This window comes from Notamacropus eugenii, chromosome 2 (genome assembly GCF_028372415.1).
Source record: "Notamacropus eugenii isolate mMacEug1 chromosome 2, mMacEug1.pri_v2, whole genome shotgun sequence".
NCBI classification, from domain to species: Eukaryota; Metazoa; Chordata; class Mammalia; order Diprotodontia; family Macropodidae; genus Notamacropus; species Notamacropus eugenii.
The window spans coordinates 107,368,167-107,440,255 of record NC_092873.1 but is presented as its reverse complement, the minus strand read 5'-3'; the positions used below and the strand labels follow the sequence as shown (position 1 = coordinate 107,440,255).

General features: G+C 42.0%; 1 long non-coding RNA gene across 1 annotated transcript; it reads left to right on the top strand.

The window, feature by feature from the left end:
• Positions 1-38,930: 38,930 nt before the first annotated feature.
• On the top strand, positions 38,931-53,317 carry LOC140526235 (uncharacterized). Its single transcript, XR_011974292.1, has 2 exons — positions 38,931-51,878; positions 52,398-53,317. It is a non-coding gene; the product is annotated as an uncharacterized lncRNA (long non-coding RNA).
• Positions 53,318-72,089: the final 18,772 nt, after the last annotated feature.

Genomic DNA, 72,089 nt, shown 5'->3' with positions numbered 1-72,089 from the left:
AGAATCTGGTGGGGAGAGTCATAGGCTCATGGGATCAAAACCAATCTTCTTATTCTACAGATGAGAAAACAAAGTTCAACCTCCACTCAGATGCCAAAATGGTCTTCCTAAAGAGCAGGTCTGACCATGTCACTCCCCAATAAACTTCAGGAATCTCTATTACCACTAAAATTAAATAGAAAATCCTCTTTTAATCCCTTTGAAAACCTAGTCCCTCCCTATCTTCCCAATCTTCTTATATAGTCTATTCCCCTATATATTATCAACACTACATTCCAGCAACACTGGCCTGCTTCCTCTTGGATGTGACTCTGGACTCCATGCCTTTCCACATGTCCCCATACCTGGAATATTCTTTCTCCCCACATCTGCCTCTTGACTTTCTTGGCTTCCTTTAAGATTCATCCTAAATCCCACCATCTGCAGAAGATCTTTCCCAGTCCCTCTTCTGCTAGTATCTTCCTTTACTTGCCATCTCTACCAGATATGTCAAACACATGGCCCCACTGTGGCTTGAAATATATTAAAATGTAATTGGGAAATATTTAATAAAATAAATAAAAAACAGTAAAACACAGTTAATATTAATATGAGATCCGTAATCTTTATGTATGACTTAGTGGTCTTGGGGGAGAAACATGCACAGTTATGCCCTATACATATACTGTGGTATAAATTAGCGGTGTCAAACCCAAATAGAAATTTATATTACATATATTGAATATATATTTGCATGTCCCCCCCCCCCACCCATTAGAATAGGAGCTCTTTAAGGGCAGGGACTTTGTTTTTGACTTTTTTTTGTACCCTCAGTGTTTAGCACAGTGCGTAACACATAATAGGTGCTCAATAGCTGTTTGTTGGTAATGAAGTTGTTTACCCTGCCCTACAGAGAAAGTAAGTGGCAGAGAAAATATTGAAACCCAGACTTGGATCCAGTATTCTTCTTATACTACAAAGGATTTAGAGCTGTAAGGGGCCTTTGAAAGCATAGACCTTGAACTGAATCCCAGTCCAAGTCAATCCAATATTTGTTAAGTACCCACCAAATGCAAGTCAAACTTATATGGACTGAAACTGTTGGCTATAAGTAGGTTCCAGAGAAGGAGAGAGTGATTTTAGGGACTTCAGTAGATTGAGTTTAGGGATCCAGGACAGTTAGAAGCAATGTCTTGTAATAGAAGGAGTGTGGATTTGGATTACAGATAGATCTGGAAATGACTTTGCTCTGATACTAGCTGTGTAATTAAGGATGAATCACAACACCTCTCAGCCTGTTTCCCCATCCATAAAATGGGAATAATAATGACTCTAGCATGGGGGTGTCCTGGAGCCAACTCTGACCGACTCCAAGAACCATTTGTTAAATTTTCAGTGTGAGCGTTTTTTACCTTAAAATTGGATAAATGCTACAAATCAGGACTTTATATTGTTTTGTTGATTGTCTAGACTTAAGAAAGTGGTGGAGAACATATTAATAATGCTGATTAGACTTAAAAAGTGTGTAGTGAATATATTTTAAAATTATAAATTTGTTTATTTTTAGTTTTTAACATTCACTTCTATAAGTTTTAAATTTTCTCCACCTCCCTTTCCCTCCCTCCCCAAGGTGGCATGCAATATGATATGGTTCTATACATACATTCCTATTAAACATATTTTCACATTAGTCACATTGCATAGAAGAATTATAACGAATGGGAGAAACCATGAGAAAGAAAAAAATAAAACAAAACAAAAAAGAAAATATTCTGCATTGCCCTACATTCTTTCTCTGGATGGGCATGGCATTTACCATCATGAGTCCTTTGGGATTGTTTTAGGTCCTTACATTCCCGAGAAGGGCTGTCTATCAAAATCAGTCATTGCACAGAGTGGCTGTTTCTGTGAACAATGTTCTCCAGAACATTACTCACTTCACTCAGCATCAGTTTGTAAAAGTCTTTCTGGAATTTTCTGAAGTTTGCCTATTCATCATTACTTACAGCACAGCAGTATTTCATTACATTCATATACTACAATTTGTTCAGCCATTCCCCAACTGATGGGCATCCCCTCAATTTCTAGTTCTTGGCCACCAGAAAAGGAACTGCTATAAATATTTTTGCACACGTGGATCCTTTTCCCATTTTTGTGATCTCTTTGGTATATAGCCCTAGAAGCAGTATACCCCGGTCAAAGGGTATGCACATTTTTGTAGCCCTTTGGCCATAGATCCAAATTGCTCTCCAAAATGAGAGTTCATAGCTCCACCAATAATGAATCAGTGTTCCAACTCTCTCATATCCTCTTCAACATTTATCATTTTCCTGTTTTGTCATGTTAGCTAATCTGATAGATGTGATATGGTACCTTAGAGTTGTTTTGATTTGCATCTGTCAAATCAATAGTGATTTAGAGCATTTTTTCATGTGACTATAGATAGCTTTAATTCCTTCCTCTGAAAACTGCCTGTTCATATCCTTTGAGTGAGTACATGTCTTTTGAGATCCAATTGTTAAACATCTACTAACATATCCCTGTTCTAGGATGTTTTTGCCATTCCTGATATGGAGGAAGGAAAAGATTCTTCCATTGAGGCCCATGAGGTGGGCTAGAGAATATAGGGGATCAGGCTATTGCCACTCCCTCTATCTGGGAGAAGGTAGATAGGATAATTGCCCTCTCTCCTTCTCCCCCTTCAAGACCATAAGCTCTTTGAGGACTAGGATTGTTTAATTATTATTATTATTTTTTTTGGTCTTTCTGTCTCTAGCACTTAGCACAATGAGGTGCTTAATGCACAGTTTATTAACTGACCAATTGATTATTCCTATAGCAGAGTAACAAGTGAGAGTTAAAGTCAGGAAAGGGCAAGTTATCACTGGATTGGGAGCTCAGAGACTTGGGTTCTAATACTGAATCTGCCTTCTTTACTCCATCTGCTGCTCAGTAGCTCTGTGACCTGGGACTACCCTTAACCTCTTTGGGTCTCATTTTCCTCATCTGTGAAATGAAGGGACTGATGATTTCTCAGGTCCCTTCAAGATTTGGTGTTCTCTGGTAATGTGAGGATGTGGCATACTGACTTCTGAGACTCCACCTACACTCTAACCCAGGCCAAGATGGCATTGGTCCTTGGTTTCAATCTCTAGTAGATAAATACCAATAAATTAATTGGGCTAAGATTCTAATTCAGTCCTATTCAATAAACATATTAGTGTTGATGCTAGGTATTCCTTAAGGCCTGGGGAAACAACAATACTGCAATAGGTTTGTGATCTCATGAGGATCAGACAGGATCATTATATAAAAAACTTAGCAAACCTTCATGCTCTTTTCAAATGTTAGTTTTCTCAAGGATATTTCCTGTAGCTCTAAGATGACTGCCTTTCCATGCCTATCCACCTTGTTTGATTCTTGTTCATGTCTCTTATAAGTTCACCACGGGGGTCCATCCAATATGTTTGGGAGCCTTCCTAGACTTTCTCTTGACCTTATGAGGATGCCAATGGAATCCATTGGTTATCCTCTCCATATGCTCAGCCTATCTTTTTTTTTTTCATTTATTTGTCTTTGATGGCATCTTTAATACTGCTTCTTCATCATTCCTGGTCTGTCATCTGTTACAGGACTGACAGTGCTATTTCCCTACTCAATAAATTCCTTTATTTCTTTACATACAGTCAATAAACATTTATTAAGTACCTACTATGTGCCAGGCACTGTGCTAAGCACCAGGGATGCAGAGAAATGAAAAGAATGTAGTGCAGGAGATGCCATGCAAACAATCATGTGCCAACAATTATTTATCAACACAGGATAAATTGGAGAAACTCAATACAAGGAAGGCGTGCATGCACATACACACACACTGTCTCCTCTCAATAGATTATATAGTTTTCTAGAGTAGAAATTGTTTCTTTTTTTGTGTTGGTATTCCCATCGGCCAACAGTGTGCCTTGCCCAGAGTTAGCACTTAATAAATGGTTTTTGATGGATGACTGGATAGATGGATGAATGGATGAATTGATGGATAGATAGAAGCATGGATGGATGAATGGACAAATGGATCAATGGACAGGCAGATGGATGAATATGATATGTGGATGGGATAGATGAATTGATGGATAGACAGATGGAAGGGTAGAAAAACAGGTAGATAGATGGATGGATGGAAGGGTAAACTGATCACATCTACCACATACTTCTCAATTTCAGTTTTTCAGATTCCATAGTATCGTTTCATGATGAAGCTATACACCATTCCCTGAAGAATATTGGCATTAAAAATATGACCTTTTGTATCAGGAGGAAGCTTGGAGGGAGATCATTAAAAGATCTGTGCAGTTTCCCCAAAGGCAATCTAGTCTACCCTTCTTCTGTTCAATTTTAGCCCCAGAACATTGCCCTTTGGCAGAGTATTCAAGATACGCATACAGATGGATGAGCCCTATAGTTTCCCCATCTTATTGCTTATCACAGCTTGGACTGCAGGCATTCTTCACGTGATACAAAGTGGGACACACAGATTAAAAAAGCAACACAATGCCTAATTAGCTCACTGCCTAATCAAGGAATGAGGAATGTATGCAAATGGATATAATAAAAGTTAGAATGTTATACAAGTATAATGGAATACAAGTTAGAATGTAACACCTATAAGAAAGGCCAGCAGGGATGAAGACATTCTGACAAAAAAGCATGACTTTGAACTGGGGGTGGGAATCAGGGAGGGCTTCAAGGAAGAGGTGAACTACTTCAGCTAAGCCTTGAAGGAAAGGAAAGATTTAGGTCTGCAGGTTAGGGCTAACAAATATTTGCCTTAGGAGAACAGACTGAAAAGGTGAAACTTTTCAGTTTGGAAAGAGAACACCCAAGTAATATCAGAAATTACAAAGTCATAAGGGGTAAGCAAAGATTTTCATTCGGGCCTGGTCTTAGAACTGAGCCTTTGACAATCAGGGGCTTGAAATAGGTGATCTGGGATAAGTGAAAGGAAGTACAGTAATACTTACTGTGAAAATGAAGGTTTCTTCTAAGTGACTGTTCAGATTTTCAGTGACAAAGTAATTTTGGTATATTTTTGTATTTTAATGACTTAGGGGTTAGACATTTTTCTTCAGAAGATCACACACTAGCCTGCCTTCTCAACCAGATCACAAGGAACATTATGTAACTTCTTATTGCTGATTCAGTGTGAGCATTTAGAACATCATTTATTGTTCAATGTTGTTATATGATGACGACTTTCAGCTGTTTACCCTGACGTAAAACCCTGCCCAGGTTACTGACCTTGTGTAGTCCTTAGGTCTACTTTTTATAGTTTTTCTCTCTTCTGTGCTATTAGTCGATGACCTGTCATACCAGAATCAGAGTTTGGAAGAGACTCCCAAAGTCATCTAGAATAGCCACCCTTACCCGTGCTCAATCCTACCCCTTTTCCCTCTTTGTAGTTTATTGCTTTTAACCTGCTAAAAATCTAATGGGCTGCCTCAGGATATAGTGAGCTCCACATCACTTAACGTCTTTATGAGGCTGGAGGAGCATAACACACTCTAAAAACTGTCTGACTTTAGACCAACCTCTTCATTTTACAAATAAGTAAACTAAAGCCTAGAGAGAGACAGTTAGGTGGGTCAGTGGATAGAGCACCAGGAAGACTTAAGTTCAAATCTGGTGTCAGACACTTACTGACTGTTCGACCCTGTGTAAGTCACTTAATCTCTGTTTACCTCAGTTTCCTCAACTGTAAAATGGGGATAATAACAGTCCCTACCTGGCAGGGTTGTTGTGGGGATGAAATGAGATGATAATATAAAATGCTTAGCACAGTACTTGGTATACAGTAAGTGCTATAGAAATGTTAATCATTATCACATTCAGAGGTCATGAGGTTGAACTAGGATCAACCCAGTCAGTCAATAAACATTTATTAAGAGCCTCCTATGTTCCAGGCAAAGTACTAAGTGCTGGAGATACAAAGAAAGGCAAAAGACAATCCCTGCCCTTGGAGAGCTAACCATCTAATGGGGGAAGCAACATGAAATGTACAAACAGGCAATATATACAGGTTAAAAAAAGAAATAATCAATAATCAATAGAAATAATCACTAGAATTAAGAGCGATTGGAAAAACTTCCTGTGGAAGGTGGAATTGTAGCTGGGACCTGAAGGAAGCCAGGAGGCAGAGATGCGCCCACAGTCTTAGCAAATGGCCAATCAGAAGATGGAGCATTGTGGTTTAAGAACAGCAGGAAGGCCAGTGTCGCTGGATCACAGAGTATCTGGGTGGTCTAAGGCATAAGAAGACCAGAGGCCAAATCGAATGTTCTTTTTTGATGAGGTAATGAGGATTTCTCTTTAGGTAGCAGGTTGATCTACATGAACTCTGAGCTGCCTTCCCCTTGTTGGTCTGAGAAGCAGTTTCTAAGTATAGACCTGAGGAGCTCTCTTATGGGTAAAGTGCATGGACTTGGTGGCGGCTATTTCAGCTGCATAGGGCTCCCTCTTTCATTTACTCTTATGTTCTCATCCATGTTCTGGGGTGGTTGAGATTGCTGGAAGTCTGGTCTCACTCCTACCTCACACAGTTTAGAGTAAACTTTTGGAGTTCCTTACCCTTAAATGTGGCATCAGCTAAGAATATAAGCAGAGTCAATAAGAATTTAGACAGATTCATGGATGACAGTTCAAAGGGTCATTTAGGGAAGTTGGAGGTATTTGGAACCTATATCTGACTTGGGAGGGACAAGGAGGATGCCCACCTCTTCCCATATCCAGCCCTTGGGGACTTTTCTCAGAGATAGACCCCTAGGTTGAAGGGAACCTGTGGTTAAGCCATGATTGGAATTCTGATTCTTAATTGGATGAGGGCTTTTGGTGTGGGGTGTGACTGGCTAATATAAGGTGGGGGGGGGGGTTAGGAGGAATGTGTGAACAAAGTGAGGGACTACCTCTTGGAGATATAGCTGTACCCAGACATGGGTCTATAAAGGAGAGATCACGCTCAGTGGGGGTGGGGTAAGGTGGGCACTGTGCCCTCTGGGTACTGTGCCAAACCAGGCTAATCACTGCCAGCTGGGCCAGCAGCTGGGAAGCAGAGCACCTGCGCCTTTGCCGGCTTCCCATCCTGCCCATGTGCTGCAGGGTTTGTGCGAGGGTGGTGATGGCACCTCCAAGCCAGCTAGGGGAAATGGTATTGGGCTGGCATCCTCTGTCTTGGCTTTGGAGTCTCCCCCTACAGCTGCAGCTTTGCTGAGGATAACGTGCAACCCTGATGCCTCTTCTTCCTTCTCTCCTGACCACTCCCTAGAGATATAGAGCCTCCTTCCTTCTCTTCTTAAGAGCATGGGTTTGATACTCCTCTACCGCCTGTCCAAACATCATCTCAGACAAAATGAGACATCATGGGCAGCCAGCCCTAGTTGGTGTAGAGGACTAGAGGGAAGGGGAAGGCAGTAATGGGAAAATTGCCAGAAGCAAGCCAGATTTGCTAGTGGGAGAACCCAGAAAGGGAGAATCTCCCTATTTTTTGAACCTCTCCCTCATTAGTCAGAAATTGGTCCCAAATACCTCTAATTTTCCTGTCCATAGCTCTGGTACTTAGTCCTTCATCATACAGTACCCCCATTGGGTACTGAGCACCTACTATATGCCCAATGTTGTGGGGATACAGAGAAAGAGAAGACACAGTTTCCTTCATGGATTTGTAAGTCTTTGGAGAGAGATAAGACTCACATGCCTGAAATAATTAAGGAACAACCCAAGAGTGGACATAATTGGGATGTGGCCATGGTGTACTGAAAAAGGCTCTAGGCAGTCAGGTTTTGCAACTAATGTGTTTTGTGACTCTGGGCCAGGAGTGTTTCCTTTCTGGGCCTCACTTTTCTTTCTCTGAAAAAATGTAGGGAGTTGGACCACATGGTCTCTTGGGTCCCTTCTAGCTTGGATTTCAAAGACCAAATTGTAGTATAAAGGGGAATATCATATGACTTCAGTTGGCACCCCTTCCCAGCAGGCCTAGAGGTTGTCACTTTGCTTTCAGGGGTATCAAGGAAGGCTGAGGGACAGGAAATCCTCATGTGCACAGAGTAATTAACTCTGCTTTTGGTCATGTCAGCCACATTCTCCGCATGACCCTGACTCAGTCTTTATCCTAAGGTGGAGGTGGAGGTGACAGGAAAAACAGATGGAAAGAGGAGGCGGAGCGGGGAGATTATAGAAAGGATGGTTCCCGGCACTGAGAAGTGACTAAGGGGAGTAGGCACCTCGATTCCCATTTCTGTCCAACCAGCCAGAGTCCGGGTCTTTTTCATCATTCCTTGCTTTTATTTAACTCACTCCAGGTTGAAACCTTCTTTCTCACCAGGGATAGCCCCAGAGACAGCCAGGCTCACCCCAAGAGGCTAACTATAAAGCACATGGGTAGAGTGTTTGGGGGTTCAGGCCCCTGATGTGTCTTTAACACTATGGTAATAGTAGAATGGGCAATATCCTCCCCCATGCTAGTCAATATAAATCTAAGAGTGTAATATAATGTAACACGATATAAAGAATGTAATGTAAAAGAAAAAACATGATATAATGTAATATGATATAAAGAGTGCAATATATTCAATATAAAGAATGTAACCTTTCCTTGAGGGCAGAACGGTTTCATTTTTGTCTTTTATGTTTGTATGTCTAACAAAGCACTTCGCACGTAGTATGGCACTTAATCAATGCTTTTTCATTCATTCAATGAGTAAGTATTTATTAATCACCTCCTCTATGCTTGTAATTATGCCTGTTCCCAAGGAGCTTACTTTCTATTGAGGGAAACAATATGTGTGAATGAGTATAAGTAGATACAAAATATGAATAGTGACTGAAACTCTGCCTCAGTTTCCTCATTTTTAAGATGGGGGTAATAATATCACCTATGTCCCAGGACTATTTGTAAGGATTAACTGAGATAATAATTGTAAAATGCTTAGTTCAATAGCTGGCACATTGTGCTACATAAATATTATTATTATCATTAACAATTATTTTAGCAATGTCAAAGAGAATCGCTGGCAGTTTCAGAGGATCAGGAAAAGCTTCATGCAGTAGATAGTGCTTTAGTTGAGTTTTGAAGGCCACAGTCAAACCTGTGCTTCAGGGACATCACTTTGGCATCTGGGTGGAGGATGGATTGGAGAGAAGAAAGGGGAGGCAGAATGACCAATGAGGAAGCAATTGAAATAGTCCAGGGGGAGGCGACAAAGGTTTCAATTAGGGCGGTGGTCATGGGAGTGGAGAGAAGGGTTCAGATGCAAGAGATGCGGTAAAGGTTGAAATGGGCAGATTTGGCACTTGGGTCAGCCTAGAAGGCACATACCCTACCCATTGGGGGATTCCCCTCTCCCAAAATTTAGGTAGGTCATAGAGAGTTTTAAAGAAAAGGGGGAAAAGTTAACTTCCCTGTACATCAAGTGGGAAGAATTGGGGGACATATGAAATGACCCCTGGGGAATCCAATATGCTATAATAGGAAGACCACTGCATGGGGTGTAGAGGAACAAATCCCAGCTCTGCCACCTAGTAGGTAAGACCAGGCAAAGTTACTTTTTTCTTTGGCCCTCAGCTTTCCCATGTGTAATATCCAAATGTTGGACAAGGTAGTCCTTGAGGTTTCTTTTAGTTCTAGTACTCTTTGCCTTCCCCAGATCTGGACTCCCAGCCTCTCTTTGCTCTGAGACTGTCAACTTCTAGCCCCCAGCTTCCAACTTCCAGGCTCCGAGGGATCCCCAATGGGGAAATGCCTCAAGGAGCTACAGGAGGAGGGTGGGTCAGAACAAGATAACTAGGAGGAGGTGGGGAGAGAAGGGGAAATTCCAGCTTCTTGGCTTGGCAGCACCTCTGGGCTTCACCTTCCTGATTGCACATGCTTCCTATTTCCCTCTCCCTAGGTATCAGTCCCACCTCTTCCGAACCATTCAGAGCCAATAATGGCAGCAGCTCAAGAGATTGGGAGATTGTGATTAGATCATAGGAAGGACTTCTCGGGGTGGGAAGGAGGGAGGAAGAGTGTGGGATACAACTGCTTCTTTCCTGGGTGTATGTGGGTGAGGAGCAGAAGATAAGTGGGGATTCCTTCCCCCTCCCCCACTCTAGAGTTGGAACTTCAGTTATCCAGTTATGCTGGATTTAGGGGGAGGAGAACTCTGCCTGTGGTCACCATGTCCCATTAGAATGTCCTCATTTAATGAGTGATGAAACCAGAGAAGTATTAGAGGAAATGACAATAATAGCTAACAATTATTTATTCCTTTAAAGTCTGCAAAGTGCATATATTATCCCATTTGATACTCAGAATAACTCTTTGAAGTAGATGCTATTACTACCCCCATTTTGCAGATAAGGAAACTGAGACTCAGAAGACACTGTGCCTCCTTTTATGCAGCTGTTGGTTTTTGTTTTATTTAATTATTTTATTTTATTAGAATATTTAAAAATTTTATTTAAGTGTTTCCCTTGGTTTCTGATAGAGTTAAAATGACTTGCCTAGGGTCATATAGTGAGTAGAAGTCTGAGGGAGAGCTTGTCTTCAGGGTGGTTCCTGTTTAGTGGTATAGATAAAGGGTGCCCTCTTCCCCCTCCCCCCATTTTTTCTATTTGAACAGAATTCCTTTCATCTGATGTCCTCTCCCATGGCCCATGTTAACTATTTCTGTGAATGATTTCCCCTCTGGAGGGGACCAAAGGAAGTAGAGGGTAGTGGGTAGAACCTAGAGCTTCCTCCTTTCATCTCTTTGACTTCATTGCCAGTCATAACCCTAATGAAATCATCCCAAAGGGGACTCCCAGCTCTGAGTCAGACCAAAGGAGGGATTTTCTTAAGACAATGAATGAGGGGGTATGAGCATGGGTTTTAGGTGTTGTGGGATGGGTAGGGACACTGAGTCACCTAACTCCAGGGTGACCTGAAGCTCCTGTTCCAATAGTCAATGGTGTGAGAAGCTAAGTATTATGGATGGGGTCTAACCACCAGGGAAGGAGATTGAGTGCTAGAGATGGGAACAGATGGGAACAAATATTAGATCTAAGAGTTACATACTACAAATGAGGTTTAAACATTTGACAGTTTCCCAGTGCCATTACCGGTTAGTGCTCTAGACCATGGATCCAAAATCTAAACAATTTTCTAGATCTTACTAGATCTAGATCCCCATACTTCCCTGCAATCAGGTCGAAGTCAGAGACCTGGTCATAATCATGCTTATATGGGTACCAAAAATACATGAAGCTCTGGTGAATTTTAGAGCAGAGAGGGGAATGTCTGGAGGTCAGATGTGGTCCAGCTGTTGACCAAGACCATGGAATGGCCAACCCTTGAGATGCAGAGTTGTTCCCTAGGAAAGTTTCTTCCTATTCTTCTCTGGGGCTCTGGGAGGCAGGTCCTTCACCTTGGGGTGAGGATCCCCCATCCTCTGGGAAGATATGCCTAACCAGACTTCCCTCCCCCTTGCTTCTTCTACCCTACATAAACCTAACAGAATTGGTTTAGGAGAAGAGAAGGATAGGGGCTGTGGGAAGACAGAGATATGACAAAGAAAATGCAGTTGAGAGGAAACTAGGTTTGGGAGTGCTGGAGGAAACTGAAGGAGAGAAGAGCTGGGGGTAAACAGTGAGGGAGAAGAGTGGACACACTGGAGCGGAGAATATAGATACTGTAGAGGTGAGACTTGGAGGAATTTGAGGAGAGAAGTAATTTGGTAGTTTCCATTTTTTTTGAGGGGAGGCCTTGAGAAGGGAACTTATTTTTAAAAGACGTTTTAAAAAATCTGTTCTTCACAAACACCAAATAAAACAAACATTTCCATATACAAAGTAGAGCAGAAAAGTATTACATGAATACAAAATTAAATGAATACAAATCTCTATTACATACAACTTGCTTTTCTTTTGAATTATTTAAAATTCAATGTATAGCTTTCAAAGTTGTCCTATATGTCTCTGTTTTCTTCTGATCTTCCAGGAAGTGAAGGAAATTCCAAAGCATCCCTTTGCTTCTCTGACTTAGTATTTTGCCCATTTCTCCCTGTGGGGTCTTATGTCTACCTACAGCCTGTCCTTCATTTCTGAAGTCCTCAAGGAGAGACAAATACCAAGACTCAGTGCTTCCCTGAACCCTCTCTTCTCTGGGCCTGAGAAATCTCAGTGGGAAGGTCACCTTCACTTACATGGGGCCTTCCCTTTTCTCTAAAAGAAGGCTATCTCATGGTCCCTCATACCTTGGACCTAGGCTTCTCATCTCTCCTGGTAAGAAAGGTCACAAAAAGCCTAACCTCCTATAGCTCTTTTCTCACTCATCTCTTCCTCTTCTGGTCTATCCTGTACCACTCAGTATTCCTTAGTTAACCTGGACACCAATTATTATTTCCTTTTCTACCTTCTCCCTTATTCTGGGGATTTACTCATCTCTATCTAGGGGAAGCCAGGAAAAAGCAGGAGTTGTTCACTCAGTCATTCATCCATTCATTCATGTACTCTTCATTCATTCATGCACTTATTAAACACCTCCTTTTCTGTCCAGTACTGTGCTAGGCATTGTAGGGGAGACAGGGAAGTAGAAGATATAGCCTATCATCAAGGAACTTTTGATTTAAATGAGGAGATGGGATGAACACACATAAAAAGGTGATATAAGGAGATGATATAAGGAGATGTCACAAGGGATGCCATAGGAAGCCATCCCTTTGAACTAATTGAAGCCATCAGGAAAGGCTTCATGGAAGTGAAGCTTGACTGGGTGGGGCCTTGAAGGACAGGTAGTAGTCAGATAGGGTAGAGGTATTATTCCTCCCACTCACTATAAGGGAGACAAAATTGGAGCTAGGCCTAAGGCCTGTCCTGTCCCTATTAACTGTCCCTCTGCTCTATGTCTCTACTCTGACCACCTTCAAACATCCAGAAGGGACAAAGGAGGATGGCATGGTATATTTGGGGAAAAAGGTTGTGGGCACAGCACTGTGTTGGGGAACCCCACAGAATGGGGCTTGGTCCTTCCCTAGGAGAATGTTCAGGGCTTAAGCTGAGTGGTCACTGTGCTGAATTTTCTTTCCCAGGGGTTAAGGAAGAACAGTAGCCTAAGATTCTATGGTCCAGCTTCCTCAGGATGGGAGAAAATAATGTAGAGATACTAATTAGTCACAGGTCTAGATGATGGGAAAACAACCCCTTCGATCTGAATTCCAGAGAGTGGGTCAAGGGCCCAGTCATATGCCCAGGGCATGAGAATGACACCTCCCCTGTGATAAGGCCGTGGGATGTACGTGGCCTACGTGAGTGAGTGGAGCTGGGGAAACGTGCTGCCCAACTCGGAATCCCTCCTCCTTGGCACGGAAGGGCCAAGGCCGGGCAGCTGTGCTGGAGGAGTGGGTTGGAAGTTGGAGGGCCCATTGTCTGTTTGCCTGCCTCCCTACCAGTGGGCACAGGCTCAACAACAGCTTCCAGAGGAGGGCATTTGCAACGCGGGCATGGAGCCCCTGCTTATACTGTCCTCCCTGTCTCCCCCCCACCCCCACATGCACGCCTCAGCCTGCACGTCCTCGTCCGGGCATCCGGCTGCTTTGGGGCTGCCCACTCCTGCTTGCCCCTTCAGGGCCCTAGCCTAGGTGAGGATTGGAAGTTTCCCCCTTATCCTGATTTAGAAGAAGCAAAATTTTGGGTCCAACAGTGGGGGTATTGGGGTAGGTAGAGAGACTGCAGGAATTTAGGATAGGATATTGGGTCTGGCAGGCAAGAACACCCCTTCCCCCACCCCCAAACCCTTACCCAGTGTCTAAGCCACAAGGTGAGGGAAACAGGAATCAAAATCCCTGCTTCTTTCACCTCCAAGCAAAGACAGGGAGAGGGCTGTGGGACCTCAGTAGTGACTGGGGAAGTACCTTGTAGAATTATTACAATGTCTATGTAAGACCAACTTATTTGGACTGGGAGTCCGGAGGCTCGGGGTCTAGTCAGGGTTTTGTCAGTGACTCAGTGAGTGACTCTGGATGAGTTGCTCTCTTCCTCTCTTGCAAAACTTGGGGTTGAACGACTGGAAGTAGTATAACTTCAGGGGGAAAAGGAAAAGAACAGAATAAGAATTTATACAGCACTTAGTGTGTGCCACGCATTTTATAGTTATTATCTTATTGGAACTTCACAATAATCTCTCTAGGTAGATACTATTATCATCCTTATTTCACAGTTGAGGAAACTGAGGCAGACAGAGGTTAAGCAACTTGAACTCAGGTCTTTCTGATTCCAGGCAATCTTATTCCCAGAACCTAGCTGCAGACCTTGGAGGTCATCTAGTCCAATCTCCCCCTCTCTTATAGAAGAGGAAAACTGAGGTCCAGAGATATGTAGTGACTTGCCAAGCTCACAGAGTGAATAAGTTACAGAGGGAGGATTTGAACTCAGTTCACCTTAACTCCAAAATCCAGTGTACCATATAAAACCCAAATACTGTGCCACAGAAACATGAAACAAAAGCAAAAGTAGATTAGGTTGCGTTCATGCCAAGGGACCTGGGTTCATAGGCTTTACCACCTGCCTATATATATGTGACCTGGGGCCTTTGTTTCCTCTTCTGTAAAATAAAGGGATCAGGCCTGATGACCTATGAGCTCCTTTCCATTTCTGAATCTAGGCTTTCTAAGGTCCCTTCCAGCTCTGAATCCTATGATCTTGACTGTCCCCCTTTCCCTGGACAGGTTGGATCCTGAGTCAGCTTGGACCATCAGGAAAAGAACAGAGAGGATATTTTGTTTCAGAAATTCCTTTCTCTTCCCATATGCCCCCTTTTTCTCCACTTATGCCAATGTGTGTGTTTGTGTATAGGGGGAAAGCAAGTGTCCCCCTCCCCCCAAAATTCTAGAGGACTTTAGCCAGGGATAGAGAGAGAGGAGCTTCCCAATGTTTCTGATCACAGCTACCCCCTCCCCTGGATTCTCCTGTGCTGGAGCAGCTACCTCTGATTAACAAGTTAAAAATAACCCCCTGTGGGCTCTTCTCCCTCCATGGCAATGGTGTTTGTATTGGCATTTGAGTTTCCCTCTGCCCCTGCCAACTCCCCAGGCATGTGATGCTTGTCAGGAGAATGAATGTCAGTGTGGGGCGGGGGCTCAGTCCTGGTGGCAAAAGGCTGGGGGAACAGAGATTGGGGGCATTTCAAGGAGTCAGGGCTTAGGGCTTTCCTTCTAGGGGCTGAACTGCCTATGTGGTGGAAGTGGGTAGGAGGTATGGTAGGTGCCATGGGACTTGGGCTACTTTTTCAGCAAAGAAGGGAGAAGAAGCTAGGGACAGAGAGGGAATAGTTGGGGCCAGGGAATGAGAGTTATGGAATCAAAGATTTCCAAATCATGGAATCATAGAATTCTTCGGTCCCTGAATCTCAGGACTGTGGCATGGCATCTTCTGTCAGGAAAGGTCCTCCAGTGATATTGTGGTCCAGCCTTCTCCCTTGCAAGGCAAACTCCTAACCATCTAGCATAGACGACTGTCACTGTCTTGTTTAAGCTCCCTGGAGACAGGCACAGGTCAAAACCTCCCTCTGGTTGTGGTACTAACCACTTTGATGGGCAAGTCCTTCCTTATAGCCAATTAAAATCTTACCAGCTTGAATGTAGGCCCATAGCCTCTTGTTTACTTCTCCAGGGATGTGTTCTTCCACATCGTCCTCGTTATAATTAGGAATGGCTTGCATCTCTAGAGCATTTCAGAGCATTTGCAAATATATAAAGTACATTATTCCCTGTGATCCTTGTAACAATTCTGTGAGGCTCATGAGAGTTACCAATATGATGCACATTTTACAGATGGGGACACAGAAGCACAAAGAAGTTCCTTAACTTGTCTAAGATCACGTAGTTGGTGAAGGGCAGAGCTGGGAGTACAATTCATGTGGTATTGGAGTTAGGAAGACCTGGGTTTGAATAACCATCTTAAATCCTAGCTGTGTGACCTTGCACAAATCATGTCAGCCTGGTCTCATTTTTCTCATCTGTAAAATGGGCACAATGTTGTAAGGATCATCTGAGACAATGTCCATAAAAGCACTTCAAGAACTGTTGTGACTGTTGTTGTTATCACAGACTTAGTATTTTTCCAATTATAGCACCCTATCAATTAAAAACCCTTCCTATACCTGAAGATACAAATTAAGTGACCTCTTTTTTCTGGGCTTCATTTGAAAGAATGAGAGTTGGGCTAGAGATGAGCTTAGAGTTCCCCTTCCAAGTCATCCATCAGTATCCTCTTCTCCAGGTTAAAGAACCCCTACCCTTTTTACTTTAGGGGAGAAGTGAATACATATTTAGGAAATGCTCACTGTGTGTCCTAAGCACTTTTACAAATACCTCATTTCATCCTCACAACAGCCCTGGAAAGTATGTGATATGATTGTGCTAGTTTTATAGATGGGGAGATTAAGGCAGAACAGAAGTGAAAAGACCTGCCCAGGGTGCCACAACTAATAAGTAAGTGTCTGGGGCCAGATTTGAACCCCTTTGGGATTTCCTCAGTCCTAGTACAATGCTCTATCCACTGGACCAACTTGCCACTCTAAAGACCTTTGCTCACAGGACCTATCGCCCTTCACCATTGTCCTCTGGACCCCATCCAGCTTCTCCACTGACCAAATCTGGACAGAGTGCTGTAACAGGTGCTGCTGAGTAGAGAGGAAAGATGACTTTCCAGCTCTGGCACGTCATCTGCCTTTCCAGGGCCAGCTCTGAGTAAAGCTATAAAGAGGATGTGGTCTGACTTTCTCTCCACAACGTGCTTCCCTACCATTCCTTTCTCATTTCTCCTTCCAGATTCGATGATTTTAGAATAATGGAATTCCATGATGCCATGACTACTGAACGCTGCTGTCTCCTTTCAATTTAGCTTTTCCTTCCTTACACTGAAAGTCAGTTTTTCTATGGGTGGAACTTGGAGGGGCTGGGAGAGGGCTAGCTTTCATTCAATTCAGCCAGCATTGATTAAGTACTCCCTAGGTGCATAGCACTGAGCTAGATTGGAGACATAGAGATGAAAAAAATGACTTAGTCTCTGCTATCAGGGAGTTTTCAATCTGTTACATGTACAAGAAATGTAATGAGTTAGAGTGATGGAGGCAAAGGATGTGTGTTTAGAACAATTCAGGGAGCTGGAACTGGAGTCAGGAAGATTTGAGTTCGTATCCAACCTCAAACGATTCCTGGGCAAGTTGCTTAACCTTGGTTTCCTCTTCTGTAGAATGGGGATAATAATAGTACCTATCTCCTTGAGGGATACTCTATCCACTCTATCTGCTGACTCAGGAGTCAGGAAGACCTGAATTCAAATCCTGACTCAGATATTTATTAGCTGTGCAACCCTGAGCAAATCACGTACCCTCTGCTTGTCTAGGAGGCAGCTAGGTGGTTCAGTGAATAGAGCACTAGGAGTCAGGAAGACCTCAGTTCAAATCTGGACTCTGGACACTCAGACACTGTGAACCTGGACAAGTCACTTAACCTCTGTCTGTCTCAGTTTCCTCAACTGCAAAGTGAAGTGTAAATGGGATTGAATTGCCTGTTAATCACCTTTAAGCACCTATCTCACAGGATTGTGAGGATCAAATGAGGTGATATTTGTAAAGTACTTAGCAGGTACCTGGTACATTTGTTGTTCAAACAGTCAGTGTGTCTCTAGGATTTTCTTAGCAAGGGTTCTGGAGTGGTTTGCTGTTTCCTTCTCCAGTGGATTAAGGCAAATAGGCTCAGTGACTTGCCCAGAGTCACACAGCTAATAAATGATTGAGGCTGAATTTGAATTCAGGTCTTCTATACTCTATGCCCAGCACTATTCACTGAGGCACCTAGCTGCTTCCCAGGCAAACAGAAGTTAAGTGACTTGCCTAGGGTCCCACAGCTAGTAAGTGTCTGAGGCCTGATTTGAACTCAGGTCTTCCTGACTCTAGGCCCAGCACTCCATCCACTGAACCACCTAGTTGACTCAAACACCTATACAGGGGTACTTAATAAAATGCTAGTTGATTGACTTAGAGAGTGGTGGAAATCAATAATCAACAAGCATTTATTAAGCATTTCCTCAACCTCAGACACTTACTGATTGTGTGACTCTAGAGAAGTCACTTAACCCTGTTTGCCTTGGTTTCCTCATCTGTCAAATGAGTTGGAGAAGAAAATACAAACCACTCTAGTATCTTTGCCAAGAAAACCCCAAATGGAGAGTCCAACACAACTGAAACAGCTCAACAACAAGGACATATGTCATGGTCATAGGCCTTGGGGATGCAAACACAAAAGTGAGAGTTTTAGCCCTCAGGGAGGTTCAATTCTATTGGAGAGTCGAGTTTCTGGGTTTGGAATCAGAGGACTATGGGATCAAACTCTGGGCTTGTCCCAGATGGGGAAGCTTTAGGCTGCCTCTGTAAAATTAGGCAGTTGGACTGAATGACCTCTGAAGTCCCTCCTACCTCAAAGTCTATGAGAGCCAAAGATTCTTGGGGGAGAGGAAGAGGGGGGAGTAGATGCTCTATGACAGAACTGTGTGTGTATATGTGTGCACATGCACGCCTGTATGTGTGGGTGGTGGCGTTGGTGATGCTGGTTAGCCCACCAAGGTAGAGGCTCATCATTTCCATCCCACAGGAGGCTTGTCAGCACTGATTCAGCAGAACTGTAGGTGAGCTCCCCAGTATCTTTTTGCTGTTGTTGCTTGCTCACAGCTATCTTGGAAGCTCCTGGTGACAAAGTTGGGGATTTGGGGGATTTCTGAAACAGTTTGGAACTGGCTCACTTAGTCAAATTCCCCAGATTTCTGGAACAGCCCTTGTGTTAGAATATCTCCTCCTCCTACCTTGCTGCATAATAAAACACAGCTGTTTTCTAGGGGTGTCGGCTCTTCTTTCCTTTCCCCAGACCTTGAGGTCAATGGGGGAGGGGTACTGCTTCATCTCTCTTTCCAAGGGAGAATTTAGTAGTAGCATCCTGGGCCCCAGGGTCACTCTTCCTGGTGACCTCCCATAGGGGCCCAGGAGATGCTTAGCTAACCCTGAGTCTCCAAGTGCTGGGCAGTTCAGAGCTTAAGTTGGCCCTGGATGTGAGAGGGATCTGAATTCCTTTAGGAGGGATGCTAACACCCAAGGCTGCTGAAAGGTAAACCGGTTCATTTTCTAACAAGAGAGTTCACTGGGGTTGATGCTGGCCTCTGACCTCTGCTCCCTTGGGCTCTCCACTTTTATTGGCCTTGCGTGTGGCTAACAGCCCGAGGGTGAGGGGTGAGGTCATGTCTGAGCAAGGAGGAGGAAAGACCAGGCATTAGAGCGTGGTCACATCAGTGGCAAGCTGGTTTAGTAATTTTACTGTAATATCTTTTCCCCAGATTGGCCGCCAAGAAGGAAAACCACAGATAGACTGAATCATCATATAGAGCTGGGGTAGAGCAAAAGCAGCTGTGGAGAACTGGGGCACGGCAAACAGAACACATGTGCTATGGATGTGCGTGCATGCTCCGGCTGCTGCCCAGATCACCCAGAAAGGCCCTTGTCCTCAGGGGGAGTACAGTGGTAGACAGATGTGGAGAGCCATGGGGAGAAAACCTTGTTGTCAAACAATCCTGTTTGAACTTTAGCTCCATCCCCTCCAGGAAGTCTTCCTTGATTAACCCTATTCACAGAAACATATTCCTAGTGCTTTAAAAAAATAACCAAAAGCAACACATATGAATTGAGTGCTCCTTGTGCTGGATATGAACTACAAGAACAGGTCACTGAGCAATCCAACCAGGAAAATAAGACATTTAAGTTTAATACCCTCTCTGGGATACTCCTACAACTTATATTCTTACTTGAGGGTTATTAGGTGACTGTGAGGGGCTACCTTTATGTTACTATTGCTTGAGAGCCCCAACTCATGAGTTTACAATGAACAATTAGCCAGTGGATACAGTTAGCTCTTAGAAAAGAGCTTAATTGGCCTGGTAAGAACAGCAGTTATAAAAAATTCCCTCCACCAATCTGGTATATACTATCCCACAAATATGCACATCCACGGGGAGAATGGGCTCACACTTAGAGTATGTTAGTGAGGCATGCACATAGGATACATCTGTGACACTACAGAACCTGGAAATTCTTTCTGTTTGTAGAAGACTTCAGGGGCAGGATCTTTATTGTGTGTTATTCACCTTGATTCCCAGGGTCTCCTTCTTTCTATAGACTAATTCGTAACTCTGTTGTTAGGGAGGTTATATTCCTAGTGGCTACTTCATTCTTTGGGTCTCTTTCTGTCTGGGTCTGTATGAAGTGTGTATGTCCACTCTCTTATAGACACATCATCTCCTGGTTAGGTAGCTTTCATTCAAAGCTACATGACTGATGGAGGGGGAAGACAGAGAAACTCCCTCTTCCATTCTACCCTCAGAGGTCTCCTCCATTGGCAGCTCCAGGCTGAAAATCTCTCCCCTTCTCCAACTCTTTTGGACTGCTGGATGGGGTGTCACCATTTCACAGCTAAATTCCATGACTGATTAAGAGAGGAGGAGAAATATTTACCTTCTGCCCAGATCCTGATGTACCCTGCTTTGTTGTTCAGTTGTTTCAACCCTGACTCTTCATGACCCCATTTGGAGTTTTCTTGGCAAAGGTACTAGAATGATTTCCCATTTCCTTCTCCAACTCATTTTACACATGAGGAAACTGAGGCAAACAGGGTTAAAGTGACTTGCCCAACATCACACAGTTAGTAAGTTCCTGAGGTCAGATTTGAAGTTGGGTCTTCCTGCCTCCAGGTTCGGTGCTCGATCCACCTAGTTGCCCACATTGCTTTAAGTTTGCACAATTTAAACCCTGCATAGATATAATTCATTGTTTGCTTAGCTAATCTGGCTGTTCCCTCCTTGACTCAATCAGAAAGGTGCTCACACCTTATAAGAGATCAGGGCTTAGATTAATCTTTACAGTTATTTTAATACCATGATTAAAAACTTGTGATTATATTCTGGGCGTTCTGTAACTATGATGTCATCTGATTCTTCTTTCCCTTTCATAGGTAAAAAGTTTTTGTGGTTTTGAGCTTCTTTAATCTTGTGCTTATTATCTTATCAATTATCATGTCTTATCTCCCTATCTGGTATGTGAATTCCCTGAGGTTATAGACTATCTTAGACTTACTGTATATCATAGGTGTAGAAGGAAATTCAGAGATTAACTGATCTAATTTCTATTACAGATAAAGAAATTAAAGTCCAAAGAGAAGCTGTAGCCTATGAGGCATTCAGATACTTACTAGTTGAGTGAATAAGTCATTCTGTCAGCCTCAGTTTTCTTCTCTGTAAAATGGGATAATGATAGCACTTACCCCACAAGGTCAGCCAGTGAGTCAATAAGCATTTATTAAGTACCTAATACGTGTTAGGCATTGTGCTATGTGCTGAGGATACCAAAAATGCAAAAAACAGCCCCTGCTCTCAAGGAATTCATAGTCTAATGGGGAGACAACTTGTAAACAACCATATACAAACAAAATATATAATTAGAAATAATAAACAAAGGGAAGGAACTAGAATTAAGGGGGACGGGAAAGGCTTCCTGTAGAAGGTAGCTTTAGGGGAGACATTAGTGAAGTCAGAGAAGCTAGGCAGAGAGATGAGGAAAGATTGCTTTCCAAGTATGAGGGACAGCAAGAGAAAATGCCCAGAATCTGGAGATGGAGTGTCATGCTCATGGACCAGCAAGGAGGCTTGCAATGTATGTGTGTGTGGGTATAAGATGTAAGAAGAAAGGTGGGAAGCGGCCAGTTTATAGAGGTCTTTGAACACCAAACAGAGGATTTTATATTTGATCCTGGAGATGACAGGGAGTCACTGGATTTTACTGAATGGTAACATGGTCCGACCTCTGTTTTAGAAAGATTATTTTGGTAGCTGAATGGAGTATGGATTGAAGTGGGGAGACTTTGTAACAGGCAGACAGCCATCAGGCTATTGTAGTAGACCAGTCATGGGGAGATGAGAGCCTGTACTAAGGTGGTGACAATGCCAAAGGAAATAGGGGAGGGTATAAGCAAGAGAGTATGAAGGTCAATCAACAAGTATTGGAACAAATTGATTATAGGAGATGACAGAGTGAGGAGGAGAGGATGACCCCTAGGTTGTGAGCATGGGTCACTGGGATTAGTACCCTTAACAGTAGGAGGAAAGTTAGGAAAAAGGGAGTGCTTTGGGGGAAAGATAATGAGTTCAGTTTTGAGCATGTTGAGTTAAGATGTCCAATTGAGTTGAGATGTAATAGACATTTGGAGGTTGGCAGAGAGATTACAGCTTGATAAAATTTGAGAATCATCAGCATAGAGATCATTGACACTATGGGAGCTAATGAGATCACCAAGTGAAACAGTTTAGAGGGAGATGAAAATAGGGACCAGGATGCAGTGCATTGGGACACCTACAATTAGTGGACGTGACTTAGATGAAGATGCAACAAAGGAGACCAAGGAGTAGTCAGACAGATTGAAAGAGAACCAGGAGTATGGAATTTCCTAAAAACCTAGAGAGAAGAGAGTATCAAGGAGAAGAGGGTGATGGACAGTGTCAAAGGCTGCAGAGAGGTCAAGAAGGATGAGGACTAAGAAAATGCCATAATATTGGGCAGACTAAGAGATCGTCAGTAGCTTTGAGGAGAGCAGTCTTGGTGGAAGGATGAGGGAAGAAGTTAGGTTTTAGAGAGTGAAAGGAGAGGAAATGAAGGCACCATTCATAGATGGCCTTCTCAAGGGAGGTGAGATAAGGGACAATAAATAGCTAGCAGGAATGGATAGATCAAGTAAAGATTTTTTAAAGAAGAAGATATGAGCAGGTTTGTAGACAGTAGGGAAACAGCTAGTAGGCAGGGACAGAGTGAAGATAAGGGACCAAGTAGGGATAATAGAGGGGGCAATTTGTTGGAGAAGGTAAGATTTGAGCAAATAGGGACATTTGCCCAGGGAAGGAAAGGGGCAACATCTTCATATGAGACGGGAGGGGATAGTGGCAGAAGGCATCTGGATGATGTGAGATAATGAAGAAGAAAGAAAAATGAGCTCCCTGAGAGAGACCTCAATTTTTTCAGTAGAATTTGAGGCAAGGTTCTCAGCTGAGAGGGGAGGGGAAGGGGGTGCTCTAGTAGATTTGAGGACAATGAATGGAAAACTTCCAGGATAGTTGTTGTGGTAAGTGGAGGAGTGAGTTAATCAGGAAGGTGTAAAAGCATTGCCTTGCCATGGCGAGGACTCAGCTGAGATTATATGACGTAAATTTGTAGGGGACCCAGTCACTGCAGTTTCCTGATTTTCTTTCTACAGCTTTTCTCAACCACATGTGTGTAGGAGCAAAGGCAGTGTGGGTGGTGGGAGTGTTCCAAGGCTGAGGTTTGCCAGGGCAAGACCAGCAAAATGGTAAGGGGGCAAGTGACTTAAGGGAAGAGGACAGTATAAATTTAAACTGGTTCACCAAAGGGTCAAATGGGGAAGGGAGGAGAGTCCTAGTATAGGCTCAGGAAAGACCTGAGGGGTCAAGCAATCAGAGGTCATGTTGTGGACAAAGAGCATGGTGTGGGATTGCTAGACAGACGAAGGGGTGGAATGACAGTAGATTGTGGTCAGATAGGAGAATTTCAAAGTTTATGAACACGAAAGGGATGCATTTGTGGCTTTTCTGTTTGTATCCCCAGCACTTACCACCATATTTACTCCAAGTGAGCACTTAATAGATGCTTTTTTCATGAATTTTCATACATTGTTTATTCTTTCTTTCAGTCCCTTTTAGCATCTCTGTGGGCCAGTTTCCTCAATCTGTAATCTTCATCTGTAATCTGCAATTAGAACAGTTAATTTCTGAATTCCCTGTTTGCTTTGGCATTATATGAGGAGGGGGGAGGAGAGAGGAGAGAGAGAGAGAGAGAGAGAGAGAGAGAGAGAGAGAGAGAGAGAGAGAGAGAGAGAGAGAGAGAGAGAGAGAGAGATTCCAGATGAATGGAACAGTACAAGCAAAAACATGGGAGCAAGAAAGGATTGTCTGGCTTTGGGGGACAGGAGAGTAGGTCACTTTAGCAGGAGTGAAGGGTTATTGAACCGGGCAATGGGTTGCTAAGCTAAACTGAATCCAAATTGAATCCATACTTGGAGGAACTTCAATGACAAGCTTAGGGAGTTTGGACTTTTTTTTTTTTTTAAATTAAGCAATGGAGAGTCATTGAAGGTTTTTGAGGAGAGGAATAAAGAGATCTGTACATTGAGAAAGATTAATCCAGGAGACAGTAGGATGAATTAGAAGTCAGTAAGAATGGGAGTCCTGAGGATCACCTGAGGAGGCTGTTGTTCTGGTGGTAAGGACTGGGTATTTATCTCAATTGTCAGTATTCTGTTCATGTATCTTATTTCCTTCAACAGACTAGGAGCTGTCAGGGTAGACATGTCTAAGTACTTTCCATTATTCTGGGAGCTTTCTGACAGCAAAAACCGTGTCTCCCTCATCCAGGGATGTTCTGGTAAATATTTAATAACTTTCTCTGGAAAGAAAATGCAGAATACACTTTTAAGTGTAATCTGTATTATCAACACTTTCTTAAATCTAGAAATCAATAAAAGTATAAATCAAACTCTGATTTGTAGTTTGTTGATTTTTGCCAATTTCTAAAGTGTAAACTCTCACCTTAAACATTTAACAATTGGCTCTCAAGTTAGTTCAGACATACCTTTGCCCCCATCAGACAGGTAACTCCCTTTGCTGTTGCTGTACAAGAGAGGGTGGCCCTACAAATTAGGGGAAAAGGGCATAGGAATGAATCAGAACTAGGTCCTCTCTGCTCTCATCCTGTCCCTGCTGATTCCTCTGTAGAGGGCATGAGTCCTAGACTTAAGTGGAGAGTTCTATAGATTTTGGGGGTGATGAACTTGGATGGTTATTTATCTTTATTTTCATTAACCTTTGGTTTCCTTTGTGATTCTATTTTATTTTTTTTATTTTGTATTTTATTTTATTTAGCAAAAAAAATCACGATTTCTTTGGCAAAAAAAAAGTGACCAGAAATTATTTCCCTCTGGTCAGAACTCTCATGTATTTTGAGGGCTGCCCCATGTGCAACTTGATGGTGTCCTCCTGTGTGGCTAAAAGGGAGGTAGAACAGGAATATCTAGACTCTTCTTTCCTCTCCTAAAATTTCCTAAAGGGAAACTTTAATTCCTTCCAGGAAGGGAAGCAAGAGGTGGAGGTCCAGTAACTTGACTACTCTGCTGTCTCAGAGAGAGCGGGTACCATCGTAGAATTATATCTATTTATTCCCTTAAATATCTTTAGACCCTAGTGGACGTGGTTTTTCAGGTTCAATTTAACTTCTGATCTCTATTTTTTAAAGGGGGAAAAGTAGGAGCCTAAGATTTATATACAAGCTTTGACCTCTTTCCTACCAATACCAGTTCCACAACCATCATACATAGCAAAGAAAACCATTTAACCAAGTCCATAGCAAACAGAAATCTGAGAAAGTACACACAGGAGGATATATACCAGACAACAAAGAGTGAAGGAACTCTCCCACTGAGACCAAGATAACAGAGAGAAAAAGAGAGAGAGAGACAGAGAGAGAGAGACAGAGACAGAGAGAGACAGAGACAGAGAGAGACAGAGACAGAGAGAGACAGAGACAGAGAGACAGAGAGAGACAGAGAAACAGAGAGAGCAACAGAGACCGACATAGACAGAGACAGAGAGCTCACCTAATGGGAAAGTTTCCCCACAGCTCTAGCATAGCAAGCTTGGGACAGAGATATCATAGAGACCACTGACTTCTTCGCTTTCCTTCAGTAACCTGAAGTGGGGTTGACATCTTCCATCTTTTTTCTTAGAGCTGAAAGCTCCAAGTGCCTGAAGCGATGGCAGAATCCAAAGAGACTGTAGTGATGTGAAGACTTAAAGTGATTAGGAGAGACTCAAAGGTCTAAAGAGACTAGAGACTCTCTCTTCTCCCTATCCTTCCACCCTATTCTTCATGTAGATGTAGGACATTCATCTCCACCAGTGAGGAGAATATCCCATACCAAGGGTTTTTGGTACTGGGGTTGCATATGTATGTAGAAACATTATTCTAAGAAGGGGTCCATAGGCTTTACCAGACTGACAAAGGGGTCATGACACAGGAAAGGTTAAGAACCCCTTGTTTAGAGCAGTAGTGTCAAAATCAAATAGAAATCAGGCTGGTAAACCATACATAAGGATCCCTAGGGATACATATTGGCTTAGTTTTAAAATGTATTATTATATGTGTTTTATTGTATTAAAAACATTTCCTAATTATATTTTAATCTGGTTCCCCAGGCCCTAACCCTCCTGTGGAGTTTTTGACACTTTTGAATTAGAGAACCAAAGTTCATTTGTATATGATGTGCATGTAGACAATGTTGGAATATTGGGGGAGGGGTGTCTCCCAGCATTGCTCTTTTCATGTAGGGCCTGTTAACTTGTATTGTTTGAGGCTAGGCTGCTTAGATTGGAAGTACTCTAAAGGTTAACTCTCTTCCAGGACCCCATATGGGAGGCAGCCTAGTGTAGTGGATAGGGTACTGGGTTAGGAATCAGGGGATCTGGGTTCTAGTCCTAGCTCTGATACTTTCTGATTATATGATCTTGGACAAGTCATACCCCTTCTCTCATCCTTCATTTCCTCCTCTGTAAAATGAGAGTCTTGTAGTAGTCTTTATATGTTATGTATATATATAATTATGATTATTAATTGTTCATTTTAAGGATGTTAAGGAGAAGGACGGTAGGAATGAGAATCTTCTGACTAGATGGAGGGTGTCTGGTGGTGATGCCTACAATGCCCTTGCTCCATCTTGTGCCTATCTTTTGACTTCTGCTGGAAATTCCACTCAGGCAGATGGCACATCGACATAGTGGCATGATGCCTTCCAATAGGAATTGTGCCAAGTATGATGCAGTGTGTGCTGATCATTCTTCCACTTCACTGCTGGAAAATTCATCTGGGGACAAAGCAAGCATTGGAGGACACTGGTGACGGTAGTGGTGGTCAGGAGCAAGTCTGTGCAGTTACAGTGGGTATCCGGAAGAAACTTTCCACTCCTATGATCTCTGGTCTTCTTGTTCTTCCTCTATCTTTTCCTCCCCTCAGATCTCAGTCCTGGTTGCCTTCCTGAGAGTAGTGTTGGGGGGCAAGCCTGGTGAGAAAGAGGACATTTCTTTTGCTAAAGTCTATGTTGAGCCTGAAGTCAGGAAGACTCATTTTCCTGAGTTCAAATCTGGCCCCTGACACTTACTAGCTGTGTGACTCTGGACAAATCACTTCACCTGTTTGCCTTAGTTTCTCAACTGTAAAATGAGATAGTGGTGGAGAAGGAAATAACAAGCCACTCTAGTATTTTTTACCAGGAAGACCCCAATGGGACATAAAGAGTTGAACATGGCTGAAATGACTTGACAGCAACAAGACTTGTCCTTATTATCAGATCCCTTCCCACCAACCCAGGAAGCCAAACCATGGGGCAGGGCCTCCTTGAGAAAGGGGAGACAGGGCTGTCTCCTCCCTTATTTTATTATCATTTTTATATGCAATTTCCCACATTTATTGACACCTTCTCCATTTCTGCAAAAGAGTTGGGGGAAGTGTCTTTTCATATCTCTCCCTTGGCTCCAAGCTTGTTCTTTGTGATTTTACCACATTCATTTTAATTTCTTTATGGTGTTGATTCTTTCCATTTCCACTGATGTAGTCATGTATACTGTCTTCTCATTTCTGCTTACTTCACTCCTCTTATTTTAAAAACCTTTATTGATAACTTTTAGATCACCTACATTTCCCACTATATCCCTTCCTCGTCCTTTCAAGATATAAGAAAGTATGGAAAAGAAAGGAAAAGACTTCACCAAAACTAACCAACATATCAACAAAGTGCAATATTACGTTCAGTGTTCCACAGCCGTAATCTCTTATCCTGCAAAAAAGAGGTAGGTGATCTTTCTCATCTCTTCTTTGTGGGTGACGTATGATGGTCATTATAATTATGCAGTATTCAGTTTCTATTGTTTTTTGTTGTTTTTTCTGTTTATGTCATTATAATCATAGTTTACAGTTTTCCTGGTTCTGTTAAATTCACACCAATTCATATGTCTTCCCATAATTCTGTCTTCTCCCCCCAATCATCATTTTCATAACATTCATGAACTTCAATTTGTTTCAAACAGTTCCCAATTGACTAGCACCTTCTTTATTTACTTACTTTGCTTCCAGTTTTCAGCTACTACAAAAAGTGATGCTATAAATATATTTGTGTATATAAGATCCTATAAAATAATTTTTATATGAAAATTTTTACATGAAAAAGTTTTATATGGAAAATAATTTCATTTCCTAGGTTATTTTCTATTTATTTAAAATGTTTAGCCATTATATTTAATGTTTTTTCTTTACATCATTATCACTTTCCAGTGATGCCTTTTCCCCTAACAAAACAACTCATTGGCTATGCCTGCCAACACATGCGTAATTCTGCCCCTAAGGTTCACCACTTCTCTGCTCAGGCATCTCATTGTTGTAATCATTGTTTTCTCCAGGTTTATTCCCTAGCACAGGTCCCATGCCCGAGGGGGAGGTCCTGAAGGAGGGGTCAGAAATCTTCCCTATTTTTAATCTTGCTCTACCTCCCCATCGCCATTTTCCATTGTTGACAGAAGAGATGAGTTGGAGATTGCTACATCAGGAGGGGGATGTATCAGTTGTTTGGGGTGGACTTCCCAAAACTTTAAGGGCAGCTGGACTGCTGTGCCTAAAGTTAGGAAGACTCATCTTCCGAGTTCAAATCTGACCTCAGACATTTACTAGCTGTGTGACGCTGGACAAGTAACTTCCTTCTGTTTGCCTCAGTTTCTTCATCTGTAAAATGAGCTGGAGAAGGAAAGTTGCAAACCACTGCAGTATCTCTGTCAAGAAAACCCCAAATGAGGTCACAAAGAATCAGATATAACTGAAAAAAAATGACTCAATAACAGCACATAGGGATAAAGTCCCTGGATTGCAATAGACCAGGACTGAGCATCTGCCACTTTCGATAGACTCTGTATCTTTGCTTTGATGCTTTGGCCCCAACAACAATCACAGGCTCTTAGGATTTCAAGGGAATTGGATACCATCTGGACTAACCCGACACTGTGGATGGAAGTCTCCTATATGTTATGGCCAGGATGTGGCCATTCAGCTGCCATTTGAATACATCTGGATGGGGAGGCTACTTATTCCATCACTTGGCAGCTCTAATTCTTAGGATATTTTTCCTTAAGTAGAACACACATTCACCCCCTCAATATTTTCCACTCAGAGCTACCTGTCTTGTTCTCTGGGGCAAAGCAAAACACAGTTGGTCTCTTTTTCACATTACAGTGCTTCAAATATTTGAAGACAAATATGCCCTTTTTAACTCTTAAGAATTAATAAAAATGAAGAATTGGGGCTGACTAGCAACTAAATGGCCTCTATTCCCCATTTTATTTCCTTCTGTTTTGGGTTCAAGGGGATGGGACTGAGGAGGGAATGGAAGGGTCTAGCACTGGCAGAGAGGGAAGAGGAAGGGCAGGTGTAGTAAATGTTAAAAAGGGTTTATTAAAAGGAATGGAGGCTGCGTGCCTCTGCTTTCCAAAGGCAAATAGAAATTGTTTTTACATTGTAGTTTTGGGATTATTTCTACATCTGTTAGTGCAGAAAATTAGGAATCAGACAGTAGCCTTCCCTGTCTGTAGCCCACCATCCCCAGAAGGATGGGACCAGATTTGGGACACATTGTCCTGCTCTCTGAAGTGCATACTCCCCAACTTGTACATAACAGATTCATTCAAAATGCATTTATTAAGCACCTACCATGTGTCAGAGAGTTGCTGGAGAGTCACAGAGAAAAATCAGTCTCTGTCCTTAAGGAACTTCCATTCTACTTAGTGAGGTAATCTTGGGCAAGGCTTAGACCCAGTTTCCTCATCAGTAAAATGGGGAAAATAATAATGCATATCTCATAGGCTTGTTTTGAGGACCAAAATAAAATATTTGTAAGGTGCTTTGTAGACCTTAAAAGGCTTCATAAATGTTAGTTATTGTCATCACCACTCCCTACCGTCATCATCATGACCACCACCACCATCATTATCATCTTCATCATCATCATCGTCACTATCATCATCATTGCCCAAGGTCGCGCAGGTAGTACACAACAGAGGCAAGATCTGAACCCAGGTCCTCGGATTCCAAAATCATTGAATGATGTTTCCTCTATACAGACAAGCAAATATAAAATGTATTCAATATCCCTGCTATGTTGGGGGAATCTGTGGTCCACAGGACTAATGCTTCTAAGAGAAATGCTTGCCTCATTACTTGCTGACACACCTGCTATGGTGGGGACAGCTAGAGAGTGAGGATGCCCTATTTTCAGGGAGCTTCAAAAATGATATTATTACTTGCCATGGAGAGGGGCTAGAAGTAGCTCCTTGACATTAGGGGATCTCTTTGCTATTAGGAGGGTCTTTTGGTTTTGATACCATTTCTATTCAATCCTCCTCTCTTTTTTTCCTGGCTGTTTGTATTCTTCTCCCAGGTACTCTGCCCTCCTCTTGTTCCTCTTCTCCTCATATTGCCAGTCTTCTTTTCCTCCCTCCAGCTGTTAGCATCTGGACACTATAGAATCTGTCACTGAGTTTCCTTTTATATTTCCTCCCAATGCCTCCTTGGCTTTAAACTCATAGGGGAGAGATATGGGGAGATGGACATCCCTACCTTATTCTGAGCCAGGAATGATCTCAAAGCCCCAGAGAGAGGAGTCCAGGCTTTAACAAGGGTTTCAGGATACTGAAATTTCCTTTACTCTGGGTAAAGGTCAGATAGGCTGGATTCCTTCCCCTGGTTACCCTGGGGACCGTGTCCCATTGCCCTATCAGCCTTCAGAATTTCAGTTTTGGGATATGAAGGTGTCTAACTACCAGTCCCAATGTAGTAAATTGCTTCCTATTTTCCATCCCCAGATCTAACCAGCAAGTCCAGCAAGACACACCAATTAGGCACACCATCTGTTTTCACTTAACAGACAGAGCTATAGTTCAGAGAAGGTACAGAGTGCTCATGTCCGGACCTTCCTACAATGAGTGGAGATAACAGAAATCCACTCAATCTTCCTCCAGAGTGTGGCTGGGAAGGATCTAATTCTCTGACCTGTCTAGCTAGTCACTGAAACAGGATGGATTTGGGTTTGATCTAAATAAACACTTCTGTGGTTGGTGACTCAGATAGGAAGCAATGTTCCTCATCGTTGATGTCAGGTATTCTTTCTGGACATTGTGAAGATAAGATGTCAGCCTTTGTGTATTTTATGCAAACAATAATGTTTGCATATATATGTGTTTATATGCAATGGGTGATGATGGGAAAAGATTAGCTAGACTAGTGAGTAACAACTAAACAATTGATTCACTTATCCATTCAACAAGAATTGAGTGATTAGACATCCAATCTTTCAAATGTGTTGTCTCCCCAGTAGAATATGAACTCTTACTTTTCTATATGTATCCCCAGTACTTTGCATATGGTAAGTGCTTAATAAACGTTTCAGTCATTCATTCATCCAGAATGTCAGAAATAGAATTCTGAGACCTTAGAACACAGACTGTTAGAACAGACAAAATAAGATGTCAAAGCTGGGAGGAATCTTAAGGATATAGAATGTGAAAACACAGAATAGAGAATGTTAAAGTAGGAAGGAACTTTAGAACACAGACTGTTCAAAATACAGGACCAAACGTGTCAGAATTGCCAAAACCTCTAATCATAATGTCTAATTCTCTCATTTTACAAATAGAAACTTGGCCCAAGGTTATTTATGCTACTAGCCAATGATAGACCTGAGACTAGAACTCAGATCTTTAGTCTTCCAGGCTAATGCTCTTCTTATCTTCTGGGTATCAATGTGCTTGGGACTTTTTAGGTGTTGTAGACATACAGAAAAGCTCTTGATTATGGTCTAGTTGGAGAGATAAGTTATGCATAATTTGAGGGAGTGTAAGCATCTATTGAGTGGTACAGTACTAAAGTGCACTATAAGTGAATTTAGTTAGTGCTAAAGGAGGTGGGCTGAGGTGGTCAGGAAAGGCTTCATGTAGGGAATAAGACTTGCATTGAGCCTTGAAGGATTAATCAGCTGAAGTTCTGACTCCTTCAAGGTTTTAATTAACCACTCAGGCTTGATATGTTTGATGGCGGTGGTGGTGGTAATGGTAAAGGATACTTATTCAAATGGATCTTGAGTGTCAGCAATTTGGAAACACTTTCCAACAATGAGAACACAGCCACCCTTGCATACCCATCCTGTGCCATTTGTGCTCATGTTCTGTAAAAAGAGATGGCCATAGATCCATTCAACATCTGAGAAGCCTTCCTTCCTTTCCCTGCCATCACCTTTAATATCATGAAGGTGCCAATGGAGCCTTTGATTCTCATCCCACTAACAGCCCATCTTCTCTTACTACCACACAATTCCTTGATGACATCCTTTATTCCTTCCTTTTTTGGAGCTTGTCATTGGTTAAGTGTTTTAGTCTGATCACACCCACTTTGTTTTTTCATTGGTCTCTGTGTGATACTCCTATTTAGTTCTTCAGAAACAGTGGCTTTCCACTTAAATGAAGGAAAATGTTACCATTGAAAAGATGGGCCTTTGCTTTCGCTGGAAGGTTGGGGTCAGTAAAAGAGCTTTGCAGTTTCCCAAAAGCAATTTAAGCCACTCTCTGCCTTCATTTTCTGGCCCCAGCTCATTATCCATCTGTACTCTCTGTCCCAGATATACATACTATTGGGCTAGCATTTATAGGATGTCCATCCAAATGCATGTTGAAATCTGGGCAATAGACAGCCTTCATCTACTCAGTCTTTCCTGTCTGGATGGATAGGCAAAACTCTTTGGAGTGATTACAGATCTCTTCCAGGAGGCGCTACAGTGTTGTGGGATTTGATGCAATTAACATGGTGTCATCTGCCAACAGCATCTGGATGACAATCCATAAGGGAATCCCTTCTTGACCTAGACTCTATGCAGATCTCCTCCATCTCAGTGGTGAATACTTTTTGGCAATACATTTTCCTGTTTTATGCCTCGCCTGATGTTTATTTTGAGAGTCATTGAACAGGGTTGTTTCTATGGTTACATCTTCCAAGGAATCTTGAATAATCTTGCTATATGGGTAAAAAATACCTTGATGTAAAAGAGACTATAAGGTGGCATTTTGGCAGTCAGATGGTACAGTGGATAGAGTGGTAGACCTGGAGTCAAGAAGATCTGAGTTCAAATCCAGCCACAGACACTTACTAGCTGGGTAACCCTGGGAAAGTCGCGTTAACATCTGTTTTCTTCAGTTTCCTCATCTGTAAAATGGAGATAATAATAGAGCCTACCTCCCAGGATTATTTTGAACATGAAATGAAAATAATATTTATAAAGTGCTTTGTAAACTTTAAAGTGTTATATAAATACTGACTTAATGATGATGTTCTATTGCACCAAATGCTTTTTCTTTTGTAACCAACAAACAATAGCAAAATGATGTTTTATATTTTTAAATCTTTCAGTTAACTTTCAGATGGTAGAAATATGGTCCATTGTGGAATACCTCTTGTGAAAGCCTACTTGTTCCTTAACAATTCCCTCATCAAGGATGTCCTTAGTTCGTATATAGATGACCTTCACACAGATTTTGTATAGATGGGAGAATAGGCATATAGGTTAATAGCTGAAGATTGCTCTCAGTGAATTTTTGGGGAGTGCATTAATAAGGTCTTAGATTCCCCCCATGTCTTTCTCTCTTTCTCTCTTTCAGATACCTTGTATGTTGGTTCCTCAGCATCCTTTTAATTATTTTTCCTTCAGCACAGATCACACTATTTGTACTTATAGTCCAATGTAGCTACTTTTTCAATTTTTGTTCTCTTTACTGCCTTTTCTACTTCTTCTACAAGTACCTCAGGGACTGTGATGTTAGCATCCAAGTGTGGCAGTTCCACTATCTTTGTTTTAAAAATGGTTGTTATAAATCTCTCTTCTCAACCCCCACCCCCCACCCCCGCTCCCACCATTTTCCTTTGGAAATAGAGAAGTAGTGTCCTTTCCATTTTCATCTTTGAATGGCCTTGGGATGACTTTGCTTAGCTGGATATCTTGCCAGCTTTTCTTTAAGCTGGTTTTACCCTCCACTGCTTCTGGCTCCTTTATAAGACTATACTGCTCATAACCATCCATCATTCTTTTCAGGTAAATTTATATTCTAACCCAACGTTGCCTTTGGCAGCCTCGCTGTTTCAAGTAACACAAATATTTGTTGCCCAAAGTACTTTCTGGGCTCTTTTGGTCTCCTTGTTGTACCAATTCATTTATGTTGGTTTAACTTCTGGATGAAAATATTATAGTTTTTGTTGATGTCACTTCTGTTGTCGATTTCCCATTTTTTATTTTCAATAGCTTATTTAAATAATTTGGGGTTTAATTTTTAATTGTTCATTACATATTTTTCTCATTTTCTTCTTTTTTATTATAAATTCTGATCTTGGCTCTGATAATTTGATGGTCTGATTGTGTACAGAGGAATTACTCACACATAACATCCACATCAAGTATCTTTTCCTGTCTGTTAATTTGTAGTCAGTTTCATTCTTTGTGCTTCATTTGGTCTTTGCTGTATCCAATCCCTGCAAATTACTCTTTTTTCCTGAAGAAAGTACTTATGATACGGAGGCATGAAGCTTATGAATAATCTATAAGTTTTTAGACTTTTCGCTTTTTTCCCTCCTGGACCATAATTTCCCCTCTATTTCTCATCATCTTTTCCCACCTTTGAATTGTATCAGTGTGTATACTGATACACTAACTGTGCATATTGATACACCAAGTATGTACACTGATACACTAAGTATCAATGTGTATTTTTATTTGAATTGGAGTGTTCTACCACGTTCCTTATACAATGATTTTCCTACTTTGTCCTCAGAAATTGATGATAAACTGTAATTATTTTAAAATATTTATCATTAGTACGTGTACTATGTGATAATAAAATGTGCCATGCATGAAATAATGTTTCTTGTTGCCTCTAAGCATATGATAAAACCTCTGCCAATTACTTTCTTTGCCTCTCTAAGGAGTATCTGTTAGCCATCCTCCCATTTAGCTTCAACTTCCTTCCTTTTTTTTTCTGTTGATTATTTCTCACACAACAAGTATTTTTATAAATAAATCTTCCTATCCCACTAACTCCTTCCCTTCCTCCACTCTCCACCTTGACACAAGCTAAAGAAAAAAAAAGAAAAAAACAAAGTAAAAAAAAAATAACCTGAAGAAGAAACCCCTCAATATGTAACTTCATAGTCTGGCAAAACATATCCTACGTTAACCTTGTCAGAAAACGTCTGTCTCTTTCTGCGTTTTTAATTCATCACCTCTCGGCCAGAGATAAATGGTATATTTCATCTTTAGTCTTTTGGACTCATTGTTTATCGCTATATTAACAGTTCTAAAGTCTTTCAAAGTTGATTGTCTCTATAATGTTATCATTATGTAAACTGCTTATTGTACTCTGCATCAGTACATAGAGATTTGCCCAGTTTTGTCTAAAATTGCCCATCTCAACATTCCTTATGATCCAATAACAAGACGTTACCCACATGTATCACAATTTGTTTAGTCATTCATTCCTCATTAGGAGGATATCCCCTTGGATTCCAACTTTTGGCCACCACAGTAAACTACTATGAACATTTTTATACATATAAATCCTTTTCCTCTGTTTTTGATTTCTTTGGGGGGTATAGGCAACATTTCTTTTTTCATTTTGTTTTTAGCAGAATTCTTAAACTTTGTTGGGTCGTGGACCTCTTTGGTAGTTTGGTGAAGCCTACAGATCCCTTCTCAGAATAATGTCTTTAAATACATAAAATAAAATGGATGTAGTTTCAAAGGAAACTAGTTCAAAGGAAGCTAATTATGTTGACACACAGTCATCAAAATATTAAAAAACAAACTTGCACCCCTCCAGCATCAAGAACCTATAACTGATAGGAAGAATGTCAAGATGGGTATGATTCCAGCTCATTATGACATTAAAAAAGATTCAAGAGACATAATTTTAGGTAATTTAATAATTTTAATAAGGCTAGAAAATTTATAAATAAAAAGATGGCCACTCTCTCTTAGACCAAAGACTCATTATGGCTATGGGTTCATAGTTTATATGCCCTGCGAAGAGTAGGTGTTCCTGGGGGTAGCAATCAATTCTGATTGGTCAACAAGTAATAGGAAAACACATATTACAATGAGAGGTTGGTCTATATTATAATGAGGAGTCTTGGGGTACATGACTTGAGTCACCCAAATCTTGGTCAAAAAGACATTGATTTCCATACCACCTGTCTGACAAAAGGGAGGATCAATATTTCCCCAGACCTGTCTGAGCAAACACAGTGAGGAAGAATGCACTCATTAGCCGAAACTTAGATTTACTTTTACTGTCTGATTAGATCTTGGCCTGGGTAAATCTTTAAGAGACATTTCCCACACTGGTTGATTTCTGGATGAGGAAGTAGAAAAGGAGAAAAAAAAACGCTGCTCCTAACACAATAATCAGTTATTAAATACAAGAGAGAAATATTCACTTCTCACATTCTACAGCAAAATATCCACTAATTGGTCATGGGTCAAGGATCTTACCCTTTGTGTACCAATAATCAAATTAAAGTTTACTATGGCCTAAAATAGTTTGATTCTTAGCAAATTCTAATCCCCCTTCAGGCATGGTATCACATACCATTACTGTAGAAGTTGTTGTTGTTGGTAGTGGTGGTGGAGTTATAGGACTTAGGACCATTTTATATGTTTCTTTTTTTCACAGGTTGCTCATCACCAGGTGGACAGTCTATTGTTGATGCACCTCTCCATGACTAGCTGGGTTGGCTCTAGGAAAACAGACTTTGTCTGTTATCAGGGCCATAATTGAAGCCTTCCCAACATGGTAGAAACCTGTCCAAGCTTGTCCTCTGTTGTCATAGCATAGCCTTTGAGAACACAGGGTCATCTTCCCACCATGATGAGATATTGTGGAGCATTTTGTGGAGATGGGGGGGGGGGGAAGGATTAGTATTCTTTTTTATTATTAAACTAGGAGTTCTCAGCTTTGTTATGCCATGGAGTCTATGAGCTCTCTAGTGAACATTCTTAGAATAATGTTTTTAAATGCATAAAATAAAGGAAACCAATTATATTACAATACATTTACCAAAAATTATAAAAAAGTTCACAGATCCTAGGTTAAAAAACCCTGGGAGTAGAAGAAAAAGAGCCAGGAGATACAGGAAATCAAGGCCAGTTGATAAAAATACACCAGCTAATAACAGGCTACATTTCTCTTCATGATTACAGAGTCTTTCCCTCCAACCATCCTGTAGGTAGGTAGAGTGAGTACTTTTACTCCCATTTTACAGATGAAGAACTGATGCTCAGAGGAATGAAATGACTACCATAGAAGTCAGAGATATCAGAGACAGGAATGTAAACTTGAGCTTCCTAGTTCCACATCCAGTGTTCTTTCCATAACACTATGATTCCTTAAGTAAAAGAAAAGTAAAAGGAAAAAGAGAAGCAATTGAGACCTCTGTGAGAAAGGCTGAGGAAAGAATGATTGTTCAGGGTGTCTTGGATGGCCAGGGTCCAGTCTGGCTGTGCCTTGAAGGTAGAATTTAGAGAACTAGACAGAAAAAAAACAAAATAAAACAAAACCAAAACTCATCCTGTTTCATCAGGGTCCAGGGGAATAAAGAAAGAGAATTCTGAGGTTAGATTGGGTTAGAAGCAAGGGTGGAACTAGGAAGAAAAGCCAGACTTCTTAGAGAGCGGGAGGGGCCAGAGTCTGGGAAGGAAATGAGACAAAAGGATCTCTAAGTAAGATGTTTCTCCTAAGCCAGACAAGGCTAGGCTGTGTAACTGTGCCCTGTACCAGTAATTTACTCACCTGTATGTAGTTTGTACCCTGACAAATCCTCACACAAATAGTAGTTTGATGTACTTGCTACAACTAGTCTCATTACATCGGGAAGGGTGTGGAGGGGATTGAGGGCAGGTGCTATGGTTTGGTGAGGGTTAGTCTTCCCTCAAAAAAAAGTCTTTTAAGTCCTTGAGTGTGGTATGTATGCATGTATATACACACATACATATAAACATACATGTACATGTATATGGGGCAACTAGGTAGCCCAGTGGATAGAGTGCAGGACCTGAAAGACTTATCTTTCTAAGTCTGAATCTGACTTTAGACACTAGCTATATGACCCTGGGCAAGTCACTTAACCCTATTTGCCCTAGTTTCCTCATCTATAAAATGAGCTGGAGAAGGAAATGACAAACTATGGTGGTATCTTTGCCAAGAAAACCCCAAATGGGGTCCAACAGAGTCAGACATGCCTTAAAAATAACTGAATAATCTATATGTATATGTATATGTGTATGTATTGTGTGTATGTATACATACATACACATGTGTACATCCACAGGACTTCTACTTTCATACAGAGCCCCTGTCTCTCCCACCTGGAGTCACCTTGCCAGAATTTCTATTTTTACATGTACATATATATACACACATATACATACATATATGCATATATGGCTCTGTATACATATTAATGTGTATATGTGTGTACATATACATACATTACCAGCTGTATATAGTTTGTACCCTGATAAATCATCACAAGTCTCATTATATTGGGAAGGATGTGGAGGGAATTGAGGGCAGGTGCGATGGTTCAGTGAGAAGGCTAGTCTTCTCTCCCCTCCCGCATCCTCTCAAACAAAGCCTTTAAACCTGTGTGTGTGTGTGTGTGTGTGTGTGTATGTTACATATGTTTCTGTATATGTATGTATACATAGTATATGAATACGTATACCTATACACACAGCACATATACATACACATGTATGTCTGTATGTGTGTGTATATATGCATACTATGCATGTTGTGTGTATGTGTATGTATGTGTATACATGTATGTATGTATGTAAGCATGCATGTATAAATGAAGGCAGAAGTCCCTTGTCAGGAACACACATCCAAGTATTACTGTGGTCCCCTGAGGTGAGGGAGAGAGGACCAGATGAGAAGGCCCATTGGCCAGAGATAGCCAAGGGTCATACTTCCAAGAGCTGCCATGTCTCCCTAGCCTGCACTCTCACTTCTCCCAGTCACACCCACCACTTCAGTACTTTCTCTCCTTGTCCGACTCTCTCCTTCGTTCCCCTGCCATCCCCCCATGCCATCTGCTTTTAGAGCATCCCCTTTCTCTACAGGCTTGTCCAAAGGAGGAGTGGGTGTTAGGAGTGGGGTTATTACAGGACACAGCTGACTGCCTGAGGTTCAGAATCAAGGAGGCCCAGCTGTCAGCTGGAATCCATCAGAAGTCAACCCAAGTCCTGGCAGCCTGGGGGAGGAGGAAAGGGAGGGTAGTGTGGGGTAGGAGGGGCTGGCTAATTAGAAAATTGTCTTTCCCCCTCCCTCAGCCCCTTTCAAACTTTTCCTTAACCCTTCCTATGCTAGTGCTTCCAGTGCTTCTAGTGATATTGCTAGTGCTTCCAGATTTGCTCATGGAGAGAGAGGCCCCTGACTCTCCCCCTTGGAGGCTTAGAGAATTGCTTCTAGCTTGATGGGAGAGACAATGGCTCTTCCCTCAAGGAGCTCCCAAGGTGATGGAGAAGACAGAGTTCTAGCCCTCAGGAAACTCCCAGTTTGGGGAGGGGCTGTCTCAGGTGGATATGGGGTCCCAGTCTCAAACACAAATAGCTAATTTGAGGAATCTTCCTTTGGGCCTGCTAGGGGGGTTGGGCCAGATGTTCCTTAACAACAAGTGTTTGTGTTGTTTCCTCTCCTTAGAAGGTAAGCTCTTTGAGAGCAAAGGAGTGTTCCATTTCTGTTTTTTTATCTCTAGAACAGGGTTTCTTAACCTGGGATCTAGGAACTTATTTTTTCAATATTTTGAAAATGGTATTTCAACATAATTGATTTCTTTTGTGTTTTCTTGCATTAATTTAAAAAACATTATTGTGAGAAGGGATATTATACCCTTCACCTGTCTGCCCATGACACAAAAAACAAACAAAAACCCAAGGTTAAGAACCTAAGCTGGAGAGCCTCGAAAAATGTCCCCCACATAGTAGATGCTTATTAAGTGCTTTTTGAATTTAATTGAACTGAAACTGATGAAGAGGTCTATCTCTACGAACACAAAAGCCTTAAAAAGCCAGGTTCTCCCCTCTCAGAAGACAAGTAAAAATTAAAACCTCCCTAAACTGGGCCATAATGTGAAATACCAGCAACGCGTAACCAGCAATTGTGAAAATATTGCAAATGATCGGATACTGATCAGCTGACAATCTTCACCACCACCCACCTCCTAATCTCTTATGTCTGACTATCCATAGACAATTGGCAGGAGGGGCTGAGTTCGTAGGACAATCTACTTAGATGTGGAAGGGGCTTTAGAGCTTGCCTGGTGGGGGTGGGGATAGATATACAGTTAAAAGAATACTGAATTTGGTTTCAGAAAATTAACCTGGATTTGAATCCTGTTTTTGCTACCAGACTTAGTGTGTGACCTTAGGCCAAGTCAGTTAACTTCTCATGTAAAATGAGGGGATTGGGTAGCCCTAGCCTCTAAGGTTTTTCCAGTTTTAAATCTATAATCCTATGACAAGTAACCTTCTGGTCTAATCCCTGGAGTTTGAGAAGAGAGAGACAGAGAAGACAGGGAGAGAGAAAAGAGAGGAAAGGAGAGAGAGAGAGACAGAGAAGAGAGGAAGAGAGATAAGAGAGAGAGAGGAGAGGAGAGAGAAGAGAGGAATGAAAGAGAAAGAGAGATAGACACAGAGAGACAGATATAGACACAAAGAGACATAGAAGAGAGGGAGAGAGAAAAGAGTAAGGAGAGAGAGACAGACACAGAAACAGAGAAATGTACACATGCTCATGGGCAAGGAACTTGGCCCTTTAGCTACCCTTCCATTTTCTGTTCTTAAAGGAGAAAAATTTGTTCCCCCTCAGTTTCCTCACCTAGATCTTTAGAAAGATCTCCATCACAACCCAAGAAAATAAAGGTGTTTCTAAAAAGGAAGGAATTGTGTTAAGTCTCTCCTAGAAGTAATGAGACAGAGTTTTCCTAGGAGTGATGGAATGGAGCCCCAAGCTATGCACTGATGATCTACCTACATAATTTTGGGCAAGTAAAGACCTCTTTGGGCTTTAGTTTCTTTCTCTATAGAGGAGGTAGCTGGATTAGACAACCTCAAAGGTCCTTTCCAGCTCTAGACTGTCATTTTATGAACTCTCCAGAATTAATTTTATAGGAGACTGATCAGGGGGTGAAGTTTTTAAAGAAATGACCTGGGCTAGGAAGAAGACAGGCAGCTAGGTGGTACAGTGAATAGAAGGCTGGGGTCTGGTGTCAGGAAGACTCATCTTCCTGAGTTCAAATCCCATCTCAGACACACTAGCTGTGGGACCCTGAGCTGTTTGCCTCAGTTTCCTCATCTGTCAAATGAGCTAGAGAAAGAAGTGGCAAACCATTTCAGTACCTTTGCCAAGAAAACCCCAAAGAGTCAGTCATGGACTGAAATGACTGAACAATAACAAAGGAAGGAGAAAATACAAAAATTAGCTGAAACTCTTTCTCCAAAGAGGGGATATAGTGCTCAGGAAGGTCATTGGTTTTAGAGTCATGGGAACTGGGAACTTGGCTCTGCTATTGGACCTGTTCCCAGAACCTCTTCTTCACATTCATTGACAATTCTAGCACTTCACACCCATCAAGGTAATATGGTACCTTATCATGATGGATCAATAATCAGACCCCAGTTTTGCAAGTGTTACTCCCTCATGAACTTCTGAAAATTGATTTGTTGGTAGGAACACAGGAAAGATGGTGAGTCACAAACTCTTCTGGTGCCATTTCACTGAGTGAGTTTACTTTTCCTTAGTAGCTATATAACTTTGGGGCAATTTGCTCAGTTTTCTCTTCTGTAAAATGAAGGCTTTTTACTGAATGGCCTCTAAGGTCTTTATAAGATCTATTTCTCAGCTTTTAAAAAGTTTTCTTTTTTTCTAAGAGCTCTGAACATCGACTGGATTTGAGGGAATTGTAGCATATTTTAATGCTACCAGCTCATTCTTGGCCCTGATGGGAGATCTGGAATTTCCCCTTCATCCCCTTAATCCAACTGGGAGGCAAATTAGGGTTAAAAATATAGCTTTATTAAATAAGTAACAGAAAGCATATTTGGTATAAAGTATAGGGGAATGGTTACAAAAGGCATTGAGTTGTTACTTCCAAAACCTTGGCTTAATCCTGTTCCTCTTTGGGGAGGATTTGCCACCACTCCCCCCACCCCCTTCTCAAATTTTTAACTTTTCTCACCCATCTCCAATATCTCCAAGTGAGTTACATTGTTCCTACCTGTCAGTTACTTGGAAACAAAACATTCTTAAAGGCTAAGGATCCCAAACCCCTTTTCTCAGTGGTCACTTTGCAGATCAAAAGATGTGGCTGACTTCCAGGTCCACCCTGGGAATCCATACCAAATCCCCATCCAATGTACAATAGCCACTGAAGAGTGATTTCTTTAAAGAAGCCCAAAATAATCTTGGTGGAGCCATATATAGCATTGGAGGCCCTGGATACAGAGGCCATTCAGACCACCCATGTACTGTTGCTGCCCCTTAGCACCTCTTGTAAAGATGGCTTTGTCAGGAGGGCTGAACAGAGAGATACCTGCCTACTCTTACTTGAATAGGTACTAGAAGAACCAGCAGATGGCTCCCACCTATTGCTGGTTAGCGATGCTAGAGCTGGAGTCACTGGCTAGATGAGGTTATCCACAATACTGGGGTTGTTCTGGGCTATTTGTACACAGAGTTTTTGGCAGGTCCACATGACCTGTAGAATTCTGCTCCCATTGTAGGGAGTCTGCTTCTTTTCTCCAAATATTTATGAGCTGCTCCAGTTCAGGGTTTATAGTCATTGGTTTTATAACAAGGCAATTCTGTCACCTGGGTCTCTGAGAGAGTAGGGTCCTATTGTGAGACTCTACTGGTCTAAGTGGGTTGTCTTCTTAACCTTTGTTTTGCCACTAGATTCTGATGACTCTGGAGGTGAGAGTGAGGCTGACCACTTTGCACAGCCTTGACTCACTTAAATCCAATTCACAGGCAAGTCAAGACATCACTATCATGACGTCTTTAGTTCTCTGGGAGGACAAAGGATGAAGAACAATCACGATAATTGCACTGTTGGGGCAGTTGGCAGGCCACGGGGGCCCTCTGTGAGATTTTGGTTTGTGGACTAATACATGAGACGTAATTATCTGAGACCCCACTTTTATTCAAGAATAGTTGAGAATAGAACAGAGGAAACAGCTGTCCTTGATAATTGTCACCACCACCACCACCCATACTGATCATCCCTACTGATATCACCATCATCACAGTTATCACAATTACCACCTTCATCATCCTCACAGTCACTGCCATCATCACCAATCATGATAATGGTGATAAGGACTCACATTTACATGTAGGCACACAGTAAGTGCTTAATAAATGTTTATTGATTGATTATGCAGCAATTTAAGGTGTAAAAAACAGTTTCCTTACAACTAATGAGGTAGGTAATACCATTTTCACCAGCAGCCATTATCATCACCAATACTGTCACCACCATCACTTTTACCATGTACTCTGGGATTTGATGGGTGACTTTAAAAAATGTACTTAATCTCTTTCACATCCTTCCTCAGAATCCTTTCTAAGTTATAGGGATCATGTGTCTGCAGCTCCAAAGATCTACCACTAGATGCCAGTCTAACTCATTTTGGTGGAAGGGCTTCTGCAGGTCAAGTATTCTGTTTTTTTAGAATCCATTGGAGAACCTCTCAATTTACAGCTCTTTTTGGTTATTTTTTCAAATGCATATCTGCCTCCCTCCCCACCAAGAAATCAAGAAAAATAAAATCTCCTGCTAGAAACATATATAGTCAAACAAAACATACCCACATTGGCTAAGTCTGAAATATTATATTGTCTCGTTCTGCACTCTGGGTCTATCACCTCTTTATCAGGTGTTGGATAGCAAGTTTCATCATGGGGCCTTTGGAATAATGGTTGGGCGCTGCATTGATCGGGGTTCCTAAGTCTTTCAAAGCTGTTTCTCTTTATACAAGATTGTTGTGCTTGTATGTATTGTCCTGGATTCTGCTCATTTCACTTTTAATCAGTTTATGCACATCTTCCTAGGTTTCTCTGAAACCAGCCCCTTCATCATTTCTTACAGAACAATAGTATTCCCTTTCATCCACACATCATAACCTGTTCAACCATTCTCCAATTGATGAGCACCCCCTCTTATTTCTTGATGCTTGGCCACCACAAACAGAGCTACTCTAAATGTGTCCTCTTTTTTTATCTCTTTGGGTATACTCAAATGTAATGGTGTCTCTTGGTCAAAGCATATGCACAGTTTAATATAGCTTTGGGGGCATAGTTCCAAATTTACACAGCCTTTTTGTTTAAAAAAAAAGTTGTTAAAACTCGTTTAAAGAAGTTAAGATATACTTAACTGACAATTCCAGTTAAGCTGTTGGGGAAAATCCCCTTTTGGAACAAGGACACAAAAAGAACAAAAAGTATAAACTTTTTCAACCCACATTTCTTCACCTATAATGCTTATAGTTCCCTAATTTATTCTCTATTATTTTCATATTGAGGTTCTCCCAAATAACTTGCCTTTTGTTTTTGATTTAACTTATCAGCTTTCAGCCCTACCGGCCCCCACAGCTCTCTCTCCAGGAAAGCCACAGTAATCTTGCTTGTTGGAGGCGATGAAAACTGATAACAATACTAGCTAGCATTTATATAGTTTGCAAAGCACTTCGCATGTGTCAACTTGTTTGCTCTTCACAACCCTACGAAGTAGGTGTTGTTATCATCCTCTTCCTATAGATGGGAAACCGAAGCTTAGATTTGCTACACAGCTGGTAAATGTCTAGGCAGGATTTACTCTGAGGTCTTCCTGACTCATCCAGCTTTCTATTCCCTGGGTTACCTAGCTCATCTCTCTAGTTAAGGTACTTTTGTGATCTCAAATCAGCTGTCCTCACCTCTTTTAGATATTAAAACTGCATACTTATCTCTGTAGTTCTTATGACCTGAATAAATAACACAGGGGTGGAGAACCTGGGGCCTCAAGACCCTGAACTAACACAAAGCACTAAAAGTTATTCAATGAGAAGCAGTTATTCAATGGTACACTTGAAGACAGGAAGGCTTTGGTTCCAGTTCTGTCTCACACACAAACTGTGTTTGACCTCTGTTCTATCCTTCTTAGTCATCTGGCTATCAAGGGAAATGGGACATTAGTGAGAAGTGTGGGCTACCTTGGCTTTCCTTGTTGACTCTTCTCCATGATTTCCCTCGTCTCTGAGCCTTAATTTCTTTCTTTTTCTTTTTTTTGTAAAATGAGGATGTTGGACTAGTTAAGAATAACTAACCTTTACATAACACTTTAAGGTTTTATAAAGCACTAATCTCTATACCTAAAGGGAAGCTAGGTGGCACAGTAGATAGGGTGCCAGGCTTGAAGTCAGGAAGATTCAACTTTTGAGTTCAAATCTGGCCTCAGACACTTGCTAACTGTGTGACCCTGGGCAAGTCATTTCACCCTGTTTGCTTCATTTTCCTCATTTGTAAAATGAGCTGGAGAAGGAAGTAGCAAATCACTCCAGTATCTTTGCCAAGAAAACCAAAAATGGGGTCACAAAGTTAGAAATGACTGAACAACAACAAAAATCTCCACACCTACTCTGCAGGTTAGTTAGTGAAAGGGTTATTTTTATCTATTTTTTATTTTATCTGTTTATCTAGTTTATAGATCAGGAAACTTAAGCTCAGAGAGGCAAAACATCTTGTTGATTGGGGTCATAATACTAGATTTGGAGCTGAAAGAGACCTCAAAAGTCATCAGTAACTCCCCAGTGCTCCTTCCCCTTCTCTAAGAGAGTCCGTATGATACAGTAACAAGAGTACCGGCTCTGAAATAAGAGGACCTGGATTCAAGTCTTGCTTCTAAGACTTAACTACCTGTGTGACCATAGGTAAGCAATTTAACCTTTCTGGGACTTAATTTCCTCACCTGTAAAATGAAAGGGTTGGACTAAGGTCTCTTTTAGATCTGTTACCTATATCCTTTTGGTGTGATCCTTGAAGTCTGTAGCTAATAAGTAAGTGTCAGAACTAAGACTAGAACCTGTCTTGTGACCAAAGACCAGTGCTCTGTCCACTTTGCTGCACTGCCTTTAATGATCTCTATGATCTCTTTCAGCTCAACACATCAATGGATTTTATGATTATCCATTTTTCTCTATACCCTATTCTTTGCTTGACTCTGGGGTTTAGAACAATCCCGACCAAACATTGGGGCTACCTGGTCACTGACCTCTTCTCCCTGCTGAAGTTGTCAAATAAGTTCACTTTCTAGAAAACACAAATTGTTCAAATTGTTTTGCTGATAGCTTTTTTCAAATATGCATCTTTGAAGATTCTAAAAGAAATTTATATCACTGTTCATTCATTCATTCATTCATGCATTTAATAAAAGTTTATCAACCCTGACTTCCCATACCATACCCCAACTCTTCATCCTGAAGCCTCACTCCAGCCCTGGAATTCACACATTGAAAGTATTCTTTACCCTTGTGGATTGGATGGTTTTCCCCAGAACTTCCATTTAAGGAAAGTGCTCAGGTCAGCCAAGTTTTATCTCCTTCCAAGTTGAACTCAAGATTTCCTCTACCATGCCCAAGTAACTTTGCTTTCTTTCTCCCATCCCCCTTTCAACTTTCTGTTAGGTGTTGTCTTCCCCAAATTGAATATAAACTCCTTGAGGGCAGGTATTTTCCAGCCTTAGCACAGTGCATGGCACAGAGTAAGTGTTTACTAAATGCTAGCTGACTGACTGATCAAGTACTATATTCAAGGCACTGAGCTAAATGGTAAGGGGGAATAAAAAAATGAACGATATGGACATTGCTACAGAAAGTGTTGATCTTGCAGATGCATCTTGAGGGATGGTAGTAGGAGGATGAGGGAGGGAGGGAGAAGTAGCCTTGGGAATTCCATGGCCAAGAAAGATAGAGCTAAAGTGAGCTGCCACATCTCTTCCCGCAAAGCGGGAAAGCATCTTTCCTATGGGGTGGAGATGTTTCACAAGACTGCATGATGGGAGAGAAGACGTAGCAAGACAATAGCTTTCTTCAGGTAATTGAAGATGGGCAAGAAGGAAGAGAATGGTTTTCCTTGGTCTTGAAAAGAAGAACTGGAAGCACTACTAAGGTCTAAGCTGCAGAGAGACAGATTTTGTAAGGAGCTACTTCCCCCCAATAGAACTGTCCAAAGTAAAATGAGTTGTCTCAGAAGTAATGAGGTCCCTCTTCCTGGAAGTATTTGAGCAGAGACGGGAAGGTCACTTGTTAGGAATCTACAAAAGGAATCTTGGTCATTTGTGGGTTGGCCAAGAAGACCTCTGAGGCGTCCCACTATGAGATTCTACGGTTCTGAGTGGAGGGACATGAGGTGACGTGGAAGGGGGGAGGGGGAGGTGGCCAGATATGAGAATAGGTTAGCACCTTGAAGAAGGAGGATGGGTCATGGGATCATAGTCCCAGACCTGGAAGGAATCTCAGAACACCTACTCCAACTCCCTTCTTTTTGCAACAGAGATCCAGGGGTTGGGCTCAGGTAGAGTAGAGTGGGAAGAAGCCCTTCCCAGATCCTTCCCAGGAAGTAGATGGTACCAGGCTGATGAAGACTGCCTTTCTTCACTGCTTAATTTCCTCTCCTCATTGAATTTTTGCATATCCCAAGCCCACTCCCACCCCCACACTGGCCAACCCAGGGCTTCTCAGGTTTCCAGATCCTGCTCTGGGCCCTGATATTGGAGCAGAAATATCCCTAGAGTCAAAATCCCCATGACCTCTTCTCAACCTTTAAGAGGCTTCTGCCTGGACTTCTAGGTCCTGTGTGTGAACATCTGTGAGGAATATGTGTCTATGTGCATCCATGCACGTTCCTGAGGGACAGTGGGCAGGGAGGGATGGAAGCTAGCCAGAGAACAGGCAGACATCTCCACCCTTGCAGCTCAGGGAATCCTCTTGTAATCTGGCCTTGTGCTGATCTGCAGCCAAAAAAGGAATCAAAGGGCGGGGGTGGTGAGGGAGGTCAGAGGAGGTAGGTGGGGGAGAATACTTCATTCATTCTGTTCCTCAGCTTGGGCTCTTCCTTTTCCTCCTCCTCCTCCTCATCCTCTATTGCTACTCTGCACCAGAAGATGGGAGCTTGAATTCTCCTTTTCCTCTCTCTAATTTTCCATTCTCCCTCTCTCTGTTCCCCACCACTTCCACTTTGAGTCTGATTTCCCATGGGACTCCTCTCCTTCCTTCCATGTCTAATATTTCTTCATTCTCATATTCATATTTCCCAGTCCTGGTGTCTTACGCACACAAGTTATTCATAGCCTTTTGGGGGGACTTCTGGGGGTGGGGAAGAAAATGAGAAAGTCTGCCTGGTTTCTCCCATTCCTGCAATACCACTGCCTGAGCCACTCACCAAAGCCCCTACAATGACAAAGCCAGAGGGAACGTAAGATTTAGAGCTGGAAGAGACCTTAGAGGCTAAGTCTGAGTCATTTATTTTAAAGGGGAGGAAACTGAAATCTAGAGAGGGAAAGTGACTTGTCTAAGGTCATGTATGTATTAAGAGTTAGAACTCAGGATCTGACTCCAAATCTAAGTATACTGAACTTGGATACCTTATATATCTGAACCCTCCCCCCAAACCCCTCTAGCTTCCAAATGCTAGTGATCAGACCAGTGTTTACCAAATCTAATTCAGCCACAGAAAATTTTTGGGCATGAAATATATTGCTGAAGTCCCAGCTCATGGAGTATGGCGTATGAAACATGCCATGACCCACCATGTCTAGCCACCAACCATCAAAACATATAACTCAACAACTTAGGTCAACTCAGTAAATATTTACTGAAGACCTATTATGTGTTTAGCGCTGTGAAGGAAAGATTAAACATTCTATTTGGCCCCAGAGGTCAGAAATAAAAGCACTGGGTAGAAGTTATTAGGAGACAGATTTCAGCTCAATTAAAACATTTCTCTCCCTCCCCCCCCCCCCCCATTAAGGCAAATCAAAAGTGGAATGCATGGAAAGTTCTCCTCCGCTAGTGGTCTTCAATAATATCTCACATTTACACATCCTTTTAAGGTTTGCAAAAAACCCCAACTTTCTCTACATGGTCTCATTTGAAAGAATTGATGGAATCTGAATGCTGATCAACACATGCTATTTTCACTTTATTTTTCTCATGTTTTTTTCCTTTTGGTCTCTTTCTTCTTTCACAACATGTCTAATTTAGAAATATGTTTGCCATGTTTGTACTTAGATATACATACACATATATATGTAATGTATATCAAATTGCATACCATTTAGGAAAGAAAGAATAGAGGGAGAAAAATTTGTAACTCAAAATTTAAAAAAAAGAATGTTAAAAATTATCTTTATATTATAATTGAAAAAAATACCATTAAAACTAAAAAAGAAAAAAACATATATGGTCTCTTAGTACAACCTTTTTTTTATAGATGAAGGAACAAAGGCTCAGAGAAATGAAATGACTTGCTTAATGCCACAGATAGTGAGCATCTAAGGAAGGATTTGAATACAGGTCTTCCTGAGTCTAGTCTAAGGCTTTTTGAGGATGCTTCTGGATGACCAGTTGGAGAAAAGGAGAACTCCTGTGAGGTAGGGTTGGAATAGGCACCATATAGAATTTCTGATACTAATTCTGAGAGTGCACAGGATGCAGGGATATCACAGTTTTGCCTTCAGGAACTTCTAACCTACTTGGGAAGACAAGATGTGATAAGACATGTAAAGTTACATGTAGCTATAAGACAGATGAGTGGTATATGTCTATGTATATATATGGATATTTAGAATTCACTGGAAGGGGTAATTGTGGGCTGGAGTAAATTGGAAAGGTTTCAAAGATGAGATGGTACTTAATCTGGGCTTTGAAATCTTTGGAAAACAAAGGGCAAAAAGAGCATGAGGGTGGGAGGAAAGCGAACACAAGTGAAGTTGATGCAGTGGGAATGAATCCTCCTTCATTCATTCATTCATTCTGTACTTACTAAGTGTGCGAGGCACCACACAAAGTCCTGAGAAGATATAGAAACAGTCCCTGCCTTCACAGAGCTAACTAGAATTTCTAAGAGAAAGAAAAAACCATTGCAAACTTTTACATTCAGCAAATGAAAAGACCTTGAAGCCTATCTAGTCTAATCATGTCTGAACAAGAATCCTCCCGTATAATATCCTCAATTACATGAAGAATGCCCCCATAGCCTTTGCCCACACTATCCCCAACACGTGGAATCTGCTTCCTACCTCCTTATTGCTCTCCCAATGACTAAGTCATTTTGACTATTAAAAATTAACTACAAAGGACATAGGAAGGAAGATGCTATCTGCATCCAGAGGAAGAATTGATAAATAGAAGTATGTACAGAATGATTTTACATATATATATATATACACACACACACATATAAATATATACATACATACACACACATATATATGTGGTTCTAATGGTAGCCATTTCTAGGGCTTGGGGAAGGGAGAAGAAAAAAGAAATTTGTATCACTTTATTATATAGTTAAAAGTAATAACAAGTTGTATGTAATAGATTTGCAGTTTCATGTATAATTGTCTTTATTTTATTCTACTATGTTATGGAAATGCTTGTTTTGTTCCACAAATTAAAAATAAAATAAATAAAATTAAGCCCATTCCCACCCCCTCCAAATCCATAGGATCACAGAGACTCCAGGTTGGCAGCCCTATCAGAGAACATCTAGTCTAACCTGTAGCTGAGGAACAAATGCTTCTATAATATCCCCAATGGATCATTCAGCTTAGACTGAATGATGCTTATGAGGGGGGACCCACTACCTCCTCATCACACTTTTGGACAGCTCTAATACTTAAGAATTTTCCCCTTAATCAGGAATAAATCTGTCTCTAGTTCTGCCTTCTGGGGCCAGGCAGAACAAGCCTAAACATTATTTCACATGGCAGTCCTTCAACTATTTGAAGACAGCAGTCATTCCCTCCCTTCTCCCCCCCCCCCCCTTCCCTTTAGTCTTCCTATCTCCGGGCTAAAAGTCTGGAAGAGATGGGGGAGAAAAAGAAGATACTGAAGGATAGAAGCTAGGCTCCTCCTGATGTCCACTCTAGGCCTTATCCCATCCCATCTTGAGTTCCAAGAAGCCCAGGTTCTGGGTGACACTCTTTGCACCAGTTTACAACGTACTTCCCTCATACTAAATCCATGGGGGTAGGTTGTGAAATTTTTTTCTTTTATTTATTTCTTTTTTCATTTATTTCTTATTCCTCAGAGAATTTGAATCTCAGAGAAGGGAAGAGCCATGCCTAGCATTACCTAAGTAGTATCTAGAACTAAATGGAACCTCAGACGCCCTCCAGTTCAACCCCTTCATTTTAAAGATGAGCAAACTGAGGCTTAGAAGGCTTTGTTGGAACTGAAACTGGAATTTGGGTCCTCTGTCCAGTACTCTTTCTACCACAACACATAGGATGGAGATACCAGTTGGTTATTGTCCTTCATTCTCAAAGAGAACCACATCACTATATTGGTGTGAAGGTATGGTATGTCCAACAGCATCACTGAAACCATTGTGCTCAAAAGCATGGGAGCAAGTGCACAGCCCTGCTTCACTTCCTTTGTGACTGGGAAAGTGTAAGAATAACCAGTAAATGTATGATTTCAACTCAGGTCTTTCTGACTCCAGGCTCAGTGCTTTATCCACCTTAATGCCTAGTTGGAAAAGTCCCATGGCCCTTAGGGCATAGTGGTGAAACATATGGTAATGTCACTTCTTTAGTGCCATTTCCACTGATAAAATCATTTCAGTTTCTGGTCTTGAACCACTTGACAATACTAGACTTCTGTGATGAGACCTTTCTTTCCTGGATCTTCAGTAACTGTAGCTACAAGCCCCTGCAGGAGCAGTGGCCAGGCTGCATCTCCACAGGGGCTGCTTCCCAGGATGATGGCTGAGGGGGCTCTTAGTAAGAAAAAAGAAAAAGGCTTAGCGCAGTGCCCAGCTCACTGAGTAGGTGGTATATAAATGCTTATTTCCTTTCCTTCCCTCCCTTTTAGGTCCAGGTTCCTGGGTTGTCTCTGTTGTTGTCTGAGGAAAGAGTGCCGTCCAGATGGTGGTGGAGGCCTGACCTGCCTGAAACTTGCTGCTTCCTGTCTCTCCCTAAGGGTGTCTTGCTGCTTCAGTTCAGCTGGTTTCTTGCCATATCAATGGCAAATAGTCAGCAGTTGGTGAGGATGGCTTCTCTAAAGGAGTTGCCTCCTTGAGTGATGGCTGTGAGGGCTGAGTTGGAAGTAGAACTTGGGGCTTCTGTGCTTATCTGTCTTTTGGTGGCAGTAGTTGCTGAGTGGGGAGTAAGATGGACAACCACCCTTTTCACAATGATTTCTTCCCTCAATGATAGCTGTGGGATCTGGGTTGGAAGCTGATCTGGTAGTTTAAGGGAGACCTCTTCTCATGGTCCTGGGCTGACTGGGGTTTTAGTGGAGATGGTGGTCTACACAGCAGGACTAAGCTAGAAGCAGGTCTGCTGGGTTGGGAGGAACTGCTGTTCTTTAGGGTCCTGGGCTGTGTCTACAGAGATCTAAGTGGAGATGGTGGGTGGGAGTGCCTGGCACATGCTGCCTCTTGTTTCTTCCTCAGGGTTCCTTGATGCTTTTTGCTAAGGGTTGGACATTGAATAGGAAAGGATATGAATAACTCTTAATAGAAGCAGAATGAGAGGTCAGAATATTTTAGTGAGTGATTAACGGAATTAGGGATTAGTTATAGGAGGAGAAAGGAAAGCAAAGATTCCTTAAAAGGTTAAATAGAAAAAGCACTGAACATAGAAGAAATGGATTTGAGTTCTAATGCTGACACTGGTCCTGTGACCTCAATTCACCAAGTCTCAGTTTCCTCATCTGCAAAATGGTGATAATACTTGCGTAGCCTATCAGACAAGGTTATTATTAAGATTAAATAAAATGAAAACAAAGTACTCTAATAACATTGACTACTTGTCTGCTTTTTTCATTTTCAGGCTCAAGGAGTTGTGGGTGAGAGAGAAGGGTAGCACACAACATTGGTGTTCTCCTTACCTACAGGGAGCACAGTAGCTCTGTGAAGGCCTCACCTCACTCTTTCCCTTCCTCAGACTGGGGGCTAAGGGAAGCAAGACTGCCAGAACCAGAGTCAATAAGGGGGTTATTACCAACTTGGGGATAAGGAGATGCCTGCAGACCTGGGCATCTAGGAGAGACATTGGGAGCTCCAGGGTCCTGAAATAGAAAATGGATAAGAGAGGGTCCTCAGGGAAAAAAAAGCTAACACCTGCTCCAGATTAATACGTTAGTGCCACCCTCCCTGGGGTGATTCATTTGGCCTTTTAGAACAGAACATAAACACTCACATGTGGTTCCCATTGTTGGGGAGTGGGGAGATTGTTGGGGGGCAAGAAGGAAAACAAAACCTTGCTTAGACTGGGCCCCACTCTGTAGCTGCTGCGGTCCAAAGGGCAGAGGGTGGGGGACCCTTTTGGGAAGTATGAGGTGGCCGGGGAGGGAGGAGTTGTTTTCATGGATTGAGGATCAGAGGTTAGGGATCTAAGAGGTTATCTGGTCTAATCCCTCTCATTTTATAAGCGAGCATTGTGGAGATAAAAGAGATGAAGAAAGGCGGGGTCCCTGCCCTCACAGAGCTTACTAGGATCACTGATAGGAAGAACTAAGTTTTACCCATTTTTCAACTCAGAGACTGAAAGGATCTCGGCATCTATCTAGTTCCAATACTGCCTAAACAAGAATTGACCCTATAACATTCTTCAATTATAAGAAGAATGCCCAAGACAGCCTTGGCTCACACTATTCCCTATGCCTGGAATCTCAAGCTTAGAAAGTGACCTACCCAAGGTCATAGAGTTAGTTTGGTAACGGAATCAGAATTTGGAGTCAGATCACTTGATTCTATATCAAATGTTCTTCTCCCTATACAAACCATTTTGGGGGGGGCAGTGTTGGAGAGGAGAGGTTTGAGGAAATGATGATGCCCTCTTCTTCCCACTCTCCTCCCCTCTTCCAGTTTTAAAGTGGTATGTATGTGTGTGTGTGTGTGTGTGTGTGTGTGTGTGTGTGTGTGTGTGTGTGTGTGTGTGTGTGTGTATAAAACGAGGTAGGGAGAGGAAAGGAAGGAGGAAACTAGTACCATGGACATTCTCCGAAACCTAAGCCACCTACGACTCTCCCTTTCTTCATGGGATAGCTCAGGAAGGGCCACCAGCCCTTTCCTGCCAGGACTGGGGTCAGCTTGGGCACAGAGAAGGAGTGAGAGGACAAAGTAGTAGGGTCAGTCAGGCCTGTGGTCTCTGCCTTCCCGGGATGCTTAGGGGTTCTTTCTGTCTCCAGCTCCAAAGGCTTCCAGCCACAATACAGCAAATAGGGAACAGAGACTTGCCTAGCCAAAGACATTTGTTGACAGGGAGGGAAGCAGACTAAGTGGAAGAACTGTGATCGAACTTCCCAACTTCATTCAAAGTTCTGCCCTTCCCCCCTTTTCCCTCCCCCTCTTCCTCCCCCAATTGGACTCTTGGCCTTTTTTTTCTCAATCCCACTAGCTTCTCCAGCAGTCACAGTACCTTCCCAAGTTCAGTCCTGTACCCCTTCAGTGGGTGGGGAGGGGACATTCAGGCTGAGCCCCTTCTGTGGCTCTGCCCCTCCCATCTCTTTGTGGAAAATCCTCTCTCTTCCCTCTTCCCTTTTCCAGGCATTCCACCTCAATTTCCCTACTTATAAGGGCAGCATAAGTCATGTCTTCCCTCCTTGGGGAGTAGAAGGAAACCAGCTTGGGGGGTGGGGTACAATGGAAGGATGTGGAGGGGCATGGGTCAGGCTGGAGGGTGCAGGGCCTCTAGGATGGAAACAGCCCATCCTCCCCCTGCACTTCTTTGAGGGGACAAGCTGGGAACTGGGGTCTGTTTAGAGTGCAATGGGAGGGGTTTGGTGCTGGCGGGGACTGGGCCGGGGCCTAGGAAGTACATCTGAGCCCCTGCCCACCTCCAGTCTTGGCTGTGATTCTAAAGTGAAGGCAAGCTGGGACAGAAGAGGAAGGGGGGGGGGGGGGTGGCACTGGAGGAGAGAACTCCTGGCCTCAGGGAGAATGGGGGAATATTTTATTAAATAAAGCTGCAAATTCAATCCCTTTCCCAGCCAACTTTTTCTTGGTGTTCCCCGCCTCTCCTTTTCTCTTCATTATAACTGAAAATACTCAGGATCAGCCTCTTTTCTTTCCAGTCTCTTGAAGCTCCTCCTTCATCCCCTCCCCCGACCCCAGGAGTCTTGCGATTGGCTCATTCTCCTGTCATCATGGGCACACCCCCTGGTGCCGGCCAGCTCTCACCGCCCACCCCAAACTGCCCCTGTAACAAGTGGCAGTAATTACATCAGTTAGCTTGGCCAGCTGGGGAGGCTAATTGAGAAGAAAAAGGGTCGGAGGCTGACCCTGGACATTCATATTCCAAGGCAGGGGTCCTTAACCTTTTTTGTCTTATGAATCTCTATGGTAGTCTGGTGAAGCCTATGGATCTCTTCTCAGAATAATGTTTTTAAATGCATAAAATAAAACTCATATGATTACGAGTCAAGCTATATTGAAATAATTATTTTTAAAAAGCCCAAACAAACTCAAATTCATAGGCACCAGGTTCCTTCACTAAGGATGTTTGGGTCTTGGCTTAGGGAGAGGACACTATCCCTGATCCCACTCATCTTAGCTTTCTCTATCATCTCTTCTCATGCAAAATAAATCATTTTAGCTTTGAATATAAACTCCTTACCTGAATGTCTGTTAAAGAAATATAGCAAGAAAGCACATGTGGCACTTGTTAAAGGCATGAAAGGATCGGTATTCTTAGGTCCTATCCCTGGCATGTAGCTCCCATATAAATTCTGATACTGAATCCCCATCCTGAGACAAGGCTGGTTCAACCTTGACAGATCTTAAATTCTGAAACGAGTCCCTCATCCCTGAAAACTCCTATCATCAAAATTCACACTCTGTTACTTAGTCCCCCATCCCTGATCATTCATTCATTCATTCATTCTCAGTCGCTATTATCTAGGGATTTAGAACAATTGACATTTATACAACACTAGTTTTTACCAAGACTCTGTGAGGTGGGTAGTGAGAATATTATTATCCCCATTTTACAGAGGAAGAAACCAAAACGTGTGAAGATTAAGAAGTGTCAGAGCTAGGACTCAAATCCAAACTTTCTCACAACAAAATCTACCCTCTTGTTATATTGCAAGATGTGTCACATCTGACAATAAGATACATGCGCAAATATAAGTATGATATAATGTAGAGTTGTATGGGTAAAGGCGAGGTTCTGACAAAGGGCTCTAGGGAAATTAGGCAGGAGAGAAGAGAGTTCATTTTTCACTGGAAGTGGAGGTGGGCAGGGTGAAAGGAGGGACAAGAGAGGAAGTGGCATCTCAGTTTGTTCTTGAAGGAAAAGGATTTCCACAAGTTGAGATGAAGAGGGATTAGGTTCTAGACCTGGAGAGTGACCTCAGCAGATGCATAGATACGGGAGAACAGTATCAGTGTTTAGCTAGATTGAACCTAGAGTTTGAGAGTCAGTCAATAAACATTTATTAAACACCTACTGTATACTAGGCACTGTGTTAAATTCTAGGGATACAAAGAAAGGCAAACAAGAGTGTTTGCCCTCAAGGAGGCTTATATTGTAGAGAGGGACACAATGTAAATATATGGATAGATACAAAACATTATAGGATGATTGTGAGCTGAGGGTACAGGCAATTGGGGGGATCAGAAAAGTCTTCCTGCAGAAGTCAGCCAATTAATAAACATTTATTAAACACCTGCTATATGCCAGTGCTATATGCCAGGCACTGTGCTAAAATACTGGGGATACAAAGAAAGGCAAAAGACAGCCTCTGCCCTTGAGGAACTTATTGTCTAATGGGAAGACAACATATGAAAAACTATGTACAAGCAACCTATATAGAGGATAAATTACAAATAATCAACAGAGGGAAGGCCCTGGAACAGGGGTGGGGAACCTGTGGCTTTGAAGCCACATGTGGCCTTCTAGATCCTTAAGTGCAGCCTTTTGACTGAATCCAAATTATACAGAACAAATCCTTTTAATAAAAGTGACCAGAATTAAGAATGATCTGGAAAGACTTCCTGTAGAAGGTGGGATTTTAGCTGGGACTTGTAGGGAGCCAGGGAAGCCAGGAGGCAAAGGTGAGGAGGGAGAGAATTCTAGGCACAGGAATGAAACCTGTGAAAATCTCTCAAGTTGGTAGATGGAGTATCTTGTCTGGAAAAACAGCAAGAAGATTGGTATTACTGGATCAAAAAGTGTATGGGAGAAATAAGGTGTAAGAAGACTGGAAAGGTGTGTGTGTGTGTGTGTGTGTGTGACATGGTCAGATTTGCACTTTAGGAAGATTAATTTGACAGGTGAGTTGAAGATGGATTGGATCAGGGAGGGATTTGAGGCAGAGAAGCCAACCAGAAGCTTATTGTGAAAGTCAAGGTGTGAAGTTATGAGAGCCTGTACCAGGGTATTGGCAGTATCTTAGCAGAGGATGGGGGCACATGGGAGAGGTGTTATGAAAGTAAGAATCAGCAAGACTTGGCAAAAGACTGGATATGGTGCTGAGATGAAGTGAGAAGTTGAAACTGACTCCTTAGCTGGGAGCCTGGGTGGTTGGGAGGATGGTGGTGGGCTTGACAATAATAGAGCAGTTTGGAAGAGGAGAGTGTGAAAGAAAGCTGGAGAGGTAGGGAAAAAAGAGCCAGGCTATTTAGGGCCTTAAATGCGAGGCTGAAGAATACGTATTTCATCCTAGAGGCAAAGTAAGTCACTAATGATTTTTGAACAGAGGAATGACATAATTAGAACTTTTCCTTAGTAAAGGTTATTTTGGCTGCTATAGAAGGGAAAGATTGAAGGTGGGGATATTAGCTGGGAAGTTAAAATAATTTAGGAGAGAAGTGTTAAGGTTAGTGAGTGGAGAGAAGGAGCAGAGACGCAAGACATTTTGGAATCAGGACAAACTTGACTTTGCAACTAATGGGATGTGGAGGATGAGGGAGAGGGAAGAGTCAATGAGTTTAGTACCTGGCTGGGAAAATATTGGTGTTATCAGTAGGGAAGATGGGAGGAAAAAAGAGTTTTGGGGAAGATGAAGAGTTTAGTTTTGGACCCAAAACATAGAATATTTGAGTTAGAAGAGGTCTTAGACATCATCTAGTCCAAGTTCCTCATTTTTCAGATGAAGAAACTGAGGTGCAGAGAGGTAATATTTAAAAAAAAAAAGTATGTGTATCTATATCTATTTCATAGGCAGTACTTGAAGAACCCAGGTCTTCTTGGCTTTGAGGTCTGCTTTCTACCATACTTCTCAAGAAATGCGCATGTGTGTAAATGTGTGTGTGTTAACAAGGGGTAACAACAACAATGGTCTCCTGATGTCCCTCTCTGGTCTTCTTTCTGCTCCATTCTGTGCATTTAAAATGTGTTATTTTGTTAATGTTCTTTTTTTTACATATCTATCACTACCCAATAACCCAACCTCCTTCTCAGAAGAGAGAATGTGGGTAGATATGTTGATTTGTGAGTCATTTGTATAGAGATAATAGCCAAAGAGCTATGAAAGTGACTTAGTGGGGCACAGAGTCCAGGGGCTTGTAGTCAGGAAGACCTGAGTTCAAATCTAACCTCAGACACTTATTAGCTATGTGGTCTTGGGCAAGTCACTTAACCTTTGCCTGCCTCAATTTCTTCAACTGTAAAATAGGAACAACAATAACAAGAACTACCTTTCAGGGTTGTTGTGAGGACTAAATGACATAATATTTGTAAAATGCTTAGCACACTGCCTGGCACACAGTAGATGCTTGTTTCCTTCTTTCCTCCTTTCTAGGGAGACCGAGACAGACTTGTGGGACATTCACATTTTGGGGGCAGGAGGATGATAACTCATCGAAGAAGATCAAGAAGGAATAGTTGAAATGTTGGAGGAGAGTCAGAAGAGAGTAATGTCATGGAAACCAAAGAAGGAGAGAGTACTAAAAAATAGGAGGTGGTTGATAGGGTTAATTGCTGCAGAAAAGCTGAAGGAGTGCTGAGAAAAACGCTATTGGCTTAGGCAGTTAGGAAGGGATTGGTGACTTTGGAGAAAGCAGTCCTAATGGAACGGAGGATTCAGAAGGTGTTATTGAAAGGATTAGGGAGTTTGTGATTGATGAAAGTGGGGAGGCAGCAAGAGAAGAGACGTCATCTAGAAATGGAATAATGCAAGGGAGGATACATTTTGGTCCCTCTCCCTCACCCTTTCCCCACAAGAGGGACAGACTCTAAGATCAGGGACATCAGAGGTCGTCTGGTCCAATCTCCCAACTTGAACAGGAATCCTGAGTCACGGAATCTCAGAGCTGGAAAGAACCTAGTTGTACCTGAACCCCACCTAGCAGCTGACATTGAGTCTCCTGTACCCCTTTCCTGATATTTCACTCTTCACAGAATCACAGAATTTCTAAGTTAGAAGGAACATGTGAAGTTATCTTGGCCAACCTGTACCTGAACCCCCATTGCTGACAATGAACTCTGAATTCCCCCCACATAAATTTAGCTGCCATGATGGTGCTTAAACTCCTCTTCCTGTGACAGCAATTATTTAAACTCTTTCTCTGAAGTCACAGAGTTACATCCCCAGCATTTAGCAATAGTAAGTGCTTAATAAATGCTCAGTCTGTCTATCTCTTTGTTTTTCTCTGACTCTCATCACTCTCCCACTCGCCCCCCAATAAGATATTGGACTTATCCCCTTTCTCCTTAATTCTGACACTAGCCTGGCCACATACCCACAATGTCAGTGAAGCAGGAAGGAGGAGGAGGTATGATGCATAGAAAGTTCCTTGAATCCCTACAGGTTTTTGCTGCTCTGGAGAATGAGAAAGAGCCAGCTTTAGCTGCTTGGGGCCCCCAGGGCTTAAACTGTGGTTGTGAGGATGGAAAAGATTCACTCATTCTACCCTTCCTGTGAAATCACCCTGATCTGGTTACAAGACTTGTCTTCTGGGTTTGAAGGGGACCTGGAGCTGGGCTCTTCATTTGTTACCCTTCCCCCTCTCTTCTAGATCCTTACCCTCCCCAGGTTCAAGTTACTCCTTGGTTGATTCTACTTTTCTTGCTGGGTGACCTTGATCTGTTTGGTTCTTTTCTCTGGGACCTTTCTTCTTCATGTGGGACACACAGAGGCGCTGCCAGTTCCCAGGCAGTGTCACCCAACTGGCTATGAGCCTCTCTTCCCATCATACCTCCTCCTCTTTCCCTCTAGCTCCAGGGATGCTTAGCATCCCCCTCCCTCCACCTTACTCACTGCAAAGCCAGAGGCTGAGTCCAGAGACTAAGTCAATTTCCTTTCTCTTGGGCTCCATGCCTAACTTAATTTTTTGGTCCATTGCCTGGTTTCTCAAGGGCTATGGGTATGAGTACCTCCTCTAAGTAGTCTTTCCTGATTAACCCTACTGTTCACTGATCACTCTTCATGGGAGAGAAGGGACTGGTGTTCCTCATTAGTCTCAGAGCTTATTGAGGGCAAAAACTCTTCTATCAAATTGGAAACTTCTTAAAGACAGAAGCCATGTCTTTGACCCTGCCTCCCATCAGTCTGGGAGCTCCCTGAGAGCAGGGACAGTGTCTCCCCCATCAGACCAGTAGCTCTCTGAGGGTAGGAACTGTCTCCTCTATAAGTCTGGGAACTTACTGAGGACAGAGTATTTCTTCCATCAGATTTGTAGCTCCTTGTTATAACTAATTAACATTAGCCCTTGAGGCAAATGGCATGAAAGATACAGTTTTATCAATGTTTTAAAATAAATTCATTTAGGGTGGGAGAAACCTTGATGAGAGCCCTCTGATCTTAGAACCTAAGTTCCCATGGATGATGGCCCTGGGGTACTTATAAGGCCAAAACTGGGGAGAGGGAGAATGATGGAACAGGGCCAGGCTGGGAAGGAGTTCAGTTGGGGTGTAGCCAAGAAGAGAGACTATGCCATTTGGTAGTTTCCTGTTTTAATTAATTATCTTTGCTAACTAGGAGCTAAGCTTAGCTGTTTCTATAATACAAATGCTATCAAGCACCTCTTACATTTTGTGTCTTGGAATAAAGCCCCAATTACCATACCCTAGTTACAGTTTTACTCTCCCCCACTGAACTGGGACAGAAGAAACTCTACCCTATGACATGAGGAGTCCCCTAAGGACACGCACTGTCTTCCCCATCAAACTCGGAGCTAACAAAGAACAAGGACTATGCATGATGGATCAAACTTAGGAGACCTGGGTTTTCTCTTTTCTCTAAAATCCTCCATCATCCTCAGGACAGAGCTTTGTATACATTTACCAGGTTCAGTAAAGCTATTTCAAGGAATAGATGAGAAGGTCTTGGCAGGAGTAGGAGTAACATGCTTCCTGGTTTGGGCTGGTTGATAGGAGAGAGTGACTCAGCAGGAAAGAGGGGGTCTGGCTAGGGGTGCTGACGAAGGAGCAATTAGGAGAGTGGTTGTACATTTCACTCCTGCGGTAGAGATTGGGGAAGAATAAGTGAGTTAGGAAAATGCCAGTGACCAAAGGAAAAGAATTCAGAATGAAAGGTTCAGGAATCCCTGACTCACTAGCTTGCCAACAGGCCCTAGAGGACATCATGTCTAATCCCCTGTCTCCTTCCTAGCCCAGGTGGACTTCCTGCTCTAAGATCCTTGAAAACTCTAGGAGAATGGACTCCTCTGATGCTATTAAAAAGTCAATTAGTTTAAATAAATAAATCCCCTGAAGTGGATACATATATTTAGAGCTGCACTAATTGAAATAATAGCTATGTAAAATATGGGAATTGGTTCCAGCCTAAGGAAAATATGTTATTCAAATTCAAATAATTTGATCACTTGTGTGATTCCTGATTCAGATTTTTCATTTGCACTAATCGAGACTCTTTCAGACCTACAAGGTCTAGGAATGTGGTCCATAGTCCTAGCTGACAACCTGACTTCAGTCCCTCATGCAGCGATTTTTAACTTCATCCTGTTTTACCTTGTCCTCTGTCCTCTGTCGAAATGCACTAAAGAAGGGACCTCTCTTTTCTGACTCTAAAATATCTTTCTCCTGTGGCTCCCTCCTTTCTTTTCCCACTACAACCACCCTAATTAAGGCTTTACTCTTTTGTTGCCCAGACTGTTGTAACAGTCTTCTAATTGCTCTTCCTGCCTCCAAGTCTAACCTTTTTTCCAGACCAATTTTCACACCACTGCCCAAAGTAATTTCCTAATGTACCAGTCTGGTCACATCACTCCTTTACTTAGAAATCTTTAGTGGCTTCCCCTTGCTAACAGAATAAAGCTTAGGTTGTTGATTTTGACATTTAAGTCTCTTCATAGTCTGACTCCAATCTGTCTGTCCAATATTATCTCATTCGACTTCCCTTCAAGTATTCTGCACTTCAACCAAAATGGATAACCACAGGCTTCTGTTCTTATCCCATCATTTACCCTCTTTGTACCTTTGCTCAACATGCCTCCCACTCCCTCTGTACTTTGAGCAAATGCCTTCCTCTCATCCTTCTCTCTATCTGCTGGGATGTATGGGGTCTTCAAGGAGGACTAGCACCTCTGATGTGAGGTCTTGCTGAGCCATTTCCAGGGTTGCTCATCCACCTTTGGTGTCCACCTGCCACCCGCCTGTGACTCCAAGAAGCTGTAGCATGTGCAGTGTCTGTACTCTCAGCAGATGGGCTATCTCTTATCTGGTCAGGAATTTTTTTCCTCTCCATAGATCTGACAGATAGACTATTCCTTGCTCTTCTAATTTGATTGCTTCATTGTCTATAGTACCTTTTGGCAAGATGTAGTTTCCTTCCTTATCTCTTTTAATTAAGTATATTTTTGCTTTGTCTAAGATCAAGATTGCTACCCCTGGTTGTTGTTGTTGTTTTTTTTAACTTTAGCTGAAACATGATGGATTCTTCAGCAGAAGGGCTCAACCAGGTTGAGAGTAATCAACAGCCTTAAACCCATTGGTGAGTTACGGGGATTTCTACTCCAAGTTTGTCAAAACTTCCAGAGACAGAATGGGAGGATGAGAACCATTTGTTCCAATGGCCATAAAAGTGGCTGAGGCAGGTACCACCAAGGTCATCCTCTGCATCCTGGGTCATTGCCTAGGTTATTGAACTGGCTTTTGTCTCGCTACTGGATTTTAATGACTCAGGAAGAGAGAGCAAAGTTGGTGACTTTGTGCAACTCTGTCTCACTTAAATCCAATTCATGAACAAGTCAATATATCACTCCATGATGTCATTGGTCTATTTCAAAAAGAAGAACAAACAGCATCATTCTATCTGTTGATGATCTATTTCCTTCAAGGTTTAATTTGGATGCAACCTTCTCTGAGAAGCCTTTATTCTGTCATTTCCCCCTTAAGAAATTGTGCTATTCCTTCTTAGTTTTCTCATAGTATTTTGCCTATCTCTGTCCTTGGCTCCTATCATATTCTACCTTGTATCATGTAAATACAATATATGATATACACTCCCTGTTAGACTGGAAACTGTCAGGAGAAGCATTATATTGTTTTTTATCTTTGGATTACCAATTCCTAGTACATAGAGGTGAAGGTTCTGCGATTTCTGTGCAATGGAAATAGTTGGAACCCCCTCTAATACAGACCACAAATCATGTGGAATTTAAGAGAATTCAATGAAGCACCTGAACTTCTTCCTTTCAGTATAGGTGCCCCAGTCAGCTGTTCTGGGTTCTAGGGATTTTGTGGTTCAGAATCGTTGTACAGACTTTCACTCACAAGCTTCTACCAATGTGTCAGACAGAGGACACATTTAAGTTGTTAAAAATAGAGCATTTCAATAAATAGCACTGTAATAAAATAACAACAGAACATTTCCCTAAAAATCTTGAGTTTATTCTTCCACAAACATACACACATTCACTGAGAAGAGTAGATCCACAGAAAAATCATCTGTAGGGCCACGGCCATGTGAGTCAACACATGTGATCAGGGCAACAAGTGAAGGAACACACATGCAGAGAACATATGTGATCAGAACTCATGCATGAAGGGATAATTCATGCCTCTGATGCTGTAAAGCTGCTGGTGTCTTCAGATGATGTCATTATATTTCAGTCTACTAATCCTGTTCTCTCTGCCAGGTATTTCCCTCTGCTTTTCTCTGCCAGACATTGGATCTCAGCCACTTCATGCTGAGTTTTACTTCTCTGCCCTAGCTGGTTTTCAGAATCATCTAACAACTTGTCCAACATCTATCCACTAGGGATTCTGTGGTTAGCAAGCCTTTCCCCTGAAGGGAGGTCTACAGCTCAGTTAAATTGCTCTTTAAAGTCACCTACACCATGTGCTGGGGGAATGCTGGGATTAATAAGCCTCTTCTTCTGTTGGTTCAACCTGTTAATTCAATTTATTCTTCTAGCCTCTGATTGTATCTTGGCTAATGCCCCCAGTCAAGGTGCCATTTCAAAATTCCCTGCAATTATGTTCTCCAACTACTGAGAGTGCTATGATTAATAAGCCTCTCCCTACAAGGATGACTACCGCTCTTCTAAGCCACCCTTTCTAGAAAATGGCTGTGAAGGAGACCATAGCTACAGAGATTTTTTTTAGCTTTCCCAGTCAATTTCTGAAAGACTATCTTTCATCCAGGCTTCACCTAAAGATAAAAGAAGCCCAGCTAAAATCTGTTTTGCCCTTTTAACTCTTCTTAAAACACTTCTGTTGGATTCTTCTGTTAACTGTCCTTTTTTCTACCGTAATTTTTGAGTTTCTTAGTTTAACTGACGACCATCTAACATATGGTCAAAACCCATTTTTAGCTGGAAAGCTGCATTATACCCCCTGGACAAGGTAATTATCCTTAGAGCTTTAGTTCTTCTATGGAAAAGAAAGAGAGTGATTACTTTGGTGAGGAACACATTCTTCACCCCATTGTACTTCTTTTTTTCTCTGCAAATGCCAAAGACTCAGCTGACTAGAGAAGACTGAAAAGTGATTGACATTTGTTCCACTTACTCCCAGGAACATATTATATAGCCTGCTTTTTATCAGATTTCCATTAAGTTACCCAGGGTAATATTATGAATAAGTATTTCTTGAAATGAGATCTAGGTTAGTTGAACATAGTCTAGGCCATGGGGCTCAGTGTTCACGAGTTTGGACCACTATACTTTCCCCTCATCCTGAGAGAGGGCAGACAGGACAAGGTTTTTCTCTCAACTCCTCACCCCTTTACACAGAGGTCTTCCTAGACAGAGATAGACAAGCCGATTGCCTCATTGTCTGTCATTCACTGGTGGCCAGGGAAGATTTGATTGTATCTTTATCCTTTGATGTATAGTCCCTTTTAAAAAGAGACACACACTCCCTGCCAATAGCTGCCTTATTCTGAATCTCCAACCGTAGAGAACATTATAGTTTCAGTACTACTCCTCTCCCTTCCGCACCCCCACCATTTCTACCTTCAGTATTTGGCTCTTAGTAAGTGTTTAAGCATGCTCTTTTTCTATCATCTGTCTCTATGTCTCTGTCTTTGCTTGTCTTGTCTCTCTCTGACCCTGTCTTTCTATTTCTGTTGGTTTCTCTATCTCTCTTTCTCCTCTCTCTTCCTCTCTGTTTCTCTCTGTCTCATCAGGGGACCCTAAGGAATCTAATTCCTGATTTGGCTGAACAGCATCTGAGTATGTTGCCCAGGTCAACTGAACCCAAGACAACTCTCTCAACTGGAACTGAACTCACACACCCAATGAAAGCTCTACCTTAGCTCACTTATCTCTCTGTTTTCATGACTAATTGTATAGTCTCTCTTTTGTTTTATAGATCTTTCCTTTCTGTCTCTTCTATTCTTATCCCTGTCCACCTTTTATTCTGTATCTCTGCTTCTCATTGTCTATCTCACCTTGATTTTTTAAAAATTTTTTGTCTCTCCTTGTTACTGGGACCTGATAGTACTGTCCATGGGAGAAACTTGAGGGGGATCAAACAGAACCATAACTAATCAGCTTTGGCAAGCTTCAGCCAGCGGTACAGAATCAGTCTAATGACTGCTGCAAGCATCACACCTGTGGCCAGCAGTACAAAATGAACCCTCACTCCAAATTTCTAAGACAAATTCCATTGTCTGGGGGAGAGAATCTGAAATACTACTTCATGGCAGAGAGACAGAGACTTTGGAACACCCTGCCCTTTAAATTTGGATGCCCCAGATCAAAGCCCTGCTTGCCCCAACCTAGTTACAGTTCTGAATTCAAGGGTTTTATTGTGGAACAAGTATTCACCATAATACATGTCCATCTAAATGTTTTCTGGAGGTCTGGGTGATTGGCAGTATGACCCTTATGTTTAAAAAGGGCTCAATTAAATTCAATTTACTAAGTGCCTATTACATTAGAGATACTGTAAGACATACCCTAGGCTCAAGAAGCTTACGAATTACCGGGTTAGCTGGTAGAGGTTAAGTTAGAGAGTTTAAGTGACTTACACAACCAGTGTTGGCGTCAGAATTTGCACCCAGGTCCAAAAATTATCTAGAACAACCCCTACTTGAAGCATGAATTCCACCTATAGGATCCCTATCAAGTGCTCATCTGGGTTCTTTTTGTATGTTTGTTAGTTTTAGTTTTTAAAAAACTGTATTGATATCTTTGGCTTTTATATCACCTCATTTTCCAATGTTTCTCCTAACCCCTCCCAGAAAGCTATCCCTTATGACACAGAAAAAAAAAAAGAGAGGAACCCACCCCAACAGTTTAGCAAATAAATCAACACACCAACTAAGTTTAGTATTATATGTAGTTTTTCCATGGTTTTTCCTCACCTTGACTCTGCCATCAACAAGAAGGGAAAGAAGCACCTCCTTATGTATCTCTTCTTCAGAGCCAGGCTTGGTCATTACAATTTCACTGCATTCAGTTCTAATGTTATTGTTGACATGGTTGCTGTTTCCCTCTACAATATTGTAGTTCTTTTGTGTATTGTTTTCCTGTTTCTGCTTTCTTACCTTTGCATCAATTCATGTAAGTCTTCCCATGTTTTTCTGTATTTACCACATTCAATATACCATTCTATTCATGTATTGTGACTTGTTTAGTCAGGTTCTTTTTTATTTTAATTATTGCTAGTGATAGGTAGGTCACTCCTGCCTCATGAGAACATTTTTAGATAGCTCTCATTATTAGGTCTATAAAAATGAGCAGGATGACTGAACATGAGAGTTAATATAACAACTGGGAACAAGACAATCTATTTTCTCTAAGAGGGGACTCATGCCTGACTAATATATTAGAATTAATTCATGGTGTAGAGGAGTGAATACACACACACACACACACACACACACACACACACGGAAATAAAAGGGAACTTTTGTACATATAATCTATTTAGACCTTTAAAAAGCCATTGACAAAGCTTCCCAATCAAGATGACTTTTTTTAAAAAATTGAGTCACTACAGCCTTGGTGGTATTGTTTTGTCATGAATAGGGAATAAGCTCAGACACAAGAAACAAGTGGCAGAGATAAATGGGCTCTTCTCTGGTTGGAGAAGTCTAACAGTGAGGCTCATTCATTCATTTTTCTCATTCCCCAAACATTTAGTAAGCCTAGTATGTACCAGGCATTGTTCTAGGTGCTGCATTTTTTTAAAAATAGCCTTCTGATTTTCTTGGCATAGGGAGGTCCCAGGAAGGAACTCACTTTACTAATACAGATTGTCTGGGGCATTGAGAAGTTAAGTGACTTGCCTAAAGTCACATAACCACTGTATCACAGAGAATACAAAAACCAAAAACAAAGAAGCAGAAATCCCTGTCCTTGAGGAACTTAAGTTCTATTGGGAAGAAATGACGTATACTTAGAAAAGTAAATACCAAATAAATACTAAGTAAATTTTGGGGGTGGTTGCTATCAACAGGGATGATCAGGATAAGCCAGGTATAGTAGGTGACACTTGATCCTGGGGATCAGTGATAACTCCCCAAACCATTCTTCTTTGGGCATTGGGGTGGTCCAGTGGATAGAAGGTTGGACCTGGAGTCAGGAAGACCTCAGACACTTACTAGTTGTGTTACCCTGGACAAGTCACTTAATCCTATTTACCTCAGTTTCCTCCTCTGTAAAATCAGCTGGAGAAGGAAATGGTAAGCCACTATAGTATCTTTGCCAAGAAAACTTGAAATGGGGTCACGGAGAGTTGGATGTGACTACATGATTAAACAACAACGTTCTTCTTTGGGGTTTTTCTATTATGGTCTATCTAGAGCATCACTATTTTTCCAGTTACACATGTTCAAAACTTTTGTGTCATCCTTGACCTTTAATTTTTCACTCACCATATATATTTAATGAGGTGCCAAACAGTGTTTCTTCTATCTCGACATCTTTCAGATATGGCTTCTCTCCTCTGTATTCCCAAGACTACCATTGTAGTTCAGGGGCTCCTCACCTCTCACCTGAACTGTTGTAATAACCTCCTATGTGCTCTCCCTGCTTCAAAGCTTCCCCCTTTCTAATTCATCCTTTATACAACTGTCAAAAGGGCAGATAGGTAGCACAGTGCTAGGCCTGGAGTCAGGAGGACCTAAGTTCAAATCTGAACTCAAACACTTTCTAGCTGTGTGACCCTGCATAAGTCACTTCACCCTGTTTGCCTCAGTTTCTTCATCTGTAAAATGACCTGGAGAAGGAAATGGCAAACCACTCCAAGATCTTTGCCAAGAAAACCCCAAGTGGGGTCACAAAGAGGCGGACACGACTGAAAAAGGTTGAACAACAAAAAATGTACAAGTCTGATCATGTCATCCCTTTGCTCGATAAACTCCAATGAGTCCCTATTGCCATTAGGATTCAGAAATATGTTCATCTACATGGCATTTAAAGTTCTTTACAATCTGACTCTTTCTTACCTTCTGATCTTTTTACATCTTACTCCTCAAACTCTACTATCCAGCTATGCTGACTTACTTTCAGTTCAGCACCTACAACACTCAGTTTCCCTCTCTGTGCCTTTGTTGTGGCTACCCTCATGCCTGGGATGTGCCCTCTTCTCATCTCCATCTCTTGAAATCTCAGATTTCCTTCAAGACTCAATTCAAGTTACACCTTCTACATGGAGCATTTCCTGATTGTCTGCAGCTGTTGTGCTTTCCTTCCCATAACTACCTTGGGTTTATTTTGTGTATATTCTCTCTCTCTCTCTCTCTCTCTCTCTCTCTCTCTCTCTCTCTCCATCCATCCCTCTCTCTCTATATGTATATGTATGTATATGTGTATGTGTGTGTGTTGTGTTGTCTCCCCCACTGGTAAGCTTCTTGAGGGCAGAGATCATTTTTACTTTTTCTTTATATCCCTAATATAAGGTAAGGCTTAATGTGTGCTTGTCTATTGATTGATTTATTGATAGGACTCCTGGGCTGAGTGCTACTTCTTACATCCCTTTCCTCTTATCTGTCTGTTTCTATGTGTGTCTCTGCTTCGCTCTCTGTCTCTTTGCTTCTCTATCCCCCCTCCCATGTCTTCTCTCGCCCTACCCCACTTTCTCTGGAACCCTGAGTCTTTGATCTCACTGGGCCCCTGGATGACTTCATAAATACCTTATCCTACAGATGGTGGGTGTCCAGCCTTTTCCTCTGAAGCATGACTGGGTGTTTGCATTTGGTAACTCAACGATATGAATGTGTGTGTGTGTGTGTGTGTATGTGTGTGTGTGTGTATGAATCATCTCAAGAGTGGGATTCTAGGTTGGAACAAAAGGTGCATTTATGTGTGTGTGTGTGTGTGTGTGTGTGTGTGTGTGTGTGTGTGAGATGGAGACACTAAGTTTTGTATGCTAACATAATTAGAGTTGAGGTGGAGTAACAATGATAGTACCTCTAGGAACTAGAACGCTACTCCATTCACCTTTAACGCTACTCTAAGTTACCCTAGTAACTACAATCTATATGATGCTTTAAAGTTTACAAAATGAAATATTAATCTCATTGGAGCCTCACACCAGCCCTGTGGGGTTAAAGCTATCATTATCTTCATTTTATATCTGAGGAAACTGAGGCAGAGGTTAAATGACTTGCCCAAGGTCACACACCTAGTAAGTGTCTGATTTATGGAGTCTTCCTGACTCCAGGTTCAGAAATCTATCCATTGTACCACCTAGTTGTCAAGTGAGGAGGGAAGTACTGCCCATGGAGCATACACTGGGACATATGTGACCAACTGGAATCAGTCAGAGCTGCTTAGTACACTTTCCTTGCACAGTGTATTCCAATACACCCCCTGCTATATGTGTATTATAGGATCATGGATTTATCTAGCAAGTAAGAATTTATTAAACACTAGCTATGTACCAGGGTCCATGCCAGTCACCACTGTACACCAGGCCCAGTAGGAATGCAAAGACAAAAGTGAAATTGCCCGTGCCCTCAAAATGCTTACATTTTAATGGCAAAGAAAACATGTCCACTAGTAGTTGCATACAGAATGCATACAGGTACCAGTAGCTTGAGAGGACCAGGAAAGACTTCATAAAGAAGGTAGTATTTGTAGCTGAGCCTTGAAGGAAGTCAGAGATTCTAAGAGGAAGAGATGAGGAGGGAACGTATTCCAGGCATGGGGGACAGCTATTGCAAAGGTATGGAGACTGGAAATGTAGTGTTATTTGTAAGGACTGGTAAGTTGGCTAGTCTGGCTAGACAACAGAGGACATACGTGAGGGGGAGTGATTTATCCATAAACTGGAAAGACAGAATGGGCCCAGGTCACAAACACCTTAAAATGCCAAACAAAAGGGTTTATAGTTGATCCTAGAGGTATTAGGAAGCCACAGGAGTTTATTGAGCAGGCGAATGACATGATCAGACCTGCTTAGGAAAATGATTTGGTAGCTGTATGGAGGATGGATTGAAATGGGCAGAGACTTGAGGCAGGCAGACCGATCGGGAAACTGAAAGGAACCTTAGTAGTCATCTAGTCTAATTTCCTCACTTCAGAGATGATATCCAGTATTTTGGGTGAAGTTACTTCCTGGTGACTCTATCCTAGCTATTTCCCTCCTTGCCGCAGACCCTTTCCCCATAGACTTACATTCTACCAAGTCACTCAGGAAGCAAAAGGGGCAATCTACTGCCAGTGCACACAAAACAGAAAGTTTCATTTTTCATTTCCCTTTGACATTTCTTTCTATCTTATGTTTGAACCAATTCTGCCCCACCCTCCCTCCCTGTTGTCTATACTCGACTCAGGAGGATAAGAGAAAGGGCTCCAGGAAATTCAGTGTGGGTCAAATTATGTCCCATTTAATCCTCAGGGACAGTACCTCAACAACTCTTTTTTTTTTTTGTACTCTGGAGTACTTTATTTTCTTTTTATCACTCCATACTAGTCTGGAACTGGGCTTGGAGTCAGTTGTGTTTGTCCTTCATTCTCAAAAAGAACCATGACATCAAGATGATGACATGACTTGCACTTGACTTTGATTTGAGTGAGGGAGGGCTGTGCAAAGTCATCAGCCTCACTTTCTCCTCCTGCTTGGAATCAGTATACCTGGGTTCAAGGCCCAGCACCACCACTGCTTAGCTACGTGACCTTGGAAAAGTCACTTGAGCCCTTTGGGATTCAGTTTCTCCATTTGAAAAATGGAAACCTTTCCCATGAAACATGTT